This window comes from Vipera berus (assembly GCF_964194415.1).
Source record: "Vipera berus genome assembly, chromosome: 2".
Lineage (NCBI taxonomy): Eukaryota > Metazoa > Chordata > Lepidosauria > Squamata > Viperidae > Vipera > Vipera berus.
Genome location: NC_138203.1, coordinates 47,116,758 through 47,188,846, shown reverse-complemented (window position 1 = coordinate 47,188,846; position 72,089 = coordinate 47,116,758). Strand labels below are relative to the sequence as shown.

Sequence of the window (72,089 nt, the reverse complement as noted above, 5' to 3'; positions counted from 1 at the left end):
GGAATACAGGGACCTGGCTGAGGTTTTCAGTGAGGAAAGAGCAGATGAGCTTCCCCCCCACCGCCCCACAGACTGCACCATAGAATTCAAACCTGGGGCAAAACTCCCAAAACCCAGGATGTATGCCATGAACCCAAGGGAAATGGCAGAAATGGAGAGATTCATAAAGAAAAACTTAGAAAGAAGATTTATTGAGCCTGCCAAACCCAAAGTGGCCGCCCCGGTCCTGTTCAGGGAGAAGAAGGATGGGTCCTTTCGTTTGGTTGTGGACTATAGAAATTTGAACACAATTAGTGAATGTAATCTGTACCCCCTTCCCCTAATGAAGGATATGTTATCCCACCTATCGAAAGGAAAGATTTTTACCAAACTAGACCTGAGGGAAGCATACTACCGTATTAGGATTAAGGAAGGAGACGAATGGAAGACTGCATTCAACTGCCCAATGGGGTGCTATCAATTCAAAGTATTGCCATTCGGACTGCAAGGGGCCCCCGCAGTCTTTATGCAATTAATTAATGACGTGCTGAGAGAGCACCTATATAAGGGGGTCCTGGTTTACCTCGATGACATCCTTATCTTCACAGAAACCAAAGAGGAACATATCAAACTAGTCAGAGCAGTCCTGAAGAAGTTGCGAGCTGCCCACTTATATGCTAAATTATCGAAGTGTGAATTCCATCAGGAAAAAATCGACTACCTGGGATATCGCATATCTCCAGAGGGCATCGAAATGGACCCTGAGAAGGTCAGGGCAGTACTAGAGTGGGCACCCCCCCGCACACGGAAGCAATTGCAAAGTTTCCTGGGGTTTGCAAACTTCTACCGCCAATTCATCCCCGCATTTGGCCAAATAGCCATGCCCCTCACAAATTTGTTGAAAACGAAGGGGGGGTCACCCATGAAACCCAGCCAGCCTCTGAAATGGTCAATGGAATGTCAAGCAGCATTTGAGAGGCTAAAGAGACTTTTTTCTGCTGAACCTGTCCTAAAACACCCAGATCCCGACAAACCTTTTGTAATACAGGCAGATGCGAGTGATGTAGCGGTAGGAGCCGTACTATTACAAGAAAATGATGGGGGCACATTGCAACCATGCGCATACAAATCCAGAAAACTCACAGAAACAGAACAACGCTGGCCAATATGGGAAAAAGAGGCATTCTCGTTGAGGTGGGCATTACTAACATGGCGCCAATTTTTAGAAGGAAATAAAATACCTTTCCAGGTCTGGACAGACCACAAAAATTTGGAAGCACTAAAAACGCCCAGGAAGCTCACTCCTAAGCAAGCCCGCTGGTCCCAACATTTTCACCGATTCAATTTCACTCTCAAACACTTACCGAGGGGAAAGAACTTCCTGGCAGATGCATTATCCCGCATGCCCCAATATAACAGCACAAGAGTTACTGACTTTAAACCACTTGTACCGGAACAACAACTGGCAGCACCAGTCACCACCAGGGCACAAGAAAAAATGAAGCCGAAGGTAGATAGCCAAACTGGAATAGAATTCAGGAAATCTTTGGAAAGTGATGAATGGTTCCAGAAAAATAAACATGTGTGCACAATTAAAGATGGACTGCCGTGGGTGGGGGAGAAGCTATATATACCTGCCACACAGAGAATCAATTTCATGCAACTGTGCCATGATACAAAATCAGCAGGACACTTTGGCTTTGTAAAAACCTTACACTTAACTAAAAGGCAATTTTGGTGGCCATCTATGAAAAAGGACATAGAAAGCTATGTGGGTAGCTGTCAAATTTGCGCGATGGCCAAAAGACTGCAAGGGAAACCGCCAGGTCTGTTACAACCGGTGGCAAACCCCTCAGCCCCATGGAAAGAAATAGCCATGGATTTTATCGTAGAACTGCCAGAAAGTAATGGAAACACCGTAGTCTGGACTGTCACAGATCTCTTCTCTAAGCAAGTACATTTCATACCTTGCCAAAAAATCCCGACTGCAAAAGCATTAGCAAAACTTTTTGTACAGCATATTTACAAATTGCACGGGGTACCACAACGCATCATATCTGACAGAGGGGTGCAATTTACGTCGGCATTTTGGGAAGAATTTTTATCCCTCTTAGGAACCACCCAAGGACTGTCATCTAGTCACCATCCTCAGACAGACGGAGCTTCTGAAAGACTTAATAATATACTTGAACAATATCTGAGATGCTATATTAATTTTCAGCAGTCCGACTGGACGGACCTACTGCCTTTTGCAGAAGTAGCATATAATAATGCAGTCCACTCAAGCACAGGTTACACTCCTTTTCAAGTAGCTACAGGCCAGAGTTTCAACCCAATACCAGAACTAACCCCAAAAGAACCGGTTATCCCTGATCTGAAGGAATGGATTGCTCAATTACAAAATACATGGCCAATCGTTAGGAAAGCATTGGAAGATGCCAGAAAAGCATACAAGACACAGGCAGACAAAAAAAGAACCGATCCCACACCATTTAGGGTAGGAGAGATGGTATATTTATCCACAAAATACCTGAAATCACTCCAACCCTGTAAAAAACTAGAACCAAAATATATTGGACCCTTTCCAATTAAAAGAATCATAAACCCAGTAACAGTTGAATTAGAACTACCCAAAAATCTTAGACAAATACACCCAACCTTCCACTGCAGTCTATTAAAGAGAGAACAACAATCACCACTACGAGAAAAAATCCCACCACCACCACCCCCCATCATGGTGGAAGGAGAACAACATTTTGAAGTGAAAGAAATCTTAGATTCCAGAAAACACCATGGAACGATACAATATTTAGTGGCATGGAAACACCTCCCCTCCTCAGAAAATGAGTGGGTTAACAAACTCCATGTTAAAGCACCTAAGTTGCTTAAGAGGTTTCATACAGAATATCCAAACAAACCAGGCTAACATTTATATGTTTTCTTTCCCCACAGATGGACTCATCTTTTTTCTGAAAGGAGAGCCGAATGTCAGAATCCATTTATATCACATTTCATAATTGTATAGGTAGAACAACGTGCTATTTCTGGGGATTCTGCCATCTCTCCGAGGGGAGGGGGAGAGGATGGTTACTAAAGCGATTTTCAAACAACAGGGGATGTTTTAACTGGGGAAGGGAGGGGGACAGACAGGTCTGGATTGTATCTTCATTTACAACTGAAAAGGAAAGCAATAACCATAAAACCAAGGAGAGTTCCCTTTCCCATGGAAGGACCTGACACCTAGCAACTGACGACAGCCTGACCAAATGGATGAGGGGAGGGGCTGAAATGGGAATGGTTTATATAGGATTGAAATGTAACTTTTGTCAGATTCCGTCTTATATTCCCACAATCGATTCCATCCTAGTAAACATTTTCCTTTTGGACTAAACTTGCATCCAAGAGTTCTTATTTCCTAAGATGCGGATTGAGGTGGGTCCTGACAGCGAGTTTGACACCCCTGCTTTAGTGGTATTTTTTTACAAGTTGTCTGCCACCTTAAGTATCTTCAAAGCACAAAGATAAAAACAAAGCATTCTCATTGTTTCCTAAAGCTAGAATACAGCCAGTTGTTTTGTTTTTAAAGTTTTATTCTTTAGGGAGTATAAACATTTAAGCTGTTTTAAATTTTGCTTTATAAGAATGTTGCCAGTTTGGAATGTTCTAATAAAATGCTTTTATTTCCTGCATACTATAGAAATTCATATGTCAAAAGATTTTATGTTGTTTTCAGTTTGATTGAATGGACTTTTCTTCTTAACTGAATTCTGGCATGCAGAAAAATTATGATCTTCAATTTAAATATCGGTGCTAAAATATGGGACTATTCTTAGATTTTGTTGGAAAAAATCTTCTGCAGCAAATATTTTTTTTTTTAAAAAAAAGTTATTTTGCTCAGATCACAAGTTACCTATATTGATTTCAAATTTTCAGAAAGGGTATATCTTGTAAAGAGTACCTAAAATTAGAAAAACTGTAGATCTGCCTTGACCTGTTTTCTCCAGAACTATGAAAAGACTTACCACGCTTTTCATCTTTGAGTTACCCGTCAGGGTTGGTTTATGGACAGCTATCAAATGTGATAGAAGGTAGCACCAGAGAATGAGACAAGGCTGACTAAAATTAACATTCTGGAACAACATCTTTGATTTATGGTAGATATCTGCATCCTGCCCAGGCCAAAATTTGCATATAATCTGAATTACTGATAAGGGGAAGGGGAAAGAATAAGGGGACAGGGCAAGCAGAGGAGGAGGTGGTGGATGAAGGGGAAAAAAGAAAAAAAAGGTCAGCTGAGAATGAATGCTACAATAGGTCAGTTGCAATGGGAAGCCTGGGGTGAAGTGAGTGTGGCAATGTCGCTTCAGTCAACTGTCCCACTCCAGATTCAGTTACAGCACAGATAATAATAAATAATAATAATAATAATAATAATAATAATAATAATAATAATAATAATAATGATGATGATGATGATGATGATGATGATGATGATGTTGGAAGGTACCTTGGAGGTCATATAGTCCAACCCACTGCTCAGGCAGGAAACCTTATACCATTTCAGACAAATGGCTGTCATCTATTTCTGATAATTCCTGTTTTGGAATTATCAGAAATATGGTTTTGCAGTGATACATTAATTTGGCTGTCCCTCACACTGATGAATCTATTTTGATTCGGTTTCAAAAACTTTGACATTTTTGACGCACCAGTTTGTTTTATCCACAATCATTTTAGGCATATTTTTAATTAAAAGTCTTCATACAAAACTTGTGCATATTTTCTTCCTCATTTCCCCAAAATATGTATATATTTGCAATATTTCTTGTAAACATGCATTGTACAAGCAATTTTTACTTTCCTCTAATAGGTTATTCATTTATGCATTCTCCCTATTGCACACATTTTAATCTATAATTTGTTTAAAATGTACATTGTCCTGTGCATTTTTAATAACAAAACTCCATCATAAAATCTGGAGTTGTAAACTGAATAAATAAATGATTCATTCTGATTAATGTATTAATTCAGAAAGTATAAGTTTAATATGCTTATATTTAAAATGCAAACCACACATTTTTTTCTTTCCATTCCTAATGTAATTAATTAATTTTTAGGTGGATCTCCTAACTTTTCCATAGGAGCTCAATCTTCTTTCTCTTCCCATTTCCTTTAAAACTATAACCCTATGAAGTAAATTGAGTGAGATTTTATGATTAGCCAAATGTTATCCTGTCATTTTTCATGGTTCCAGCATGCTAACCATTATTCCACTCTGTTTTATACAACTGCAAATAAGCAACCAAAAACATGTATTACACCAACCTCTAAACTATGTATTTAATAAAATTCACACATATCTTACTGATATAAATGGCTATTTAATAGCAATAGTGCACAATGTGGTTCAGATAAGTTATTAATGTATTTAGCCTGCAGTCCTATACCTAGTTTATTGCAAATAAAATATGCTGCTTTGAGTGAGACATATTTTAGTGAATATCTCTAGGAATGTGCTATTGCATTCAAGGAAACTGGGGAAGGAATACTGTATACATTTAGCTGACAAAAATAAAGATAAATGTTCTAGTATATTGTGTTTCTTTTTGCCCAATACTGGTCCACTTATACCATATTGTTGTCTTTTAGTTACCTTGTTCAGGAAAAAGTCTGAAATATAATAAAGGAACTAATTGTATGGATCCTAGAGTCCTCAGCCACATTGTGAAGGCATCCCAACATGAAATTAAATAATTCATAAAAAGTTGAAAAAGATTAAGTAATATATAACAAAATGTTCTTGCACAATTATCCTCATTGAAGTTTTTAGCTACATTCCTTTAACAGAAGCAACATCCATTGCACTTTAGGCATAAGCATTATTTCAATTTCATTCATTTTTGTCCCTTAGATTGTTGTTCTGTTTAATATTTTTTTACAAAAAACATTCTCAGCCATGTGCCAGAAACAACCTTATATAAAAGGCTTCTTCACAGCAGCCTTACATCAATGCTAGACATGATTCCTGTTAGATTGAAGCTCTGTAAGCAAGGCGACTGTGTAAGAAATCGGCTTTTTTATGCCTGATTTAATTGTAATCCTGCCCAAAGGATTTAATGACACAAGTTCATTTTTATTACTATGCATCATTCTTTGACTTTGAGAATATTTTTAAAGGGTGGGGTATTAAATAAAATAAACCTTTATTAATCATAAAGCCAAATTATTATGATATCATGTTATTAGTTATACTTACTTGGCATAGACAAATCTTAGTAGCTAGCAGTTGAAGAACCTAAGCATCTGAGATTCACAATCAATAAATATCATAGCGATACTGAAATTGTATTTATTTACTTAATTGAAAATTTTTATATGCTGACTTGTATTGCTAACTAATTTCCCCATAATTCACCATAATTTGGGGGCCTGATGGCTGACAGTCCAGGTTTGAGACTTGAGTGCTTTGAAATGGGATGAGCTTCTGTTCCTTATCTGCTCCTGCTCACTTAGCAATTCGAAAGCATGCAAATATGAGCAGATTAATAAATACCACTTTGGTGGGAAGGTAACACATATGTGCACCTTTGGCATTTAGCCATACTGGGCAAATGACCACAGAAAATATTTTTGGACAAAAATATGATGGAGATGAGCACTGTGCCCTAGAGTCCAACTGTCCAAATGATGGGAAAATCTTTACCTTACTTTTTTTTAACTTTTCACCAGATTTCAAAATTTAAAAATAAAATCAGTAAAATGAAATAATAGCTAAAATTGAAAAGTACATAAAACTTAAAATATTTAGGTAAATAAATAGTTCTTAGCCTGATAACTAAAAGATCACAATACTATTGCCAAGAAGGCTTCTATTCCCATGGTTGACATCTGTCTCCATGTTGAAGAGGCAGTTCAAGCAGATTGGTATGGGAATTGTGCATTTCTTCTAGGGAGATAAATCCCAAGCTTTTTATGACTCTCTGGATAAGAACCAGCACTTTGAATTGGCTCCAAAATGAACAGCCTGCCACTGCAATTCTTCTCGAAGTGGCAAGTTATAATTCAGAGTTGAACAATTCTGGCAGACATATTTTTTTCAGATGTTCAAAGGAAGCCTCTCATATTGTCAAGTTATGTTTTTTTTCCTATTAGATTTCCAAACAAATGTAACAAAAGCAATTCTTGTGCATATACAGAAATATACAGATTATCCAAATAAGCGTAAAGGCATTCACTTTGACTACTCGATTCACTATTTTATTTTATTTTTTCGCTTAATGTTGACTTTGAATCTGACTGACTTGCCACAAATTCCTCTGTTGATTTTTTTCATAAATAGATAGCAAATATATGCATATAGTTTTTTTATATAACTGAAAAGGGAAGAAAGTAAATCACAGCTTTTTCGTAGAAAACTGAAGGTTTTGTAGAGGTCACCTCTTAAAATAGACTAGATTTCTTTTTATTATCCAGACACTGAAAGTGAATAATTAATATCAAGAATAATTGTTAGTGCTGCTTATCAATTATTTAACATAAGCAGAGTAATACAGCCTGTTAAGAAACTAGAAATTATGTTCATTATATGCTATTAATTAACTATCTACTGTATTTATTGTTTTTTGCCAAAGAGAAGTCAGGGTAATGAGCTACAAATCTCATGACATTTCAGAAAATGATAGTGTAATAAGGAACATTTCTACCTATTCATTAATGTTCCTTATTCATTTGTTTATTTAGTCCACTTAGCACCAAATTTATCTTCACATTCCCTGAATAAGCAACTGCCACTATCTACTCAGTTGTAGAGTGCAGTGGGATACTAGTTGTTATAAATTGGTATATACTGTATGCTGAGTTATGCCAGCCTTTGAATTCCAGCTCAAGGGAGTTGAATAGCAGAAAAAATGGTGTTGGCATTTAAAAGAAAAGTACACACACACACACACACACACACACACATAGGGAATAAAAAAATAGCACATGCTTAGAGTTTCTATTGAATCATCACCACCTGCACACAACCAAAGGTGCATAAAATATCTTTAAAATGCCCCAAAAGAACTCCTGTGGGCAAAGTATCCAACCTGGCTAAAGTAAAGGCCTTATGAAATTTCAAAATTGGAATAGATGAAATATGGGAGGCTGGAGGTGAAGTGGCTGAAGGACCATGCAGGACGACTGGTTAACTAACTGGAATTTATTAAGAGCAAAGGCAAAGAACAGTACAACTTGTTCGGCTTTTATAGCCAGCTGCTGTCAGTGTAGACCAATCAGGTTCTTCTCTTTTGGCGCCGTGTCTTGTTGGTCCAATCACCGCCGTCGCGTCTTGACAGCTCTTCTCTCCGCGTGGTAAGTCGGCTTCTGTGTTTTGACAGCCGCGAGCTGTCAAACGGCTGCGCCTACGCTCTGGCGGGGAACTTTGACAGCTGTCAAAGTTCCCGCGTGTTCTCCTGTCAGCGGTGTTACCTCACAGTATTAAACGGTTATAACTGGTTAATAACATCATACATACGTGTTTATATACATTACACCCCTTACCCCTCCCCCGGATTGTTTCCACCCCCTTGTTGTTGGTTGTTGGAGCCGGCCCATTCGTAGTCCTGTAAGTACGCTGGTGCTCTTCTGTTCCGGTTAGAACGTCTTGGGGCCAGTGCGTTTTCATGTTCCGGGGGCGGTATGTTTTCTTGTTCCCCTTCCTCCCGTTGTGGTGCAGGTAGTATGTCCAGGGGGGTGGGGGTTGGCTGTTTGGTGGGGAAGGGCTGGGTGGTGTTGTGGTTGCCTTGGTCTGAGCTGGTCTATGTGCCGTCGTAAGTTGCCTTCTGTTGTTGTATGTATTAAATAGGAAATGGGTCCTGTTTGTTGTAACACTGTCCCTTGGACCCATTTGTTTTTGGACGTGTACGATCGTGCCCAGACCATTTGCCCAGATTTAAATGTGCGGGGCAGGGGGGGGGTGATCCGGTTCAGTTGTATAAGTGTCAGGATGCAGTCTGTCGAGCCGCGTTATCAGCCTCCTTCCCCATCTTAGCTCCGCTGGTGTTTTTCCGGTCGCTGTGCAGGGTGTTGTATGTTGTGCCATCAGGAACTGGCTGAGTCGCCGCTGCCAGTTCCCTTTTACAAACTTTTTTAATGCTTCTTTAGTTGAGCGCACCATGATTTCAGCCATCCCGTTCGTCGATGGGTGGAATGGTGCCGAAGTGACCAGCCTAATACAGTTCTTCGTAGCGAACATCTGAAATTTACGAGAAGTGAATTGTGGTCTATTGTCTGAAACTATGGTGTCTGGGAGGCCATGGGTGGCGAAGACCTTCCTAAGGGCTTGTATAGTGGCTCCTGAAGTGGTTTTCCTGAGGGGGATTACTTCTAGCCATTTTGAGTAGCTGTCAACTATTATTAGGAAACTCTGCCCTTGGATTGGTCCTGCAAAATCTAGGTGTATGCGTGACCATGGGTTTTTTGTTGTTTCCCATCTATGTACTGGGGCCTGGGGTGGTTCGCTTCTTGTTGCTTGGCAGGGGTAGCATCCTCCTACATGTCTTTCTATATCCTTATCTATGCCTGGCCACCATACATAACTCCTGGCTAGAGCTTTCATTTTAACTATGCCTGGATGTCCTTCGTGGAGGGTGTCTAGGGTTTGTGCTATGTTTTTATCTGGTATCACTACTCTGTTCCCCCACAGAAGGCATCCCAAGTGTGATGACATTTCGTTTTGTCTGTTATAGAATGGCTGGAATTGTGGGTGTGGATTTTTGGCTGGCCATCCTGTGGTTGTCCACCTGAGAATCCTGCTCAGGACTTTGTCCTTGGCTGAATTTTTTGCTATGATTTTGGAGGAAAGGGGGCAGTCTGGAAGTTGGGATATTGCCAGTATGAGCCCTGCAGGAGCTGGGTCTGTGTCGTTGGTTTGAATGGGCAGTCTGCTGAGGCAGTCTGCGTGTCCTAATTCTTTCCCTGGTTTGTGTATTAATTTGTATGAATATGCTGACAAGAAGGTGGACCAGCGCAATATTCTTGGCGATAGAATTTGGGGGGGTTGTTTTGTCCCAGGTGAATATTCCTAGCAGGGGCTTGTGATCCGTGAATATGGTAAAGGGTCTCCCATAGAGATAGTCGTGGAACTTTTTTACCCCTGCGACTATTGCTAGTGCTTCTCTGTCAATCTGCGCGTAGTTTCTTTCAGCTTTTGAAAGTGTGCGGGAATAGAAGGCTATGGGTCTTTGGGTGCCATCCTTGTACAGGTGGCTTAGTACCGCCCCGATCCCATAGGGTGATGCATCGCAAGCGATGCATACTGGTGTGTCTTCTCTAAAGAGTGTGACAGTTGAGCTGTTACAAATAATATTTTTCAATGACTGAAAGCTGTTTTCATGCGTTCTGGTCCAAGACCAGGCGGTGCCCTTGTCCAGGAGCCTGTGGAGGGGTTCTGCTATAGTGGCTTTGTGGGGGAGGAAGGCATGATAGAAGTTTAGCAATCCCAAAAAGGCTTGGAGTTCTTGTTTATTTTTTGGACTGGGGGCTGTTTGAATAGCTTTTAGTTTTTCTGTAGTGGGGTGGATGCCCTGGGCATCTATTTTATAGCCTAGGAATTCTGTGGCAGTGACTCCGATGGAGCACTTTTCTCATTTTAATTTGAGACCGGCTTCTCTGAGCCGGTTCAGCACAGCTGACAGTCTGTCAGCTAAGTTTGCTTCGTTTTCTCCGGCGATGAGGACATCGTCGAAATAGGGGCAGACCCCGGGTATTCCTTTTAAGGTTTTCTCCATGATACCTTGGAAAATACCCGGGGCTGCCAAAATTTATTTTATTTTATTTTAATTCCATTTATATCCCGCCCTTCTCCAAAGACTCAGGGCGGCTTACAAGCTTAGCAGTAGCCTTCATTCTATGTATATGCCTGCTTATTAGGGCTTTCACACACACACCCAAGCGGCATTATTACAAAGTCAGCTTAATTGCCCCCAACAATCTGGGTCCTCATTTTACCTACCTCGGAAGGATGGAAGGCTGAGTCAACCTTGAGCCTGGTGGGACTCGAACCTGCACTAATTGCAGGCAGCTGGTGTTACTTAAGGAGGCATTAGTCCACTGCTCCACCAAGGCTCATGGTGTATCACAATGTTTTTTGCCTTTATGGTTATAACTGGTTAATAACATTATACATACGTGTTTATATACATTACAGGAGGGAACCCTTTTGAGAGCAAATGATAAATATTGGGGTGTGGCACCTTAAATAACTTTGGAGATCTATAGTCCACATCTGTTGCTTAAGGGCAGTTCTAGAATGATCTAAGTTAGCTAGCAGAAACCTTTCATAAAGAAGCCTAGCAAGTGAATTTTATCAAGAGTTTTTTAAAACTATGATGATTTAAAACAATCTCTAAATCGGAAGTGGACCAAAGCTATAGGAAGTAGAATTAACTTTAGCCAGAAGGTAAGAAGTATCCATTGAAACTATGCCTGTCTCTACATGTAGAATGACATTTTTAATATTTTTGAACCATCAATATTGTTCTTATTTTGGATGGTTTCAAAAGTATTAAGCTTTGCGAAGTAGCAAATATGGGAGCCATAAAGAAGCTGAGGGACTACAGTACCTTAGCTTGGAAGACTTTGCAAGCAGCAGGAATATAATGGGCTCATTTTACAGTAAATGGTAAAATCTTATAATAGCGGTAGAGGTATGCTCCGTAACACTTCCCCAATAAGAAAAATGAGCATGCCAGAATAAGGAAGCATGAAAGTGCACTCTGAGGTATTTATAGTTGTGCACCTGTTCAATTGGAGTCCCATTTATTTGCCATTAGTGAATTGTATAATAATGTTGGGCAAAAATTAAGACTTTGGTTTTCTGATAATCTGTTGATAGTTTTTATTCTATGCAAAATGAAGCTAATGCCCTAAGTATTTTTCTCATTTCCACCTGTGAAGTAAAAATAAAAACAACATTGTTGTTGTATACAGTAGTGCTGGAACTGCATGATTGGTCAGAGTGGATGGATCATGGACTGAAACAGCAAGCACTTGAATTATTGGATTTAGATATAAATTTAAAAGCAATGGAGCTAATAAAAACTTTGTCTTACACCTTTAGATGTTGGGACTGTTTTAGATAATTGGTCACAAGGGGTAGATCTAATTTTCAGAGAGATGTTTGAATAGAGTGAATAGACTGAATAGGTATGAACAGCCTTTTGTCAACAGTATTTACTTTGAGATTAAATTGAGAGTTGATACAAAATCAACAAAGGCTGCACAAAGGGAAGCATGACAGGGTGCAGAGTATTTTTTCTGGAGTACCAAACAATAATCTAACATTGATAATTTCTCTCTAAATCCAGCCTGTTCTTCAATGATTATATTTTCATTTTGCATCCAAACTACTAGTATTAGATATAAATATCTAGCATAACATTTACCAACCGTGTTTAATAAACTAATAGGAATATAACTTGTAAGGTCAAGTATGTTTTTCTTTGGTATATCAGCACATCAGCAGATGGAAACTGTCCTATGTTAGTAATGTGTTTAAATAAGGTAGCCAAAACTGGTACCTACCAATCCTTTATTTTCTCTTATTAATTCTGAGGGGATGAAATAACCTCCAGATGTTTTCACTGGCTTTAATTAGGCAATATGATGTTTAACCTCAACTATGGACATTCTGGGAATTCATTACAAGAGGGAATCACATCTGAAATTACAGCGTTTCTTTTGAAGATGTTATAGAAATGATCCTTCCTTTTATCTGTAGATATTAATGCTTGTGCATATATACACAGACACAGGCACACACACTCACACACCTCCATACACTAATATCTCAGATAAAAGAAAGGATCATTTCTATAACATCTTTGTATACACACACAAAAACCACTCAGAGAATTTTCCTCGTAAAAGGAGGATATTGCAGTTAAGAGAGGGTTTTTTTTTAGCCTTAATGCAGTCATTATCATATGCAGTCCATACCAAGATTTGGACATGGACATGGAGATTCACAATAATTGACTGCTACAGTGACACTGCTTGTTTATATGAATCAGCTGAACAAATCTGGGCATGCATTTGAAATGGGCTGTGAGGTCAAAAGTCCAGACATCACTTTTTGGCCTTTTGACTAAGATCAAGTGTAATATCAATATGTATTACAGCTTACAAATTGCTGAAAATTGAATAAAATCAAATCTTTATTAGGGCTGTGAGACTAGCAATCAGACAAAATATAAAGCAAGTAAAAACTGGGATTACGTAAGACTAAAAAGAAAGAAAAATAATATAAATGTTATAGATGAAGAAGAGATGGATACTACATAGGGAAACATAGAAATAGGCAATTTGGAAGAGTGATTAGCTAGGAGAAGGCCAAATAAAAGTCATGTTCTTTTCCAGGAAAAGAAATATACAAGATAGGACAAACAAGAGTTGTCCATGATTTCCTGTAAAGAGAACAGTCAAAGAACATGCAAGGACTGAAGTTCCCCACAAGGACATGTTTTATATATTATGTAATATTTATGTTATGCCCCAACAAGAACAAGAAAGCAATTTGACCAAAGTGCAGACAGAGAAATAGAGAAACCAACAAGGAAAAAAAATAGAATAAGCATTATAAGGTAGCTAAGCTATTGCTTCCCTCCCTTCTGAAAATATCCTGCCATTACCCTGTAACTTCTAAAAAATATGTGGTAGAACTTGACAGTTAACTGAAACATAGGATGTGGTTGCTGTTCATTTGAAACTCCTATGGAGGAGTTCCTTTATAAGGCCTTCGGTGTCAGGACCCACCCCAAACCACATCTTAGGAAGACAAAACTCTTGGAGCCAATTCTAGTCCAATAAGAAATCTTTACTATGACATGCTTGGCTGTGTGAATACAAGACAGGATCTAATATTGTTCTACAAATTGAAACCTTATAAAGAGTTCCCTGTTCAACCCCCCTTCCCTAACCCCATTTGGTCAGCCCCCCATCATTTACCTCGTGTCATCCCTTTCGTGGGAAAAGGAACTTTGGATTTTATGGTTATTGCTCTTCCTTCAAAAGGAGACACAAGCCAGATGCCTCCTATCCTAACCCCCCCCTTTTGTTCCCCCAGTTCAAAAGGCTTCTCTGAATCTTTGAAATGCCTAAGGCAGGCTGAATCCACATTTGTTCCTTCCTCCTCCATGGAATAATGTTTTAAACATACATTTATGAATATGATATAAATGGATTCTGACATTCGGTTGGGTTTAAATTAAGAAGGGTTAAGCCTGCTATATTATGGTATTCTACACTGTAAATAACTAATTTTTAAACTCCTACATAGAATATCACAGATAGAATTCCACCAGATGGAGAACTAAACTCTACTTCCTTACTGTGGATAGTTCTACCAATATCATACAAAACAATTCGAAAGGAATATATGGCAAAACTGCAGGGCAATATGTAGGGCCTGGGAGAAAAGCTGAATTCTGACACAGATTGAAAACCATCTAAAACTCATCCTGGGTCAGTATTTAGCTTTTCCTTTTTCCTTTAGCTACTTTGCTTTGAATATTCTCTACTATGTCTTTTTACAGCATGTGGAATGGTTGAGCAATAGTCTTGGCAGTCAAAGAATTTTTCCCCATATTTTTAATGATATGATTATAAGGAGGGCACTCTTTGTTCATTAAAAACATGAAAAAAATGCTTTAACTCCCAAGATAATTGTGTAAGCATAACATATGCTGGAAAAAGATAAATATATCCAAAGAAAAATAGCCAAAGGAACAAAATAAAAGCTAAATGCACAGGTACAGGAAATGATCACAAGCTTTTTAAATGTTCCCATGGAAGTCTTACAGAAAACCAGACATCAACAAGATTAGTGGCAGTGGAAGAGTATTCTATGATTATGGTCAGCAAAGTGTTTGTCATAAGAGCTGAGTGCTTTAGTTCATTGACAAGTTTAGCCTTTGCACCTAACTATAAAGGTTTGACTCTTTTTAAAATATTATTACTAATACTACTACTACAAATAATTTACAGGAGCACATACTGAAAACTCTAAGATGTCTCTGAAATTTCTTACATTTCTCACATTTCTAGTGGTTTTATTGCATGTTTATTTAATACTTTAATAAAAACATTGTTAAAATATGATGTTTTACCACATATTTTATATCTCAATGTATATAGGTTGTACTTTGACAGTAAAGGTTCATTCATTCATTTGATTAGATGAATGATATTTAAATGTTTTGACACATAATGGTTAAAACCATTAATTAAAAATAATTATGTGTGTGTGTGTGTGTGTGTGTGTGTGTGTGTGTGTGTGTGCGCGCGCGCACACACACATTCTGCATTCTAATCACTGTACCACCACGGCTCTTGGCACATAACTTTTTTACTTTTTACTTTCTCTGATCCTAATCAGATACAGGTCCAGTAAATGCTTGGTTAGAAGACTACATGAAATTCTTCCTTTGTCCAACCTCTTGTCTTCACATCTACCACTATTAATCTGTTTGGCCTTGCAGAAGGCTGTTAAAAACTGGCTTTTCCCAAAAACTTTAGAGCTAGGATGTTAGGGACACCAATATATGTGTGTTTATTCTTATGAGATCGTTATATAATGGTTTGTTTTTTCATTGATGTACTGGATTATTCATGCAATAGAGCAATACCTTTTTGGCATAAAATCTTTGAGGAGATAAGTACTATTAGTAATCAAAGAATTGAATGGTCCCCAGTGTTAGGCTTATTGCATTTATTTACAGAACCAAACCATAAGGTTAAAAATAAAGAAATTATTTATCTAATTTTACAATCCCAAATAATAAAAGAACAATATTGGAAAACTCTAGATAACAATTGAGGTGGGGATTAACAAGGCTTGTTCAACTGCTTCTATTTTCACAGGCATGAATTTTATTAAATTTGGATGTATTTTATGGATATCTCAATAGCAGTAAATCAATTTGGTATACTAGTAGTTAGGATACCAGGGTAAAAACCCGGAGACTGTGAGTTCTAGTCTCGCCTTAGGCATAAAAGCCCAATGGGTGATTTTGGATCAGTCACACACTCTCAACCAACTGAGAGTCACACACTCTCAGCCAATCAATTGGCAACAAACCAATTGATCAATTCCTGTCACAAGTAATGGATCAACATAAGAACAACAATAACAACAATAACAAAAATAATATATATGTGTGTGTGTGTGTGTGTCTGTGTCTCTGTGTGTGTGTGTGTGTGTGTGTGTCTGTGTCTCTGTGTCTCTCTGTATGTGTGTCTGTGTGTGTGTGTGTGTAGCAATATGAAGTTCTCGAACTCCGGGAAGAATATAAAACAGCTGCCAGTCTTGTTATCCCACATGGGGGGAATCTGCCTTGCCACCTCTGCCCCACCCCCCAAGTGTGCGCACAGCAGATGGCCAGCGCCGGCATCCTGGGTGAAGTCAGCATGTGTGACAAGAAAGCCAGCAGGGACACTGGACTCTGCACACACGCAGGGGCCGGGGTGGGGCTGGCCCGCTGCACCTCGGCCCGGCCCAGGCCTACCAGGCACTGATCTACAACCTGGTTGCATCCATCAAAGCCAGAACGCGCTCAGTGTTAAATCTACAGGGCAGAGGTGGCAAGGCAGCTCCTTGCTGATTCCAATGGATCTTAGGCTGAGTGCATTCTGGCTTTGATGGATGCAACCAGGTTGTAGATCAGCACCAACCCCCACCCCCACCAGCACTTCCAGCCTTGCAGCCATGAGGCTTTCCTTTCACTGACACAGACTCCCCCTATGCGGGATAACAAGAGATGAGAAGGCAAAGGAAGGGAGGAAGGGAGGGTGGGAAGGAGGAAGGAAAGAACAGAGGATGGAAAGGAGAGAGGGTGGGAGGGACCATGTCCCGGCACTCGCCCCAGTCCCATCCTCCTCTGCTGGAGAACCTCAGATCTGCCCCAGTCCTACCCAGGAACCCCTGAAGCAAGTGATGTCAAGCTGGCCACACCCACCCAGTAGGCCACACCCATCCTAACCACACCCACCCAGTAGGTTACACCCATCCTAGCCACACCCACCCAGTAGGCCACACCCATCTTAGCCACACACTCCCGCCCCCACAATGACAACCACAATGCTGATGTGGCCCTCAATGAAATTGAGTTTGACACCCCTGGCCTAATCAATAATAATAATAATAAAAAATTAAAACAGGAGGAGGCAACAGTGATTGTATACTATTAAAATTAGTTAAAAGTGGAGGGGACGCCTTTCAGGTGACTTACCAGCCCCATGGCTTCATGCTCTTCTGGGGTCCCCACATGAGGCCGTAGAGCCATGTTTTAACTCATTTTTGGATGGCCAGAAGAAGAATATTTCATAGGGTGGGGGCCAGAGCAGAGAACGGTTTCCTCCTATACTCTGCCAGTTGGAATTGTTTAACTGATGGGATCTGCAACAGAGCTTCCTGCCATCAGTGGGATGGAGTGATGCAATGGGACAAAGTTGGTTTTGTAAGTAGCCTGGCCCCATGCCATATAGGGCTTTGTAGGTGACAACCAACATCTTGAATTGGATCCAGAAGCAAACTGTCATCCAACACAGCTCATGGAATAGAGGTGTTACATGAACCTTTCTTTGGGTGCTGAAGCTGCTGAATACTTTGCAAGGGTAGCCCATATACAGTACATTGCAATTTTCCAAATGCAAGATAACCAAGACATGAGTGACTGAGGGAACAGCTTTCCTATCCAGGAAAGGGGATAATTGGAGCACAACCTGAAGCCCTCCGAGCCATGGCTGCAATCTGATCCTTGAGAAACAAGCTTATCAGTTTTGGCTCAGAGAGATCTGCAGGTTTGCTAAAACTGACAGATCTGCTCACAGACAGAAGAGATATCGATTCAAAAAGAGAAGGCTCATCTTTGCCATAAGATAGTCATATCAGAAGGAACAGTCTTGGCTTGGCAATGGCACAGGTAAAAGGGATCTGGGTATTGTTGCAGATCACAAGTTGAATGTTAGCAAACAATGTGAAGCAGCTTCTAAAAGGCAAATGCTGTTCTGGAATATATTAACAGAATGATTCTGTGAAAGGACAGAGTTATAGGAGCAGGAAAATGGTTTATAGAACCTTAACAGGTGGTCAAATATTACCGTACTCTTCAGTTATCTTGGGTGCAATAGTGAGAAGGGCAAACTAAGAGGGGCACTATTTACATTTATTTCAGCCAAATTGAAGGAGCCATGTTTTAAACTTAGGTTCGTATAATTGGTATGCAATAGCAGCACTAATTAATTTTAGTTCCCACTGCTTTTGTTGATAAATGTTTGCATTCTTGGCTCCTGCATATGAATACTATTAAAAGATACATGACATGGATTTTAAAATGACAAATAAATCTAACAAATAACTTTCAGCAAGTGGTAGTGATTGTTAAGAGGTTATTTTAATGCTGGGATAGGACCAGTGATGTAGCCTTTTACTTTAAATTCCATCCCTAACACCCAGAGCATACATATTCAGTAAATTTGCAGCACTTTGGCTTGATTTTCAGTGAAGAACTGTTCTGGAAAATTTACACACTAGTCAGAAGCCGCTCTAAATACTAGAGACAATATTACAATGTCTCATTGCTTCCTACATTTCTTGGACAACCTCAGGATTGATTACTGCCCAGATCATGATCACTTCTTACTAGCTTTAAATTTTCAACTGTTGGCTTGGGATTTATATGTGAAGAACCTGTTCCAGACAAATTTAGATGTAGATATTGGATCTTCTTGTATAAGGTGATCAAGAAAAAAAACATTGTCCCCTTCTGGATTATTTTAATTCACATTGCAATGGACAAGGACACATATCCCACAGCTATAAGATCATTGGTCAAGCAGGTGCAAACATAGTCAGGGAAATGATTGAAGCCTGGGAAATAGGCCCCTTGTCAGTTAACAGGAGTGCTGATTTACCACCAGCTTATAAAGTACTTAGGAGCCGACGGCTTGGCAGCACAAGGAAACAGCCAATTGCCAAGAATACCTAATCAACCAAAAGAAAGGCATTCATAAATATGACTCACAGAGTAGCTCTAAACACATAGTCCAGTAGAGAGAAGTTTGATGGGCTCCAGCATGAGTTCAAAAACTCAGAAGAGTAAATCTCTGGTGGTAGTGACTGATCTAGATTTGATCTTGCGACATTATCCTGGGAGAATTATATTTGCCTTTATTCGTATTTGAATTCCATCCAGCTTTTGCAGTTGACTGTGAACCAAACATGTCCAGCTAATGTGTTTTCTTATGAGAAAGTCATGCACAAATGTCAACAATCTTTAAATATATATACCTTACTTTCACAATTCAAAACTAGTTTGGCCATGAAAGTGTTAAAGCAAAGAAAGACCAGGCTGCTACCTATTATCCAAATAATAGGGATCCCAAATGCTAACTGTACTTCCTACCAGCAGCTCATGCAAAAAATTTTTTAAAAGGAAATGAATATATGATAGCAACAGAAAGAATATATTATCAGCAATTATTTTTGGCAACCAAATTCAATGACTGCCTTTTTCTAGTGAGTGGGTTGTCCAAACACTGAGCTGCCTTGGTTACACTGCGATATCCCAGGAGCAACACGGGATGTACATTTCCACGAACCCTGTGAACAATAGAAGACTCTAATCTCTTACCAGCCATTGCACTGTAGCCCCCACTTAAATCCATCTTAGAGGCATTTAACCTAAAGTCAGCTTAAAACCTGGTGAGATGCTTAGAGTGAAATCCATTCCTCCTGGATTGAGCAAAGGAGCACAGAGGAATGGGTCCTAATTCTTTTTAATATATTTTTGCTAGAATTCCAAATGGATGGGGCCTGGCAATCATTATTTCTATTTTTAAGAAGAGCAACAGAGACCACCCTGCCAATTATAGTGCAATCAATCTACTAAGCACAGTCAATAAAATCTATGCCAGGCAACTGTACAGGAAGCAGCTAAATTGATTGGACTCAAAAAACATCTTGGCAAGCTGGATGTAGAGCCTGTCATAGTACAATTGATTAGTGTCACATGTTAAATAATCTAGTAGAAAAATAGAACCCAGAGCTAAAGTCAGCTCTTTATATGGATTTTGTTGGTTTAAGAAAATCTTCGATCATATCCCAGAGATGATGGGATAAATTTAAAGCTATTGCAATCAATTATTACTTCCTTGCTTTCATATCACAACTTTATGAAGAATAAGATGTAACTCAGAAGCTCATATATCAAGGGTTGAACCCACTGTAACAGGAATTTCAAAAGAATGTACCTATCCTATTCAGATTTTATATCAACTTGATGGTGGCTTAACTAAAATAGAAATTTATCCACCTAATGTTGTGCATGGTCACAGAGAATTATTGTTAACATTAATGACACAGAATATTATCAACAGGACTAGGGAGAAGGTTGCAATCCCTAATGATTTATTGCAAAAAGGAAGAGTTGTTAATGAATTTTGATAAAACCAAGAGTATGCTTTTCTCTAAAATGACTGACCTGGATTGTTAGTGACAGTATGTATCACATGTGATGTGCTTTATTTCTGTGGTGGTGAGTTTTCATTTTGTGGGCTAGAAAAAATGTCTATTCCACTTACATTTCTGAGACTAAAAGGGAAGTATAGCTATCATGCCATTTCTTAAAAAGCAGGAGAGTCAATTATGATTGCAATTATATTCTTCATTGCTATCCCTCTAGTACAAATTTTATAGAGTGCAGAACTTGGAGGAGGCTATGTATTAGCCATCTATGAATATCAACATGCATTCTGTTTTATTGGTTCTTTTATAAAGATGATCATAGCAGCATAATATTGCCTCTAACTAGGGATGTTCCTGGACAGCCTGATGAATTTTATGCTATCTCTGGGACAATCAAAACCCAGATACCATATTCCAAATTGCGAAGTTTTGTGACTGTACCTATAAGCCCAGGTGCCAATTTATGATTGCACATCTGCTAGATATCAAATTTTCCTGCTCATTGAGTTTTGATTGTAATTTTTATTACAAATGTTGGTTTGCATGGCATTCTGTTGTTTCCTTATAAGACATTGTCTAGCTATCATAAAGATGCTATTCCTTCTCCCTAAACATTGGCCAGATACAAAAGATCTTCCTTGGTTTGGGCATTTTGTCTGATGAAAGGGCCTATTCTATTGGAGGAAGTTTTCCTAAATTTAATTTATCACAAGTGTTGACCAGATCACTTGCAATAGTATTAATAAAGGAAAGTAAACCATAAGAGCAGCTATTTTTTATTTAGAGAAAAAAAGTATAAACCTAATAAGGCAATATAAAATAGTATTGCAAATGTTTGCCATATATTTCTATTTACTATTGGATGTATCGACTGCGTCCTTCATATTGTTTCATTCTTAGTACAGAATAAAGGAAGATCATCTGGTAACCTACTTCCCATCACTCTTCTGCCACTGCCTTGTACATAAAAGAATTACAGCTCAAATAAAGAAAGACCCTTCCCTTTGTGACTATCTATACCAGCTTTTCTCAACCTTAAGAATTTTTTGTGGGCTTCAACTTCCAGATGAATTTAATTAAATTTAAATTCTGGGAGTTGAAGTTTACAAATCTTAACGTCGCCAAGTTTGAGAAACACTGATCTATACCTATTACCCATTGAAGTGTTTCCAGTGACTCTAGAAAGTTCTCTCTCTCTTGCTATATAGTTATAAGTAAAATAATTTATTGATATCAAACTCCATGCTTGTTTTAATTTCTTACCTGTTGTTCACGTTCTGTTTTTCTGCTTTTTCTGTCTTTTTTCCTGTTTTTCCTGTTTTTGATGTTCATTGATGTTTTCTAAATAAACATCCAGCTATGTTTTTGCTAGCAGAACTGAGTGGAATATGCACTTGACCTGACCTCAATATAGGCATTGACTGAGAATTTGTTGGGTGAAAACTAATTTCATCATTTTTAGTTTTGGTAGAAACTAAACCCACAAGGGATGCGGTGGCTCAGTGGGTTAGGATGCTGAGCTTGTCGATCAGAAGGTCGGCAGTTTGGCGGGTCGAATCCCAGGTGCTGTGTAACAAAGTGAGCACCTGTTATTCATCCCAGCTTCTGCCAACCTAGCAGTTTGAAAGCATGTAAAAATGCAAGTAGAAAAATAGGGACCACTACGGTGGGAAGGTAACAGCATTCCGTGCACCTTTGGTGTCTAGTCATGCTGGCCACATGACCACAGAGAGGTCCTTGGACAAGCGCTGGCTCTTCGGCTTTGAAACGGAGATGAGCACCAGCCCCTAGAGTCGGAAATGACTAGCACACATGTGCGGGGGAACCTTTACCTTTACCTTTAAAACCACAATAATTGTTGACACACACTTCCATTAGAAGTTTCATTTGGAGATTTCTGCTCAGTATAAAAGACATTCTTGTCCTCATGTGAACAGATAGAATGTCTGAATCACCACCAAATTGGCTGATTGTATGTTTATAAAGGACAAGATTGAATGCTTGTGATAGAATGCACTTTGAATGATGTTACTAAATAGGAGCTATTGCCAATATTAAATTGTTTTTTAAAAAAATTAGACAAATTGATGAATGTAAGTCATTGTAAGGATTATAATTTGATGATATATTTTTCTGCTTTTGACAATGTCAAATCAGGTGGTAAAACAAAAATCTCCCTCCCTTCTGAAGCACAACAGGACAAGCTTAAAGTCAACTGGAAAGAGGGTAAAACAATCTTCTAAATAAGACTACAACTTGATCGCATTGACTCTTTCCTGGCATTTTGGTGTAATTGCATTCTTTAGATATTCTGTTCTCTATTAAAAGCTTGGGTGGCATGCTGTCATATAATATTTATCCAGGGATTTGTATCTCAGTTGTTTCTTCCTATGAAGTCTTTTAACATTTATGAAATATCACCTTTCAAATATGTTGCAAGGGATCTAGAAATGGAAAAGAAATGTCCTTGCTTTGACAAGGTTACAGAAGCGGTACCTGTTGAGACACATTCTTTCTGCAAAATTATTATGTAAATTGCAGTTTTGCCCACTCGTGCCTGCACAGGGGTCGGCAATTTCTTCTGAGGAAACTTAAACCTAAATTCAAGTATTTATACAATGGAATAAATCCCAGTCTTCTGAAAATGACCTTTAAAAGCAGAAACTCTTTCGTACAAATTATGTACAAGTATTGATATGAGATGGAATCTTGATACCAATGTTGAGTTCAAGTTTTAAAAATAGGTATTAACAACTCTAGCCCACTAGCTCAGTAAAATCCATTGTTACTAAGTATGCCATATAGTTAGAAAAAGAAAAAAGAAAAGAGGCCCTACATTTTCTCTGGAGTTACAAGGATGAGGAATTTATGGTGCTCCAGATGTTGCTAATATGTTGCTCCCAGCATTCATTGTTAGACATATTGGTTGTCTGAAGGGGGGGTGATTAAGAAGTATGAAATATAAATAAATACACTTGTCATTCTCCGGCAAGTAGTTCTGTATCACTGAGATAGATCTTTGCTACTTTTCATTATGAGACTCAATTTGTAGTCATTGGACAAAATCTTCTTTCTTTTTACCAATTATCTTATTTTTAAGCTTTTTAAGTTTGTTATTTTTTAATCACTAGTAACACTGATAGCATGTATGCATTCACTCAGCATTTCTAAAACATACATCTGTAAATTCTGAAACCTCATAATGCCTACTGGCATTTTAATTAAAATATAATTTAATAACCTGGTGGCTTATCTATATTCATATAATGTTGATTTATAATTATCACATCAAGACACTGTATATTTCAATCAGTAGCCAATAAGAATGTTCCACAGATTTTAAAAAAATGCTTAATGTGATTATATCTATTAGGTCCTGTCCAGGAATTACATCACCCAGATTGTACAAATTTTACAATTTAAGGTCCAATGGACCTGACAATGGACCTTAACCCCTGACAAACCCAAAATCTCACCAGAAAAACAAAACAAAACATGATGACAAATGGGTTTCTCATTGTGTAAAATAGTAGGAAATACATTTTACATGTCTGTGCAAAGATTATCTGACTAGCTTCATAGCCAGAAACATCAGACTCCAGTTCTTATTCTGACCTTTTTCTTATTCAGGATTTTGAGGCAGAACAAAGTGGGGCCCTGCCATTAGGGGCACCAATGAGTTAAAACTACCTCAAGCATATTCCAGTCCAAATAGCTGAGCTGGATGGGGTAATAATTTAGTAGTTACTCAAAGAATGTCCATAGATGTTTCCTCATGAAATTGGAGAAGGCCAAGTACGGTGGCACAAAGCTCCATCCTGAGTGTTTTGTACTCTTCTACATTTTCTTTTGGACTTGAATAAGGAAGTGGAAGGAATGTTTATCAGATTTGCAGATGATTCCAACTCTGCTGTAACAATACAGCAAAAGGAAGAAACAAAATACAGAGCAATGTTGATTGTTAGAGAGAAAAGGTGAAAATAATAGGGTGAATTTAGCAGAGACAGATTTCTAAATTCAACACCTAAGAAACTGGAGTTAAATGCAATATACTTGACAATTTTGCTATGAAGAAATATTTGGAACAGTAACTGATTACAAACTGAATATGAGTCTATGAGTCAGCAGTGAGAGATGCTGCAATAAAAGAAGGAAGGAAGGAAGGAAGGAAGGAAGAAGTAATTCTAGGCTGCATTAACAGAAATATAGTTTCCAAATCACAGGAAGCAATAATTCCACTTTATTCTTTGTTGGTCTGTGTATTGTTGTCCAGGTTTGAATAATCCTGCTTAAAAAGGTTTCTGAAGCTGTACCAATTTCAGAAAATATCCAGAAGGATCAGGAAACTAGACACTCAGTAAGATAGTACTTCTCTAACACTTAAAATTATATCTCAAAGGTCAACACATGTTCTCTATTATGGGGTATAGAATAATGAATATATTTAGGAAAGCTGTTTCTAAATGAATGTTAGAAAAATATTTGTAAGAGAAGAATGACTTAATAGTGAACCAAATAACCAACAAAGTGGCAAACTTTTCTTCATTGGATGTGGTCAAGTACAGCCTTATGGTACTTGACAGCCTTATGGAATGGATCTTTTAATTTATATTCCATTACAAAGCCAGATTTGGACTTAGTACATCACTGGCACCCTCTAACTCTGTGATTTATCCTCAATTGAAGCACCGCCCAAATATATAAATGAATTTGTTGGATAATCCAAAATTCCAACCAAATTGAAGATGTGATGGTTTATTGAGAAAATTATAAATGTTATATACATTTCATGTTACCTATCCACATGTTAATTTTACACTTTGGCTGACCTTTTCTGTCAGACATGGAAGTTTTGATCAGATGAACATTGCTGAATGATTAGAAGCCATCCCCTTCTGGGGAACTAGTTTTAACTGGTGATTGCCTGATGTTGTTCCCATATGAAAATGGTATATTTTTCCTTGAGCTATGTGAATTTGCAGATGGATTGATCAAAACTACTTGTGTGCTAGAAAACAACAAAAGCAAGTATCTGCTTTCTCTTTTAATCAGAAGCAGAATATATACATTTCAAATCTATAAATAAATTTGGGAATGGGGAAATGAAGAAACAAAATACTGCAGCTGAAAGTAGTTCAATGAAAAAAAGTAGTTATGAAAATGAAGCAAAAACTAAAGACTGAGTGCTCCTGACATATACAGCAACATGTCTGTTCTTTTCAGGAAATCTATGCATTTTATATCCACCATTGTTAAATTTGTAAATTTTTAAACGTATCTAGATATTTCAAAAATATGGTAAGCTCCCCAGGATCTCCTTGAAAGAAAAGTCAGAACTAAACTTTATGGGGGAAAAAAGTACTTGGGTAGCATTTAAACTGATATAACCTAAATCCTAACCTAAAATTTGGGGCAGGAGAGAGAACAATATGGTCCTATGGTTCTTTATTATAGATTAATTTACACATTTGATAATATAAGTGTCAGGCACATATAATTTTTAAATTTATTTTTTACTCAGTATAAGTAAAAGGATCCTTATCTGGAAAAGGGCCATCCTGTGCAATTTGGAAATATTTAAATGTTTTCTATTCATGTCAGAATTCCTCATAACACAGCCAGTTGTGTTTTTTTTTAGAAAGAAAGAAAGAAAGAAAGAAAGAAAGAAAGAAAGAAAGAAAGAAAGAAAGAAAGAAAGAAAGAAAGAATTTATGAATGGAGGTTCCTATATCTTTAAATCATGCTCAGTGAAATGGGATTTTGAAATGAAGCAGATAATAGGATAAAGTTTAAGCATTAGTATAATGTAATATAAAATCTGACTTCTAGATAGAGATATTCATTGAAGGTGATTATCAGGTAAATGCTAAATGCAGTTCTAAACACAATAGGCCTGTGGAATAGAAGTATATAAGATTATGATTTGTACTATGTAAATCTAGCAGACCCACTTCAAAATATCCTTTTTATATTACTAGAATAAATTTAACCTAGCTTTCTAATCCCAGAAGGTGCAGGGTAAATTCATGCACTGTATAACCTTCAAGATACTTTATAGATCAGACTTCATTATGGACATATTTCTGAGAGTCTTCATCATAATGGCAACATTTTCATTATCCTAAGATAAGACAAAGAACTGCTTCAAGCCCTTCACAACACTCCACTAAAGAGCCATTTAGTCATAATAACAATAATTGCAGAAGAAAGGTCACTCTTCATAATGTTCCTCTAGGAAGAAACAAAAGAAAGTGGCTGAAATCTATATTTTTTCCTTTCTTTTTGCCTTCAGTCATAATCCATGTCTTAAATGATTTAGTCAGAAGGCCAATATAAAATGGGTTTCATTGATTTAGAATATTTTTTTGTTTTGCTGAACTATACGCAATAATATAATTTCCTAAGATTCCTTGGCCATTTTAAATTCAGACTGATGCAAATTGCATAATGCAAAAAGAAACTGAACATAAAGTAAAACAATAAAATAAAACTATTAAAGCTCACTGCAGCTAAATGCTGAATTACTCTACGTGGCAAAGCAAACAGAAATAGGATTACAGTTATTAAAAATGGCTGAGTCCAGGGAGAACCTTTTAACAAGGGGCATTCATTTAAGGCTGCATTCCTGTAATGGGTAATTGCTAATCTCCCATAGCCTGGCCATAATGCATCCTCCTGAACTCCAGGAATGCAGTCTGTGGTTCATGAAATAACTGATTGCACCTATGAAGAATCAAACTGGCAAAATTGAGAGAATTTGTTGGCAAAGAATTGTGAAATTATTCATAAAGTGTGTAAGTACTTCTAGTTGATGTCCTAACAGTTCACCCACATGATATGAGAGAAGTGATGGCTACTTGCCTCATTTGTAGCTATGACATAAGGCTGAATTTGACTTGATACTTGTTCTTGATGAGATTTGCTTTTCATCTTCTGATACTGGCATTCCAGGTACTACTTCTGTTGATTCATCTCCCAGAACATTTTTAGTAAATAAAAAGCCATCCAGGATCAGCAAACACTGATAGGCTACTTGGGAATAATTTCACCAGGAACCTGGGCATGAATATTGTTTCTTTTCAGGCCTTCTTACTCAACACATTAAGCTTGAGAAATATAAAGAGTGGATTAGATGTAAGGCTATAGAGGTCCACTCACCTGTACTGTCAACCAATTTATTGGATTATGTGTAGGCTGCGTACACATATTAAATTATAACTCTCTCACTGTAAAACAACCCATTCGTTTTTTCTTTAATTACAAGTAAATATTCATTTTTCATCTAGATATAGCCTTTCACCCAAACTCCCTTTCCCACTCATATGGCTGGTCAAATGAAGCACACATTTTTATACAATTTTCTCAATTGATGCCAATATAGCTTTTCTTCCTTTTCTAAAGTTCCCTCATTCATGGAGCAACATTGGAAGGCAATATGAAATCTATGTTCCCTGTAGAATGAAGCCCTAATCCAAGTTTTTTTTAAAAAAAAACCCACACAATGAAAGTGCATTTGTCTAATGTACATATAAGTAGCAGAACCATTTTAGTTCTATATTACTTGTTCCTCCCAATGGACCATAGAATGAAAAAGGAATAGAAAGCTTGCTTTAGAACCGTACTACTTAGAGTACTGAATTATAAGTCCTTTTAACTTGCCTAATTTCTAGATTACTCCTGGGTCTTGAAAAATTACTCCTTTCTCTTTAAATTGCTTCTCCTATATAATATAAACTGTTTCAGAAAATGAGTTTATGTTAATAAACAGATCTTCATACAACTGTTGTACTGAAAATTGGGGATGGGAGAATACTAAAATGGCTAGATGAGGTACAAAGGCCTACATTGCCAAATCCAGTTTTCTTAGTGGACTGTAAGCAGGCCCTAATATGGAGTCACTAAGCATTTTTGCCATGCATTTCATTTTATGTCATAGAAAGACATTAATTTTGAAATACAGCTAGAGGTTATATTCTACTGTTTTGTCAAATCACACGTGTGGCTGTGTACAGTAACAAGCTCACAGAGAATGTAATGGATTGTACCCTCCAGGTAGGATCATTTACTAAAATGGGCTTTGTTTATTGTTTAATAAGCATAAGTGAAGCCTGATATACTTGATTGAGGCTGTACATTCCCTGAAAGCACAAAACTGAATCTGTTCTTTAAAATATGCCTTATCATGATGTAAACACATATTGTAAGTGTTTCAGCTCACTGAGCTCGGGAGAATGCTCTATTAGAACTGAATGCAGATTTGGCATTTTGTGTTATAATGAATGCAAGCGCATCTTCCTGTATTTATTTATTTGAGGATAGATGCTGTTTTTAAAGTAGCAATTCTTGCTTTCTGTTCATCAGCTTGTTATGGCTTGTTCAGGCTTATTTTACTTTTTCTTTGCATGCCACTTTGTATATATCATTTTCTTCTTCCCTGTAGTATTTTTTCCTGATGTATTTCAGCAAAGGAATATGACCAGAATAAATACAGATTGTGGAGCTGATTCAAAATCAGATGATATCCTTTCCCAGTGTTGTAGATGTCTGAACTTCCAGAATATGATACGGTATCTGGGAAATTCTATCAGGATGTCCACCTGTAGAAGGTACCCAAATCAGGAAAACTAGGTTAAAGTAATGTAATTCATTGCTAACCACTTCCTTTTTATCCTAGAGAACCTTTCTGTTCATCAGCTTGTTATGGCTTGTTCAGGCTTATTTTACTTTTTCTTTGCATGCCACTTTGTATATATCATTTTCTTCTTCCCTGTAGTATTTTTTCCTGATGTATTTCAGCAAAGGAATATGACCAGAATAAATACAGATTGTGGAGCTGATTCAAAATCAGATGATATCCTTTCCCAGTGTTGTAGATGTCTGAACTTCCAGAATATGATACGGTATCTGGGAAATTCTATCAGGATGTCCACCTGTAGAAGGTACCCAAATCAGGAAAACTAGGTTAAAGTAATGTAATTCATTGCTAACCACTTCCTTTTTATCCTAGAGAACCTTACAGATGAAAGCTCTGAATACAGTAACAAAATATGGAGCTGCTAAATATCTCATTTCCTATTCATGAAGAAAATAAACATTCTGACAGTGACTGATTCCCCCAAAAAATGATGGATGTCTATAAAAATAGTATCAATTAATATTTTATTCTATTATGCTACTCACCCCTCACCATTATTTACCATTAACCATTATTTACATTGTGGTCATTTCAGCTTTTGAAATGTTGAGTTGCCAGTAACAAGTGCAGTTAAAAGGTAGCTCACATCATTTGAGCAACAAAATCAGATTCCTAAATTAAAATAAATATATTTCAGTTTATTATATACGGAATGTAACGAATAATAATACTATAATGTATATCCTCTTAGCTTACTGTGGAGATAAAATAAAATAATAGGGATAAACCAACTTCTAGGAAGTCATACAGAATAACCTTAAGACCATTCCAGGGGAAAAAATATAATTAGGAAAAAAACAAGTATTAAACTTCAGAGCTGAAATTTGCCATTCTGCTGAAAAATCTTTCCATGTGTTCTGAATTTATTCATTGTTATCTCTTCAGTTCATCTTTCTACCAAAACCTGTCTGTATACTTGGGATTCAATCACTTTGAATTCCAGGTTTGTCCTACAGTAGCTATGCCAATGTGCTTAACAGTAGTTTTCAAGATATATCCTGGTTGTTCATTTGCAACAACAAAAAATAAACTATAACAATAAAAGTTCCAATTGAGAACTACATTTTTTTTAAAAAATAACTACTTCGCTAGGACAAAAACAGTAGTATCATATAAACTACTTTTATATAGTTTAGAGCATCTGAGAGTTGTTGAAAATCCAGATTTGTATGCATTTCATATACACTCAGAGACATGGAACATAATCATTCAACAGCTGGCAAGCTATCGTGCATATTACAGGACTGCATCATAAAAGAACTTGTCAACAACTATTCATAGTTCACTGAAATTAGAACTTTATAAACAATGCAGCATATTTTTCTGGGCCAGGAGATGGCACTCATTCTATTAAATATCTACATATTTCTACAGATGTAGAAATATCTATATATTTCTACAAATATGTAGATAAACATCTACATATTTCTGCAATATATATATATCATTTGAAATTATATAGTTTTTCTAAAATGTATCTTTTTGATACAGAACACAAACATATATAAAAATAATAAAAAGAATGAAGGCACCAAAGGAAAAGGAAAAGGAACTCTAAGGAAATAATGAGTTCAATATGTAAAATGTAAGAGATTTCTTTTTAATGAAACAAAGAATTATTTGTGTCTCCTATTTAAACAAGAAAGCATGCTTCTACTAAATGTAATAAACAGAAGCTTCTCTCAGTATCTTGGTTTGTAGATTATATGTAAACATTTTTATAAAAAAATTGGAATATGCACAAAACGAGTATCATGAAAAAGTTTTAAATATGCTCTATGCATAGAGTTGGAAGGAGAGGAGAGGGGAGGGGAGGAGAGAGGAGAGGAATCAAATGAAAATAAAACAACTTAGCCTGCATTAGATAATCTCCAGGTTCTTATCTAAACCTTATGTACTATGATTTCTATCATATACTGAATGAAAGTGGATGGATATTTTAGGGCCATGAAGGCTGATCACAATCCATTACAGATAATTTACAATGTAGATTATACCATGTTTTGTACAATTGGTTTCTTTCTACAGTGGAAGGAAGGAAGGAAGGAAGGAAGGAAGGAAGGGAGGAAGGAAGGAAGGAAGGAAGGAAGGAAGGAAGGAAGGAAGGAAGGGAGGGAGGGAGGGAGGGAGGGAGGGAGGGAGGGAGGGAGGAAGAGAAAGAAAGAAAGAAAGAAAGAAAGAAAGAAAGAAAGAAAGAAAGAAAGAAGGAGAAAGATTAGGCTTTTCCTTTGTCCTCTTTGTTCCCTTTCAAAATGACATTAGGACTGTTTCATTTAATGCAGAGAACAAGTAACCTCTTCCCAATGATTCTCTATCTGTCTCTATTGTCCAATCTGTGCTTTTATCAGCTCCGATTGCCTTGCCATCTTGATAGCTTTGTGGCGGATTAAGTCATCTATTAACTGCATTTTCTCAGATAATTCCTTATCTGAAATCCCAAACATAAAGCTGTCTCTAAGATAATACCCTCTCTGCTCTGCAAACTCAGTATTACTGGTTCATACAGACCTGTAACAAATGACCGTACTGTCTTTTTTGTTTCTTTGTTCTTTGATAAAAACAGATCTGTTTATACACTATATTTTTTGTTAGGGATGACATGGGCATCAGATTTGGCCATAACTATTTCATAATCATTCCTTTCAGCTTTAAAGATGTATTAGCTTCTTTGCCCATCAGATATAGGAGAAAGCTTACAGTACTTGTATTATTTCTTTTTCCTTGAAGAGCTTCATAGCTCATCAGCAATCATGTCAATGGATCATCCAATCATGTCAATGGAGCATAAAAGCAAAAGGCCTCTATTGATGACAAGTAAACTGGCTCAAGTGGGTTAGGACGCTGAGCTTGTCGATCAGAAGGTCGGCAGTTTGGCGGGTCGAATCCCAAGTGCCGCGTAACAGAGTGACTGCCTGTTACTCGTCCCAGCTTCTGCCAACCTAGCAGTTCGAAAGCATGTAAAAATGCAAGTAGAAAAATAGGGACCACTACGGTGGGAAGGTAACAGCGTTCCGTGCGCCTTTGGTGTCTAGTCATGCCGGCCACATGACCACGGAGACATCCTCGGACAAGCGCTGTCTCTTCGGCTTTGAAACGGAGATGAGCACCGGCCCCTAGAGTCAGAAACGACTAGCACATGCGCATGTGCGGGGGAACCTTTACCTTTACCTTTAAACTGAAGCAAGGAGGCTAAATACAAATTAGGAACACCATCATTTGCACATAGGGAGGAAACAAGACTTAACCATATTCACTGATTCCAACTTATCTTGGTTATTGCTTAGTCAATGTACATTTGTTTATGTTTAATTGTGAGATTTTGGAATTTACCTAAAACAAATGCCATATTTCCCTATTTGAAATTCAGCAATTCTATCATTGGGAATTGTTACTCAAATTTTCATTTAGCATGAAGAACTTATCAGAAAAGTCAACTGAAGCCTCACAAAAATAATAAAGTAATGAAAATCAATAATGAAAAGTAATACAATTACAGGTCTCCTCCCCCCTTAAACTTGGTGATTACTAGGCTGTTCCCTGATTCCATACATTATTTAGATTTAAGAAAATTGCCATCAATATAATGCCTCTATTATGATTTGACCTCCAAGTAAAATCAATTTTCAATCCTGCCCTAGTAAACTCAAGCCTTTTGGAAACAAACATAAAACCATCACAACAGAAACAATAACAATAACAAAAATTCAGAATTCTTACAGTATACAAACAGTGCAAAAAAGCCCTCAGAACAACCATCTTCACATTATTTAAGCCTGGAGCAAGAATGACATTAAACATGACTGGAATCAACGTAGTGAACCTTTTCTTTATTAGAACAGGCTATGCTGAAGAACCTGAATCCCTTTTGGGTAAAATGCCTTCCTATCACAAACAGTTTGCATTTTTGCTCTTTTTTTTAATCTCTTGCCAAAAACTCACAATTGCAACCAGAGGCTTGCATAATTTTAGTAAATCAATAACTGAATATTTCTTATAAGAAATCAGAATGGAAAAGTATACAACAATATTTGTGTCTCTCTATTTGTATTAAAAGTGAAACTCAAATCTCCTTTTAAATCAGTCCTCTTCAATTCAATGCCCTCCAGATGTCCTAACATCTGGAGGTGACCATGTTGGGAAAGGCTGATCTAAATAAAGAAAAGAGCTGATATCCAAACAATGTTTGTGATAAAAAGAAAAAAAAAAGTGAAAGCATTCTGCAAATGAAGAAATCTAATTATTTTACTGCTATCAACAGAAAATAAAAGATTTGCACTGATTGCACTGCTGTGATGATAAATAGACTCTGCTTCTTTGTTAATAATATTGTTTCTGTCTGCAGCACTAAAGGCTTGATAGATGATGTGGTTTATATTATTTGATATGTTGCAGATGGTTGCCCATAATCCCCAAACACCATAATTGATCTGACAGAATTTGCTATGGAAAATCCGGTTTGCATAGATATTCTATTCATTCTCGTAGAATATACTACATCACAGTAGAAAATACTATTTTCAGTAGATGTAGGAATGTGTAAAGCATTTCAATGTTATAATAATATGTTAAATCAGTATTGCATATGCCTTTTAAATCTATAGTCTTAGGAACCAACTGGCTGCAAAGCAGTGCTTCCAAATTACAATGTGTAGAGATGCTTCCAGCACATGTAAGAGAATTTAACAGGTAACTAACTTAAATCAAGTTTCACTAGGAAAATAACTAAACAATTGTATTCAACAATGATTGCTTAAGCATGAAATGATGGATCCAGTACTGGGAATCCTTTATTAACATTTTTATTCGATTATTAAATAAAGGTTGGCTCAGTCTTACCTCTTGTTATTTATTTTCAGATTGTGTTATGTAATAATAAAACAATTTTAGAAAGAAAAAGAGAGAAAGAACATAAATTGAAAAGATAAATGTCAACACTATATGGTATTTCAGACAGTCTTTTCTGAATGTCCCTTTCCAGTCCTTCTGCTATGATGTGTAGCTTTATTATTTATTTATTAGTTAAATATATGCACTGTTTTAGTCCAAGTGAATTTTGTGTTTTATAAAATATATAAAATACAAGAGTATTAAAATAATGACATAGTACATAAATCATTGTCATTAAATAAAGCCTACACTGAATCAATCCTGAAAAAATGTCAAGCATCATAAAAAAAAAGAAAGATCATTACATATTTCTGCAAAGCCATGAGGATCTTGTCTCTCCTTGTCTCTGAAGATCACCGGTTTAATGGAAGGAAATAACCAAACAAAAGGTCTGTCCTTAGGGAGCCTCCCAGCCATTTCCTGGTAGGTGGAAGCCTTTACTAGGCAGCCTCTGAATGTCCAGGTTGGGTGGGTTGATTTGATTAGCAAATGGTGGTCTCTTAGATTCCTATCCCCATTTAGTATAGGTTGTCCTCAACTTACAACAGTTCATTTAGTGATCATTCAAAGTTACAACGGCACTGAAAATAGTGACTAATGACCATTTTTCACACTTATGACCGTTGCAGCATCCCCATGGTCACATGATCAGAATTCGGATACTTGGCAACTGGTTCATATTTATGAAGGTTGCGGTGTCCTGAGGTCATGTGATCGCCTTCTGCAACCTTCTCACAAGCAAAGTTTACGGGGAATCCAGATTCACTTAACAACCATGTTACTAACTTAATAAAGGCAACGATTCACTTAACACTTGTGGCAAGAAAAGTCATAAAATGGGGCAAATTCACTTAACAAATGTTTCACTTAGCAACAGAAAATTTGGGCTCAATTGTGGTCGAGGACTACCTGTAAAGGTTTTAAACACTAGAATTTCACTTGAAAATACTGGTAGATCTCAGAGATGGTACAATATGACAGCACTGAGACTGACAGGGAAGCTGACTGGTTATGGCACAGGTTCTAGCACCAATATTTGTGATTTATTTTTTTCCCAACATCATTATGAAAGCTTTTACATAATATGTCTTGATTTGCTGGTGTTTTGGATTTTTGTCTGAATGTATCAATTTAACATACTCAAGTTTCTAATGGTTTTTAAATAACTTGTTAACAACTTGGTTAGTTTTTACTGTAAATTTGGAATGGGTAATAACACTGATAACATAGGAAAGATTTCTTAATATCCATTATTTATTTCAGCTAACTGTAATTGTCATATCCCAATGAGAGATAGCTAAACTAGGACTTTTTATTTTGAAACACTTAGTTTTGTAAATCTTTCCTTTGTCTAATACATTATTTTTGGAGATTGTATATTTCCTTTATAATTGGGGTTCCACATTGTTACAGCAGACGCAAAATAAGAGACATTTTGTTGTCTGCTGAGTTCAAGATTTGTCCTATCTGAAGATTTTACATTTCTATTCTCTATTTCCTCTCTCACCTGTGAACTTGAATGTGCTGATATGGATGTCCCCAGAAGGTTAGAAAAACAAAAATTGTGGTTAGAGCTTAATTTCATTTTTGAACAGCTTGAATGGTCTCAGTGACCCTCAGGGTCATTGCAGCTTTTTCACAAATGTTGACAGATGTTCAGATCTGGTAAAATTGCATGCATGGACTTAAAGCAGAAAATGAACATTTTACTTCAAGATCTTTCAGTATTACAATAAAATTATTAAAGTGTTATTTAGAATTTTGTAGCATTATGAATACATTTATTGCTCCATATTTATGGGGGCATTACAAATAAAATAGTTCCTAAATTATTGTTGTGTTCTTCTCTGTGTATGGTAAACCATGTTTTTCTTTCATTTCATTTATTTACTGAATTAATTTATCATGAGTCGGTAAGAAGAAAAAACAGAAAAAGAAAGGTGATTTAAGAGAGACAGAGAGACAGAGAGACAGAGAGAAAATAGATTATTCAACATAAAATGAATCCCAATATTACTAATCCCATGAGTTACGATGGCCTTCAAATATTATGAATCCCACTATGGATAGTGGAATGGCTGCTATTAGCCAGCAACTCTACTGCAAGTCACAGGTAGATTAGGAGCTCCTATTGCATAATAATATAATATAACATTTTATGCAATTTTATGATATATTATGATCATGAAATATCACTTGTTGCTTGTATGTACACTGAGAGTTTATGCACCGGAGACAACTTCCTTGTGTGTCCAATCTCACTTGGCCAATAAAGAATTCTATTCTGTTCTGTTCTGTTCTGTTCTGTTCTGTTCTGTTCTAAAGGGAACCTTCCCTTATGTAAAGTTAAAAGTCATCCACAGATACAAATTTTAAACAAGCTACTCTTTCCAAGGTCATTGTAACTCATTTAACAATTTAAAAATAGTCCTCATTTAATGATCAGCTGCTTAACAACTGTTTGAAGTTACAACAGCCTTTGAAGGTAGTTTGAACTACTTTTATGCAGATACATGCTGGATACAGGACAAGGCTTAGGGCTATTTAAGTAGACAGTGTCCAGTTGTCTGGTTTTTTCAGTCTAATTTCTACCTAAGTACTGAATTATCTAATTTGACCAAATACATTTTTTTTCAAATCTTTTTTGGAAAACAAACAAGTCCTTATTTATTTCACCTGCTCAATTGTTTTTAGAGAGGAAATTTTGGGACAGTGAATTTCTCTTGAGATTAATTTAATTTAATTGTGGTTGATTTAATGGCAGGAATGCTTGAAAATCTGGATAGGAGTGACATAAAGATTGTCAGAAGGACTCATCTTCATGCTATTTTGAATTTTATCTTGCAGACTATGCTGTAATATATAAATAAATGTCAGCCAACTCTGCCCACTTACTTACCATCTCAACTTGTAACTGAATTTAGCTTAATAAGATGCCTACAGGAAAAAAGCTGTAGTCAAAAAGTACATAGAAATGTACTTGGATAGGACATGCCCTCTTGTTCCTTTACATAAATTAATAAAATCCTTTATTGTTTACATGATGACTGTGTAATTTCACCTGAATAAATAAAGCCCTGACAGCTAATGTATCTGAAGTACTTTTGAATTTGATCATGCCACTGTTCTAGTTGGTAGGATGATGCCTCTGTGAAAAGTAAGTTTCCCTTTTCATGTAGAGCAACTAGTATTATTGGTTGCTTATCAACAGAAACACTCCAGGTAAGGACAGAGCATTTGTCACAATCAAATCACGTTCTAAAGGAGTGTTTCTGCACATTTGTACATTAGTGTCAATAATAAATCTTTGGCTCCTTCAAAGAACCTCATTAATTAATGTCAGTGAAACTTTCTGAACCATCAAGAGTTTGGGAAATGCAGTACATACCTTCTGTGTTATACAATTAACTGGTCAGAAGTACATTTTATTGTCATTTTGAAAATAATAAATGTTAGCTGATTCTAATTGTGATTTTATTATTAATTATCTGTAATGAATGCTCTTATGTTATAACTTTATTCACCAGAATATAAGGTTTTAAAAGTATACACTGAGGTTCCTAATGAGATGTTATTGTTAATATTATGGGGACCAGATGTTTCAAGCATATGCTAATCTTAAATATATTGCTGATCCCTCTTCAGGAAATCCAGTAAAGAACATCAGGAGCACTAGATTTTGTTTATAGAATACAATAGATGGCAAAGTGTATTATATTGTTTTTATACTATTCTAAGAATTATTCTCCTCGGGAGAATAATTCTTAGAAGAGTGTTGCCACTTTCCTCGGGAGGAAAGCCATGACAAATCTAGACAGCACACTAAAAAGCAGAGACATCACCCTGCCAACAAAAGTGCGTATAGTCAAGGCTATGGTCTTCCCAGTTGCAATGTATGGCAGTGAAAGTTGGACCATAAGAAAGGCTGAGCACCAAAGAATTGAGGCCTTTGAACTATGGTGCTGGAGAAGACTCCTGCGAGTCCCTTGGACGGCAAGGCGATCAAACCGGTCAGTCATAGAGGAGATCAACCCTGACTGCTCTTTAGAAGGCCAGATCCTGAAGCTAAAACTCAAATACTTTGGCCACCTAATGAGAAGGAAGGACTCACTGGAGAAGAGCCTAATGCTGGGAAAGATTGAGGGCAAGAGAAGAAGGGGACGACAGAGAATGAGGTGGCTGGATGGAGTCACTGAAGCAGTAGGCATGAGCTTAAATGGACTCCAGAAGATGGTAGAAGACAGGAAGGCCTGGAGGAACATTGTCCATAGGGTCGCGATGGGTCAGACACGACTTCGCAGCTAACAACAACAAGAATTATTCAGAGCCAGAAGTAAAATGTACTAAGTACAGTACTTCTGCATGCTACTGTAGGATAGAGTAACTACATTGAAAACATTACAGATAATCTTTGTTAACAACCATTCATTCAGCAACCGTTCAAAGTTATGGCAACACTGAACAAGTGGTACTTATACGTGGCTTCCAAAGTTACAGCTGTTATAGCACACCTGTTGTCACATGATTAAAATTCAAGTCCTTGACAGCCCATCCACACTTGTAAATACAGTGAGGCTATAAAAGTATTATGCAGTGCATAGTTGGTTAATTTTGTGTTATAGTGAGTTAGATTTACATAGTTAATTTTCCTCTAGGGATTATCATATTGTGCTGTCATCATGTGGTCATTATGGGAATTACAATATGTTCTGTTCATGTTAATCTGTTCAGTCAATCCCTCCCATTTTGTGATGTATTTCCTCCTTCTTGTTAATCTTGTCTATTGTGTCATTTCCTGGACACCATTACATGTGGTCTGCTCTCATGGTAGTACCATTACTAAATTTGACCTTGAAATACCGTCCATTTCATCATCTCCCACATCCTGTTGTCTGCTGTAAACCTCCTGCATGCAATAAAGATCTTTGTGGATGAGAAAAGGTATTTTGTGAGTTCAGCTATCTGATAAAGACTGTCAGCAGTGATTAGGCACAGGGGTCAGGCACAGGGGTCTCAGCAAGGGGATATATCATTATACAACAGTTGGAGTCAGAATAAGGCTCCATTACCTAGAATAGAATAGAATAGAATAGAATAGAATAGAATAGAATAGAATAGAATAGAATAGAATAGAATAGAATAGAATAGAATAGAATAGAATAGAATAGAATAGAATAGAATAGAATAGAATAGAATAGAATAGAATAGAATAGAATAGAATAGAATAGATTTACATGAATGTATTCTCAAGTGAGCTTTTTTAGATTTAACTACAGAGCTGAAAAATTATATAAGCTGTTCCACTGGTTAATTGTTCTCACTGTTAGGAACTTTCTCCTTAATTCCAGGTTGCTTCTCTTTTTGATCAGCTTCCAACTATTGTTTCTTGTCCTGTTCCCTGGTGCTTTGGAGAATAATTTGACCCCCTCTTCTTTGTGGCAGCCTCTCAAATACTGGAATACTGCTATCATGTCACCCCTATTTCTTCTTTTCCTTAGATTAGCCAAACCCAAATCCTGCAAAGGTTCTTTATATGTTTTAGTCTCCAGGCCTTTGATCATCTTAGTTGCTCTTCTCTGAACTTTTTCTAAGATCTCAACATCTTTTTTTGTAGTATGGTGACAAAAATTGATTACAGTATTCCAGGTGCGGTCTTAGTATTATAAGTACATACAAACTTTTAATGGATCTTATCAGTAGTTTTGATCAGTGACGTCATCAAAGTAAACAAAGCCACGTGCTGATTACGTCACCAGGCCATGCCCATAAATGGAAGTGACGTTCGCACCCCTCCTCCCCGGAAGTGACGTGCATAATCCACACCCCACCCCTCATGGTACAGGACTCACAAGGCCATAACCCTAGCCGGATATGACGTGTCTGCCCAACCCCATCAAAATAAGCATGGGTAACCCTAGCAGATAAGGTGTGATATAAGGTGATAGCCCTATTTCCAGATGGTGCTTGCCAAACCTAATCCCATCAACAAACATGTGGCGGTCAAGCTTCTGTGTACTTGATTACATTAGCCCTAGACTAATTCCATGGACGTGCAAATCCAAAAGAAACACAGAGACCTGTGTTTTTGGGAAACAAAACCCTGCTTTTGGGGGGGTGATAATTAAAAAAAAGCTTTTTATTTCTAATCATTCTAGCCTAATGATGCTTTTAATTTTTGTGGAGTTTTAAAAATCAATACCTCAAAAGCTGGGGGTGGGGGGGAAAAAGGATCACCTAAAAGGCTTCCAGGGTTTGCATTTAAACCAGCCAATTTTAAAAACATTTTCCCTGAATGTAGGGGGAAAAAACCACAGACCTTTTAAAGCCCACAGCTGGTTTTTTAGCTTTGTAAAAATCTAAAGACTTATATTTTGGCATTTGCAACTCCCTCGAATTCATATGTACGCGTAACCGTTCATAGCAGAGATTTAATAAAATTTATTCTAACCTTACAGCAAAAGCGAAGCGTTTCTGACTGGCCAGAACAGATTGATGTATTAGGTATGTGTATTGTGGGCATGTCTGGACATGACCTGTAAGCTCGTGCTATAGAGCATGCGCGTGGCCACAGACAACTCGGAAACTTTAAAGCGTAGATCTATTTTAACAGCGTCATGGGAACTTGTGAAGGAAATAATAAAAAGGGTGTAGAACCTGCTGCATCTTGGTTGGCGACACAATCTCTTTGGAAAGATTTCCATAAGATGAGCTGTGATGTTCGTGATGAAACCCCGGACTACTCCTGGTCTACCTTGTCTGAATGTCGCTTGCCCTGTTGTAACGTGCGGGAGATGGCGTGTCGTGAAGATGAGGCCATACCGCGTAAGTAAAAACCTGTTATGTGTTCAAATGTGTAAAGCGCAATAACCCCACCGTTAACAATGTGATTGCTAATGGCTAAATACATTTTCCAGGTTCTGTTCCGGGGTATAGCTATAATGCCGGCGCCTCCTTAATAACAAACGTCTCAAGTGATGAAGAGGATGCAGAGGTCGATCTAGGTAAATGAATTGTCTTTTTACTATGCATGCTGCCATTAATGTTATATAATAAAAGGAGAGTTAAAGAGGGTTTTACTAATGGATTATTTTTGCGTTTTTAAACAGGTGGGTACCCCGGATATTACCTAGCCCCGTCTCTGTCTGATTGTCCATGCTGTCTACAGATTGATCTCAAAAGAGATACTCCAAATGACTGCTATATAGAATGTGATTGTGGCGCATCGAATTGTATATGTACAATGCCTACAGAGAATGAAGATACTGATGATACAGATGACCCCGGTAATGATAGTAATGATGAAGGATATTATTCTGTAAATGAACGTGATGATAATTGCGTCTAAATTACAAATAAAAGGTTTGTGCTAAAGCGCAGTGTGTTTATTGTAAGGTTTGAACGGTGCAGAATGAAGTGTGAAAATGTACTAAAGGAACTGTATTATACGCCGGAAGGTCCAGGTAGCTATGGTGGAGTAAAACCCCTATTTGAGGCTGGGAGGAAACGCTTTAAAAACTTAACCTTGAGGCAAGTCAAGACATGGCTTTCCGGTCAAGAAGCTTATACCCTGCACAAGCCTGCAAGAATAAAATTCTCCAGGAACGCTACAATAGTTTCCTGCATAGATTGCCAATGGCAGGCTGACCTTGTGGATTTATCAGGATTTGCCTCTGAAAACAGCGGCACAAAATTTATTTTAACGGTAATCGATGTACTTTCCAAATATGCTTGGGCAGTCTGTTTAACCGATAAGTCTGGACGAGGGGTTGCCGGTGCTTTCCAAAGTATATTCCAATCAGGAAGGGCGCCCAGAAAGCTGCAGTCAGATGCCGGGAAAGAGTTTTTAAACAAGCCTGTAAAGAAGCTTTTTGAACGCTATGGCATACATCACTTTGTCACACATAGTGAAACTAAAGCAGCGGTTATAGAGAGGTTTAATAGAACTCTGAAAAACAAGCTGTGGAGATTTTTCACAGCTAAAAATACGCACAGGTATGTGGATGTATTACCAGCACTCATGTGGAGTTACAATAGCGCTTACCATCGCAGTATCCGGACAGCCCCCAACATGGTGAAACAATCTAATGAAAAAGATGTGTGGATGCGTCTATATGGGAATATTTTAAAATCGGACAGAAAGGCAGAAAACTTTAATGTGGGGGATCACGTTAGGATATCCAGGCTAAAGGGGAAGTTTGAAAAGGGATATCAGCAAACCTTTACAGATGAAATATTTATCGTCAAAGAAAGGGTTAGGCGGAGAGAAAGGGATGTATATAGATTAATGGATTATGCAGAAGAGCCGGTACATGGGTCTTTTTACCCAGAAGAGCTGCAAAAAATTCCTAGTGATCAAGAACGCGTCTACAGAATTGAAAAAATATTACAGAAAAGAGGGAGGGGTAAACAAAGAGAATTCCTGGTTAAATGGCAGGGTTGGCCAGAAAAGTTCAACAGTTGGATTAAGGAGTCTGAAGTGCAACATCTTTGATATGGAGGAGTTTTACATCACCCTACCCAGCAATGCATCAGCAGCAATTTTCCCCCAAAACAAAAATTCTAATTTTACCATACAATTAGCAAGAGCGCTGGATCTTCCAGGAGCGTGGGAAGTAGCGCTAGCAGAGATACAGTATCCGCATAGTTGGTACACATTAACTTCGCCTGGATATTTTGAAATTGCTAACGAGAGAAAGAGATGGCATTTTTCTTTGAGAAGCGGGTACTATAACAGCATCCGTCATCTGTTAGAAAATATGAACAAGCTTATATCAAACGTCAAGGACGGACCTAAGACAACCCTACATTATGATTCAGTGGGACGAAAAATTAATCTTAAAGGAGACGAACCGCACACCATTCTAGTTAGCGGAGATCTCGGACATTTGTTAGGGATGTTCCCTGGATTCAGTACATTATATGTTTACACAGACATTGTAGAGCTCCAGATAGTGGGCGACTTCTATGTGCCGTTACTGCGCTGTGTGCCTGTGCGAGGGCAAGACAATGATGTCGTCACAATTACCTATGACCGCCCGCATTATGTACCGGTCAGCAAACATCACATTGATACCATTACCATAGAAATCAAAACCGATCAGGACAAAAATGTGCATTTTTATCATGGGAAGGTGATTGTCAAGCTTCATTTTAGGCCTCGGAAAAGTGAAGGATGGTTGTAATCAAGGAGCACGGAAACCCTCAAGACTACGTGGCTTACTACAGGGCACAAGCTGGCGGCGGCCTTCCAGGCTTTCGAGGAGCCCCCATTATGTACGGGACAGGTTTAGGGGGCCTGTTCCGTGGGCTTTTTCGAAAAGCAATGCCGTTTTTGAGGCGAGGATTAGAAATCATTAAGCCGCATGTGAAATCTGCTGCCAAAAACATTGCCAGAGATGTCGCAGGTCATCTTGTATCCCGTGTTGTTGAGAGGGGGCAGGATGGATCAGGAATGATCATAACCAAGAAGAATTACGCATCGGGCCCGCCTATTCCGTTTAAAAAGAGAAGACTTGTGAAAAAGACCCGCCATACCAAGAGGAGACGTGCACAGAAGAGGAAGCCCTGTGACAACGAAGACATATTCTAATACGATATGGCATTTATTCATTCTGATTCAGAGGAATGTGTTAAATCAGAACTGGATCTTTTTCAACTGGCACCTACACAGACCAGTATTGAAAACAGTACTTATGTTGAGATCCAACCTTTATCAGTGCTGACACCCAATGCACCCCTGGAATTTTTTATCACAGGGCATGGTGAACATTACACGGATTTAAACAACACCCTGCTGTATGTGAGTTGCAAGATTGTAAAGGCTGACGGTTCGGATATTGACGACGGGGCTAGGGTGGCCCTGACCAACTACCCCATAGCATCACTGTTTAATCAGCTGGATGTTACCTTGGGAGATCGGCTCATTACACAGAGCCATCATTGCTATTCTTACCGGGCCATGATTGAACTGATTCTGAACTTCGGTGGTGATGCGCTGGGCACCCAATTTACAGCTGGCGGTTTTTACAAAGATGACTCGGACCTCATGGAGAGTACTCTACTGACAGCCGCTGGGAACTCCGGTTTCAAAGCGAGGGCAAGACAGACGGCCGGTAGCCGTAAATGGGACCTGCTAGGGCCTCTGCATAGCGATCTGTTTTTTCAAGACAGACTGCTAATTAACGGTGTTGATGTGAAAGTCAAACTCACAAGAAGCAGAAATGAATTTTGCGTGATGAAGGATGGCAACGAGAATTACAAAGTGCAACTCTTGGCGGCATCTCTCTTTGTAAAACGTGTAAAAGTAGCCCCAGGAGTGCGCCTCGGTCATGCAGAAGCTTTGCTCTCCTCCAATGCCAAATACCCCATTGATCGAGTGGGGATGAAGGTTTACAGCATTCCTGCAGGTAGCCTTGTGTGTAATCAGGAAAATCTATTTCTGGGTCAGCTACCTAAACAATTAGTGATTGGGTTTGTGGACAATGCATCTTTTAGTGGGGATTATGAAAGAAATCCGTTCAATTTTCTACACTGCAATGTCAATTTTTGCGCCTTGCATTGTGATGGCGAGCAGATCCCTGCAAAGCCTCTTCAGCCTGATTATGAGCATGGTCTTTTTGTGAGAGAGTACATGCAGATGGTGCAGGCCACAGGCAAAGGCATGAAAGACAGGCCGCTGTTAATCAGTAGGGAAGAGTTTAACCGAGGGTATACTTTGTATTGTTTTGACTTGAGTCCTGATCAGGGGTGCTCTGAGCACTATTCTTTGATCAGGAACGGTAACCTCAGAGCCGAAATTAGATTTGCGCAACCCCTCCCCAACACCGTCAACATGATTCTCTATGCAATCTTCGAAAACCTTATTGAAATAAGTCACACAAGGAATGTGCTCTTTGATTATATGTGAGTATGGACACACTGCAACTCCGCCACTTGTTCTCTGGAAATAAAGCCTTTCTAGGGGTCTACCCTTGCGACCTGCTACCCCAGAGACAGATCTCCAAAAGACCTTTTGGATTAATTGTAAATACCCACCCTCACACTCTGCCTGGTGAACACTGGCTGGCTCTCTACTTCCCATCTCCCGGATATGGCGAATTTTTTGATTCTTATGGAAGACCGCCGGATAGCCCTGACTTTCCTGGCTCCATAGCGACGTTTTTAGAGCAGCAAGCTGAGAAGTACACATTTCACCAACGCCAACTGCAGCACCCCAGCGCTGTGACCTGCGGGCAGCACTATGCATTTTTTCTACTGAACCGGACTAAAGGAGTAGACTATGAAAATATTTTAAAGATGTACTCCAATGTTGATATTAAAAATGATCAAATGGTAAAGCTGTTTGTAAAAACTATAAAGGTGGGAAGGGGGCTTGGAACCTGTAACCGTCACCAGTGCATGCAGACATGCCTGCCTTACTGTAAAATAAAGAAAAAGACTTAAACGTTTTTACTTGTTTCACTGTGTTTTTATTCATTTTACAAATTGAGCCAGTCACCAAACCTGAACCTACTTCTAGGGTTTAATGTCCAAGGGCTAGAAGGGGCACTGGAAAACAGAGGCTTCTGAGCCCCAAAAGGGGCTGTCATAACAGAGTCGGGGCTAGTAGCAGTTTCATCCTTAACAACCAGAGAATCTTTCAACTTTTCTACTTGCTCTTTAACAGCTGTAGACCCCAACACAGAGGTCGGGACATTCACCTCAGCCATAGCATTCATAAAGTCATCCCAGCCTTTAGGTTTCCGCTTCTCAGTAGGGGCTCGGTGCTGCGAAGCTCCTTTCACCAAGTCTAAAATATTAGTCCCAGGAATAGGGACCCCTTTGTATAAAAAGGTACCGCGATCATCCCAGGTTGAGACGTCCTGATGCTGTTTCATTTTGTTCAGCAAAAGTTCCGCATTTTTCCTGTAACGGGTGCTCACACCGCTTAGGATTTCGTCCATCGCTGTGTCCTGCGGAGATGGCTGTGGTGGCTGCTCTGGTAATGTTGGAAGTGGCCGAGGTTCTTCAGGTGGGTAAATGAGATTCAGTCTGTCCTTTTCAGACTCATTTTGCCTGGTTAGTCTTAGATACCTCTGCAATGCAGAACTGTAGAGCTTAATCTTGTCATCCTCAGACAAATCAGCTCTCTGAAGAATGGAACGCATCTCAGCATCCAACCGGTTAGTGGCTGTAGCCCCCATAGTAGGGGGCCTGCCCTGTAGTTGCTCCATCTGATGACGCGATACCAGATACATTTTCTCAGCATGATCCATGGTTTATCCAGCTAACAGGCTAGTCAACAGCGGAATAGCTGCCCCTAGTAAGGGACCAATAAAACCACCTGACTGAAGTATGGCCTGCTTCTTCTTTTTGAGTGAGACCTTTCTATCGCTCAACTTTTTAATGACACCTTTCTTTCTCTTCAGAGACCGGAATTGTGAAGGTTTCAGAGGAAGGTTTCCTTTTAGGGTGTTCAAAGCTATTTCTGCTATAGCCCCCACCAGGTCATTATTAGCATTGCATAAGATGGCTTTTCTCTGTCTTGGTCCGGCCTTTACTAAGATTTTTAAAAGCCCCCAATTTCTACGTACCCTCTCTGACATCTTAAATGAACTAGTGCTAAGGCAGCCGGGCTACTGCTTTTTACACTTCTTTTTCATTGTGTAAACAGCAGGCCAATCAGGTGGAAAGAGACCTGTTCTCAACCTGTAGGATTCTGGAGTGGTGGCTGCCAAATCTACCAAAAGGTACCCGTGTGGTTTGTGAGTGGCGTCTTGGAATACTTCTAAAAAATACTTTGTGTTAGTGGGGTACATCTGCCTGGCCAGTGTGACAATTTGCATCTGATCACGGGGGTTGCTGAATAAAACCAAATATTTGGAATTCAGAGCTATTGTTCTCATTTTGTTGCCTTGAAAAAACAGGTTTTGTAGTATGAGAATAATGCTCAGGTTTCTGTGATGAACGTACTGTGTAAATGCCTTCTCTATTTGATCGCTCTCACTGGCTGATGTCATGAGATCATCTATCACAGCTAGAGTAATTTGATTTGGCGGAAACAAATCATCATCTTCAAAAGAAGACGGAAGCCCCTCAATAAACTTAATATAAGGGAATTTATTAAGCAGTTCTTTGTACAGAGGTTGCCAACAGCTATAAAACCATACAATATTTTGAGGCAATTGAGACAACACAACATCACCATGTTCTAACATTTGTTTGATAAAAAAAGATTTGCCAGAATTGGACGGACCGCTTATAATACACGAGAAAGGGTGTACAAATTGTGCAATATTTTCTGCCATCCTTAATAACCGTAAGGTAGCGTACAGTAATCTTCGCTCTTTAATAACCTTTTATTATACACTACTTTTAGAGTTTTTCGGAGGACCCGCGTTTCAAGGGACCACTGTTTCTTAACCCTAACAATCCCCAACTGTTCTACCCTGATCTCTTTTTTTCTCTCTGCACCAGACAGACAATAATCATCTACCAAATCTTTCAAGCTGTCAAAATTAACCTTTTTGCTGTTACCGCAGTTTAGTGTGATTCCCTTCACCTTTAGCACCGCTTCACCGTTGGACAAAGCATAGGCATACGTTTTGGGGCCGGCCGCAACAAACTCTGTTATCGTAGTGTTTGGAGGAATCTCACTTGTCAGCTGTCCTAAATAATCACCCAAAGGTGGAGTCCACGCCCCCTCTCTACTTACAAAAATGACTGAATCGGTGTCATGATACAGGCATCTATCGCCCAGCCCATCCAGCAGCCTGTATAATTCCAGTCGTGCATACGCTGTTGTAAAGCTGGCAATGAATACGTTAGTACATGAGGCTTTGGTGGGATGGTTCTTGGCAGTTTTCCACGTCACAACGGCTGTCTCACTATCCACAAACTCACAGGAGGAAACATCATAATAGGGCACAAAAAGGTATTTGAATAATTCTTCAGGGTTTGTCACCACAGATGTTGTCAGGTGATTGGTGCTCTGACCAAACTTGCCCCACAGCGAGTTTAAAAAAAGTTTGGCAATCTGCCTTTTTGCAGGATTTACCTCAATGTGTTCACGGCGTAAGCGGACGCCTTCCATCTTTTCATAATCACGAATATATTGCTCTTTATCCTGTTCTGTTTTGCACCAGTCAGGGTAACCGCTGGCCTCCTGTTTCTGTCTGAGATGTGCGTTAATATAATCTGAAAATAGCCCCTTTGATGTACTTTCAAAATGCCAGATCTCATAGATTTCAACAATTCTGTAACCTTTTTCTAAAGCTACATTCAATTCAACAGTACACCATGTTCCAGTCAGAGCTCTTTCCTCATCACTGTGTTTACAGGGGGTAGTTTGCAGTTTTTCTGTGCAGGTTGCACACAAACTAAACATTAATTTGCCCCCTGATTTGTGGGGTAGTACAGGAAAATAGAGATTCCTTGGCGGGTACACTTTGACTTTGGCTAACCCAAAATATTGTTTTATGTCCCCAAAATCTTGGTAGATAATTTGTGGATGGCCAATTGGGTACTCCTTGGTCTTATTCACAAAGGGGTACAAACTGGTGAAATCGTAATATAAGATTTGTTCACCAGGTTTTGGTTTGTAGTAAAGACATGTAGCATTTGTTCTACCACCAAAAAAGGCATCTCGAGGTATCAAAGGTATTGGGAGCTTATTCTCAACCAGAAACTGCTTCAAAGAGGTGTCAGCCTCCACCAAGGCCCTCCATTCGTGTTCCCAGATGCAGCGCACAGCATAACCCTGGCTCCTGAGGTCCTCTTCTTTAATCCTAGTACGGCTGTGCAGGGTGCCATATGTTGATCCAAGTAAGTTGTTGAAGTCACTTTCAGAGTAGCAGACAGGGCACCCATGAAAAAAACAACCATAAAATTCAAAAGCTGTGGGGGTGTCATTTATGACAGCAAAACCATCCAAAAAATATTTGCCTACTTGTTTTTCACCCCCCTTCAGGGCATGCTGGATATTGACGTTCTCAGTGTGCTCTATGTACATCAACCATTGTATCGCAGGTGCTGAATACCTTTTCTGGGTCTTGTGATAATTATCCATAGGAGCCAAAGCAATGGAGTTGTTTTTCAAATACATGAACCGGTACTGTGCCATATAGACAGACGCCAGTGTGATATATTGGAATGGGTCAATGCAACGAATCACTATCTCCTCAACAATATCCCCACCGCCCCTCTTGACGAACTCACGCTCAGTCATTTCCATTACCTGTTCCCTAAATCGAATACATGCTTCTCTTAGTATATCAACATCCTGCCTGCAATAGTAAGCCAGAGCCTTCTTTAGTTTAAATACAGTACCTCTATTAGCAGCGTGCCATTTCAGGAATTCTTCTCTCTCACCGGGCATCATGGTTTCAGGACTATAATACTTGGCTTCAGGGAGCGGCCCAACGTAGTCCTGATTGGCCATTGTATTAAACAAATGGGGGAAATATCCTTTACAGCCTTGAAACCCCATAGCTTTGGGTAATTTACTTAATTTAAGGGGCAAAAATGAGAGGCTATCAATAAAACGGATATTGTAAGCTGGCAGGGTGATACACAGAAGTTTCCCTCCCAGGCTTATAAGCTGAACCCTAACCTTTTCCCGGATCAACTGCCTCAGTACTAGGTACCCATCATAACCTTTGGCATTGTGAGCGATAAAAGTGCATCCTTTAAACTTATCATTTATAAATGTCTTTACAAACTGATCCAGACATCTAACACCGTAACAATCCCACATCACAACATCTTCGTCATCATCATCCTTCAACATATCCCTGGCGCATGCATAATTAGGTATATGTGTGCCAGTTTCTTGGCAGCATTCAAAATCATAAATAATGTACCTTTGGCCAATTCGTGGCCGGACCAGCTCTTTTAGAAAACATAAATGATATTCCAAACTTTCAACCTTCTCGGAACACTGCCCACACTTGGGTTCCTTGCATTTCATGTGGGGAGTAAAGACGTAAACCCCACACTTTTCACAATATTCTTTACTCTTACAGTCAACTTTTCCCTCCGTAGCTAGCTGTGCGTGAGTTTCAAAACATACCTTAGAATGACAAACCACTTTGCACCTATAGCAGCGCATCTTTTCCTTCTCTACCTGCTTGCATTCCTGCTTGAGACATGATCTGCAGATATATTGACAGCCATGACTAAATTTATGGTGATAGTGAGTGTGGCAAAATTTACAGAAATAGCGTTCGCCCAGGAAACCCTTTATATTTTTGATGGCATAGTAATGATTGTCGTGTAACAATATAAACACTATTTTTTCTTGCTGTGGGAGGCCTGTAACAAAAAATCTCCATCCGTCCTGCAGATAAAACAATATCTTTATAGTAACCCCTAGAGCTTTTTCAAAGAGGTGTATCTGTGAAAAGTTAACCATGTTTTCTGTGGAAATACCCAGTCTGATGTGAAGTTCCCTGGCCCTGGTAATAATTTCTTCATTACTAAGACCCCCGCCAATGAGCCAGAGCAAGCAGCTAGCAAAACACAGAAATGCGCCTTCCACATTGAAATCTACTAGGTGACGTCTTTTTTTCTCCAGTACTTTGGTGAGCAGTACAGTGCTTAACTTCCTAAGCCCTCCCCCCTCATTGTTCCTCACAATGGTAACCACTAATTGTAAATCTCCCCCCCACAATATCTCTGCTTTACTTTGAAGCAGATTTTCAATACTGGTCAGAAATTCATCAGCATTTAAACCATCCATATTCCTCCTCAGAGAAAAGAGAGGATGATTTAACCCATCTGCATCCAACCGGAGTTGAACAAAATCATTTGCACCTATGTCTCTAGCAACATTATTCAATATATGCTGTATAGCATTATGAATAGCATCTATAGCATGTACAAAAGACTGTATTTGGTCAACATTAATGAATCTATATCGCCGGTAGTATTCCACAGCCATGAAATTTCGGATAGGATGCTCCCACTCTTGCACCAAATCCAGATAAACATTGTTCGAATTCTGAGAGTTTGCAGAGTTAGTGCTTTGTAGCTGGGGCATAGAATGATTTATCTCCTCTTCTTGTTGAGATTCAGGCGTAGGTTCACTACTATCACTGTCTGCTGGGGGTGCGGGGAGTTCGCCTCCATGCATTTTTGCTTTTTTGCAGGGCGGCCCTGGTTAATCAAACAAACAAAATGTTATCACCTACATTCCTAATAATGTAATACAAACACACCCCTTTTTTAGATTATAAAATAATACTAATGGTTTTGTAGTTGGATAAAATGCTAGATGTTATACCTACTAACTCTTGTGCTGTGTGGCTTGTGCATGGTTGAGGGGTCATGCCATGCCGGGGTCCTTCCTGCTCTGTGGGTATAGTGAGATCCACAAATGGTTGATCATCTTCCCATTCTGAAGGAAAAGAAAAACCCAATGGTCAGAAATGTTGCAGAAATTTTTGTAAGAATCTGAATGTATGTAGGTATGAAAAACAAATACCATTATAAAACCTCAGACATTCGGAATCAGTCAGTTCCATCTAGTAAAAGAAAACAAACATGCCAAGAATATTATAATCACATACTTTTTTTTTATATCTAAGAGGGACAGTGTTTCAAATTTTAGCAATAAAACTACTTACAAGATCAGCACCCCTTACACATTCGGAATCAGTTAATTCCATCTAGTAAAAGAAAACAAACAGGCCATGAATATTATAAATACATTCTTTTTTTATATATATATCTAAGAGGGGCCGTGTTTCAAAATTTTAGCAACAAACTACTTACAAGATCTGCACCCCTTACACATTCAGAATCAGTTAATTCCATCTAGTAAAAGAAAACAAACAGGCCATGAATATTATAAGCACATTTTTATAGCTAAGAGGAACAATGTTTCAAAAATTAGCAATAAAATTACTTACATTTGTAGCATCCATTCTGTAAAGAGGGTCTTCTTAGCAGATCACAGGGGTCCAGAGGTATGAATATGCCAGAAACTGACAAACGTGTCTGGGGTCAGTATGAATCCTACTTTTTGTACACTCTGGCTATATCAAAAATCACATCGCCCACCAATCAGGTAACCCCCCAGCCGAATGATTATCTGTGTCTAGCACCTGATAGGATTAAACATGAGACGAGCAAATGTAAACTTCATAGTGTTAATAGTTTCTTGTAATTAATTCTGCTGAGTTCTTCACTCCTTTTGACCAGTCCACCCTCATATCAAGAAAAAAATATAATACAACTTTCATGTGATTTGTAAAACACCTTTTATTATAAATTTCATAGCGTTAACAGTTTCTTGTAATCTATTTCTGTTACATTCTGACATATGATCCTCTTCAGAGACAATGGCAATTTGGCTTCAATCTTTGACATTAATGACAGTGGTTCACGCATAAGAGCTATACGATATATAAATTTCTTGACCTCCCCAAGGGAATCCCTGGTAAAATATAAGTTATTCACTTTGTCAGAAATACTGATGATGACCCAGAGAACATGAGGCATAGAAAGTCTAAAGCATAAGCTGCTAATAAGCTCTGTTTCACTGGTTCCATCCGTATGGTCTTCATCTGATTGTAGGCACCCCATTAAACAATGGTGTAATATTTTAATGATACACGCTTTCAGAATCTGAGGCATGCTGGCATTTTGAGATTCCGCCGTTTCTAAAACAGGAAATAAGGTAGAATTAGTCTAGCTGTTTCAACTAATCAAAATACTGTTTTCTTAATTTTTATATTTACTTACCATTTGATGTTTTGCAGAATCTGCAACAACAAGGTTTTATAAATTTGTTGTCTTCCACGACGCCGCGTAGGTCAGATCCTTTTCTTATTCTACGTCTACGCTTGGGAGGTTTGGGGGTCAAATTTACATCAAACAAATCACCATCAATATTTGCCATCTTCAAAAGACTGCTGGAATTAATTTGCTAGCTGTTCAGACCTGCCTGTACAACACCCCCACGCATGCTATGACACGTCCTTGAGCCTTGTGCCTGTCCAGAATCACGGGGAATGACATGTCCAGACATGCCCACAATACACATACCTAATACATCAATCTGTTCTGGCCAGTCAGAAACGCTTCGCTTTTGCTGTAAGGTTAGAATAAATTTTATTAAATCTCTGCTATGAACGGTTATGCGTACATATGAATTCGAGGGAGTTGCAAATGCCAAAATATAAGTCTTTAGATTTTTACAAAGCTAAAAAACCAGCTGTGGGCTTTAAAAGGTCTGTGGTTTTTTCCCCCTACATTCAGGGAAAATGTTTTTAAAATTGGCTGGTTTAAATGCAAACCCTGGAAGCCTTTTAGGTGATCCTTTTTCCCCCCCACCCCCAGCTTTTGAGGTATTGATTTTTAAAACTCCACAAAAATTAAAAGCATCATTAGGCTAGAATGATTAGAAATAAAAAGCTTTTTTTTAATTATCACCCCCCCAAAAGCAGGGTTTTGTTTCCCAAAAACACAGGTCTCTGTGTTTCTTTTGGATTTGCACGTCCATGGAATTAGTCTAGGGCTAATGTAATCAAGTACACAGAAGCTTGACCGCCACATGTTTGTTGATGGGATTAGGTTTGGCAAGCACCATCTGGAAATAGGGCTATCACCTTATATCACACCTTATCTGCTAGGGTTACCCATGCTTATTTTGATGGGGTTGGGCAGACACGTCATATCCGGCTAGGGTTATGGCCTTGTGAGTCCTGTACCATGAGGGGTGGGGTGTGGATTATGCACGTCACTTCCGGGGAGGAGGGGTGCGAACGTCACTTCCATTTATGGGCATGGCCTGGTGACGTAATCAGCACGTGGCTTTGTTTACTTTGATGACGTCACTGATCAAAACTACTGATAAGATCCATTAAAAGTTTGTATGTACTTATACTACTGGTCTTACTAGGGTTTTATAAAGCAGTACTAATACTTTTTAAAATAGACTCTTTACAGGAACTTTCTACATGCAAAGTTTCTGCAAAGATGCAAAAGAAAAATATATTTTGATTAGTTCTGATGCATCTTGATATAAAATTGTACTTTGTCTGAAATGACTCAAATGATAAACTCCCATTTCTTTAAACGAAGCAACTATTTTTGAGACAAAGTGAGACAAAATTTTCAGAACTACTTTTAAGTGATGAAAACTTGTTCCAAAATTTCAGGGACAGAATTCACAGGATGGTCATAAAAAAAAACTTTTGAGTATCCCATAGATAGAAAATGGCAGACCAAGAAAAGGAAATTTAAAATACATATTGTGCCCTTTAGTAAAGTTCTCTTAAAAATGGGGGGGTGCTCTATGGCCATAATTTAAAGAGGAGGTAGAAATAGCTTTTACAAGTCTCTCTGCTTTTTGTAGTTGGCTTTGTAGCTTTGCAAGCATTCAAAAACCATAATTAACTAGAAGATCATAAAATGTCATGTGCAATGACTTTTATACTATAAATGGTGCATGGGAAATAAAATTCTTTTCTTGATATAGGTAATTTTTGAAAAGGCCCACATTTTACCATGCAGTTTGGATCTTGCCCTGATAGAGGTCATTCTTTGTCAAACCCATAATTAACTATTTGGAATTTTTTTCTGATTTAAGTGATCTGTTGTTCTTGGCCAACACCTTTAGGATTCATTCAGTAGATGGTTGACATCAATGCCAATTCTGCAGTTCATCCAAATCACTACAAAATGTATTAGGTCCTCCTAGAAGATAAAGCAGTGCCTCGTCTCCTGACAACTTATTAAAGAATGCTACTAGCCAAGGCAAAAAGGAACAACAACAACAACAACAACAACAACAATAAAAACATTTTAAATGTATAGTGTCTATGTGTTTTACATTTTGATAGTAGCAATTATTAAAACAGATTGAGATAGTTTTCTAAACTTATGAAAAATAACACTGCAATTTTACATTCTCTGATAAATTTCACCGAATCTAGGTTGATAAATTGTGAAGGAATCTTGTTTGTATTATTTTTGTGCTGCCTAGTCCTGTGCTATCATTTGCTTTTGCTGTACTGGACCTTCATTTTCCGTGTCACAAACAACCTAGAAAAGCTAATTATCAGAGAACCTAATTATTGGTAGTTTAGGAAATAAACATGAGGTTTAACAGTGTTGCATTTTAAACAACCATATTAATCAAAGGACCTAATCAAGTTATTGAATATTGCATTAGCGTATTTCAAAATTGATATCACATCTTTAAAATGCCCCCATAAGCTAAGCTCTCATGTTTCACTGTCATTATTATACTCTGGTTTATTCTACTGCTCTAATTTTTAATCTGCTTGAAAGCTACTCATCAAAGTTCATCTATCTGACAGGCATACCTTAATAGTATGAGGACCCAAATTCAAATGAAAAATATTCATGCTCATAAAAACCTACTTTAAAATCTAATGTTGAATAGATGCCATAGATCTATTGCTCTCAGTATGACATCATTGTCCAGTCTTGTGAGTTCAGTAGTTCAGCCTTGCAGTATATTATGTAGAAATAATGGAAGTTAAAAGCTCCAGCTAGATAGGGATAACAAAATGGACATTATACAACCTTCATATTTCTAAAGATTTCTTTTTTTAATTCTTTTTTTATTAGTTTTCCAATATTACAATAGTATCTTTAAAAAGCAACGTGGTGTCCGGGTTACAATAGTTCTATTTCAGACAAATACATATTATTACAAGTCTCCAAATTATTTTAACCAATACTTCCTCTCTCTTTTTTCCTTTAATACATACTATCTCTTATCTAAATTAACATATTTCTCATTGTTATCCATCAGTCATTAAATAGTTTTCTTATATTTATCAATATTTTAGTATATTTTATTTTTTAACATTCCATCTTTAAAACATCAAACACCTTATATATTTTTCTAGCTTTAATTTTACATTGATATTGAAATTAAACGTTTAAGATTTCTCATTTTCATATTGCTAAATAACCTCCTTTCCCTTTAAACATTTTTCTCCAATACCTAGTAATGTAATCCAGTTCTTATTTATCTCATTTCCATATCCATATCAGTCATACAATATTTAGAATAATAGTCATTAAAATACCAATTGCAAGGAGGAGAAAGAAGAGGAGGACAATATAATATTCTTGTTTCTCATTTATAGTTTCCACATATTAAAAATTTACCAAAATTTCTTCCATCTCAACATTTAATACATCCTCTCATGTATCTACATCCAGGTATATTAGTTACATTCTATCATTTTTAGCATATATACATCTTAACCCATATCATTTAAAGAACTCAATATTTCAATATTAGTATTCATATATTTGTATTTTTTTAATTATTATTATTATTTTGTTATTTTTTTTAGTTAGTGAGTATTTTCGTCTACTCATCAAAACAATCTCTCTTAATCCCAATACAATCCTGTCTATTTTGGTATTATCTATTTCAGGCCTCTTAAGAATGTTCATATTTCTTCAATCTTATTCTTGCCTTCTTCCTTTGTCATGTCTGGTGGACATGACAAAGGAACCACAGAGCCTTGGTGGAGCAGTGGGCTAATGCCTCCTTAAGTAACACCAGCTGCCTGCAATTAGTGCAGGTTCGCATCCCACCAGGCTCAAGGTTGACTCAGCCTTCCATCCTTCTGAGGTAGGTAAAATGAGGACCCAGATTGTTGGGGGCAATTAAGCTGACTTTGTAATAATGCCGCTGGGATGTGTGTGAAAGCCCTAATAAGCAGGCATATACATAGAATGAAGGCTACTGCTAAGCTTGTAAGCCGCCCCGAGTCTTCGGAGAAGGGCGGGATATAAATGGAATTAAAATAAATTTTAAAAAAGTCATTTTTTGTTTCTTTGCCTCAGGGTCATCAAAACATTCTTGTATTGCTATATCATATTGAAGTGGCCTTCCAGTCTCCACTCATGAAGGATTGAAGCATCTGTCAACAGCACCAAATCCTCTCATTATTTTCACCTCTTGATATAATTGTCCTGGTCTAAATATTTTTTCCATCTGTTCTCCATTATAATCTTGAGAAGCCTGTATTTGTTGAATATTTAATTCTTCTGCCAATGTATTTGATTGTTCAATTTCTTCTGTTAAGTTCTGTCCCAATAATATATTAGTTGTAATCATAGTTTGAGTTTGAATTTGTTTCATCGAGATACTTTCTAATTCTTTTCCAAAAGCTTTTATTTCATTGCCAGCTGTAGAAAGGAACTGATAAGTTTGGTAAGATATTTCCCACATAGCATGGATTTGTTTTTGAAACTCTTCTATAGTGAAGTTTCACACCTGGTGTTCAAGGTTACTCTTATCTTGTTTTTCTTAAATATTTTCTTGATTTTTTTTAAAGAGAAAGTCAGATTGCAATTTCAAGTTTAGCCACTGGGTGTCCCATAAGTACTTCGAAAATTCTTTTCTTTTAGTCCATTTCATTCTTCAACTTTTTTTAAGCACCCCTGGGCTTCTTTGCCACTTATTTGAAGGGAGGGTTGAATTTCCCCCTCCCTCTCCACAGGGGGAAAAGTACTTAGCAGCTTATTTATGTGAAAAGAAGAAGATTAAGGTATAAGAGAGGAATCTTACCCCGTCTCTTCCATGCAGCTTTAATTTTGCCTGATGGTAAGTTTGACTTCAGCTGTCTGCAGCCTAGTAACTGGCCATATTCCTATGGCCAGTCTTTCATCCGCCGGTACAAAGGGAATGCAGGCACTAACGGGGGGGTTGCAGCTCCCCCACATTTCTGCAAAAGCCCCTTTTGTCTGATTGCCCCTCCAGGGCGGCTCTTCGGTCCTTTTAGGACCCCCCAGCAATGCAAATCTGGACATGGAAGACGGGAGCCATCCTCCAGACGTCCATGACGGCTGACTTGGCAAACCGGAAGTCATATTTCTAAAGATTTCTTACCATAAAACAATAAATTAAGCGATTTATGAATCAGTTAAGATTCTATTCAGATTTACATTGTGATTCAAAGAACAAATTGGATTTGTGATATAGTTTAAAGAGTCCAGTTAATTCAGTTTATGTTTATGATTCAAATTTTTGAATCAATTCAGATCAAAGATCTAATTCTGTGTGCTTCATTGCATGCACTAATGTTAATAAAGCAGAATTACCTTGTCAAATAAATTGGGCAATTCAATCAAATATTCAGTATGAAGGAATGATTTGATTAAAATACTAGTAAACTGAAACTTTGTTCATGGATTTAGCCCATGAACCATTGTTTATGTACTAATAGAAACAACGAGGAGGAAAGAAGGAAGGAAGGAAGGAAGGAAGGAAGGAAGGAAGGAAGGAAGGAAGGAAGGAAGGAAGGAAGGAAGGAAGGAAGGAAGGATCACAAATAGAATATCAGTATGAGATCATTGCCAGCATTCTAATTTTCTGTGAGGGCAATGAAAGAATCAAATGAGAAATATGCAGTACTTATTTGCATTGTCACACTTTGCAGATAATGACAGTAAAGAAAATGGGAAAGGTGCTGTCAGATTTAGTGAGAAAGAAAAACGTGAGAATCTTTTAAAAGTTTGGATCAGTCCAGGGGAATGAGAATAGGAGTTAATATTATATCTAAGCCTATTGAAGGGTTGCTAAGAAGGGTTCAATTCCCCATATGGATGTTGGTAAGCAGGTCCTTTATTCTAAAGTTGCATTAAAATATCACTAAACAGCTATCCTGTGTGATTTTTATAAAGGAGTCTTTGAATGTACAACTGCATGCATGAAGATACTTTTTGCAAACCCAAATTGTCAGGGTTCCAGGTTTTAACTTTTGTGCAGATACAAAGGTTTCTTGCTCAGGAAAGCATGATGTATTCATAAAGGTTGCTTCTTTGCTGATATCACATACAACTTCATAGTAAAGAGGGACAAGTTACCATATATTTATAACACTTGAACAGAGCATCAAGCCCACATAGCTTTGCAAACTACACAGAGGATGGCATTTTATTTTTAAAAAGGATTCTAACTCAAAAGACATTTGAAATACTCCAAGCTGCAAGATAAAACATAGGTTTTGAATAAGAGAAACTCATTCAGAAACTGAGCTATTTCTATTTCACTGACTTATGACACTGATGGTTAATTTGGTACATTAGTAATACATAAAAGTAGCAAGAAATTTCCAATTCTCTGACAAATCCACATTTCTTTATTAAGATCTGAAGAGAGTTACATTTTAATAATTATATAATGCAGTACTGCTTCATGAGATTAGGAATCTTGGATTTACTTGAATAGTCATTTTCATAACTGTCCATAGAAGTATAATTGCATTCATATTCACACATTTTTATAGATCTTGAAGCAAATATCAAATAAATAGGATCTGAAAACTATGCAGTGATCATGCTTTTCCCATGGAAGATCATTATACTCACAAATATTCAGAAATATCAACCTTAAGCTTTAACCTATTTGCAGTTGTGTATGTAATGCGGCTTCAAGTCAAAGTTTCAATGTTGTACTTAATACAGATTTGAAAGTCTGATTTAAATCTATATTCAAATCCATGCCTCAAAATAAATGTGTCTAAATTATAAAAAAAAAATAAGTAATTTGTTAAGTAAAGAAATAATCTTTTGAATAGAAGACAATATGTTTTCAGTGGCAACTTTATAACTATAGGCTTCCTTCCAAAAAGGTAAGTAGTAAAACCTTATTAGTGAGTGTGTTTTTAATGGATTCAGTGTATTAGTGAATATTTGGGTTCTGCCTCTTTGAAGTTTAAGGTTTAGTGTTTAACTGCTATTTGATAGGACTTGTGACTTTTTTTTCCTATTCTAGAAATTGATTTATACATTCTTAGGTAAAAAGTGATATACTGATGTTTCTATAACTAAACTATAACTAAAACATAGAATACAGATGTTCAGTTAATTTGTCAGTTATAAATATATACCCACATGAAAACACACCAGTATTGTCACAACTGAACCAATAACCAGCTGGATGGTGCCATCAAATGCTAACTAGGAGAATAAAATGAAACTAAAAAAATACTGAGGAATGCAACACATTCTTTTCAGTCTTGATGCTACAAATTCGTATGGAATTCCTTTTTTTGCAAACAAAGGAAATCTTATTAATTCCATAAACTAATGTACTGACTAAGCCTTCCATCTTTCCTAGCTCAGTAAAATGAGGACCCAGATTGTTGGGGACAATATGTTGACTCTGTAAACCACTTAAAGAGGGCTGTAAAGCACTGTGAAGTGGTATATAAGTCTAAGTGCTATTGTTATTATGTCAGTGGCAGTTCTGACTATTTGCAAGAAAATTAATTCCTAGTACAACAACTGTTGTGATTCAGGGTCAGCCTGTGGGTTTGGCAGTTGGGTTGGACGATTCAGAGGAGGAGGAGGGGGGTGTTGGAGAGCTTGCTGAGGGTGTTGGAGAGCTTGCTGATGAGAGCCCTCAGCCAGGCCCCTCCCATCTGGTTACAACACAGACCCAGTTGTGTGAGCCTGACAGCGTGGATGAAGATGACCCACAGCTGGCCCTGTTCAAGGACGCCCGACGCAGGAGGCAGTCAATCAGGAGTAAACAGAGGAAGGCAATGGGGCACCTCGGAAGGAGGCAGAGAGAAGCCACACCCTGAACTGTTTAAAAGGGGAATGCGTGGGAGGGCTGGTTTGCTGAAGGCAACCGTTTGAATAGCTACTGTTTCATGGTTCGTGTCTTGTTTTGCTCTGTTTTATGTTAATAAATTTGGCAGGCTTAGTTCCAGCCTCTTGCCGTTTGTAAAGGGGTTGTCCCTGCCTTTTCTGCAGGGCCGGTAGTAGGCTGGTAGAGAACAACAACTAGGAAGAAGTAAGAAGCTGGTTCTGTCATAAAAGCAAATACAAAACAATAATGTCTGGGTTTTAGTTTCCTTTGATGATGCCTCTCAGTGTGGAATGAGCTGTTATGGTTCTGGTAGATGAGATGAGGCATGGAATTCTTCTTCAAAGAACATTTTTATTTGGCTACAAAATAATGGGACATACAAAGGTGAACCCAATATAAATTCTCTCCCCCTTGGTTACAAAGTTGCAAGTTACAATTCCCACTCCAATTTGCTGTCATAAAAAAACATTCACCAATTGTTAGAAAATGTGGGCACTCCTCCCAGCTCTCCAGCCCACCAAAATGTTATCAGCAATGACCTTGGTTCCCATACATTTGAATTGTTTTGGCTAACTGAGAACTACACCCCCTCCTTCTTCTAAGCTAAATATGTGGCAATGAAGACAAAATGAAAATGGCTTCAGTTCGGTTTGTCACAGCATTAACACTGAGACAGTGCACTAACACTGAGGCATGGTTCTGACAGACAGAGACAAATAAAGCAGAAATCCGAAGCTTGCAAATTCCTCAAAGAATATGTTTATTGATATTGGCACTTCAAAAATGAAACAAAGTCTGAAAAGATACATACAAATTCCCCAATACAAACTTAACAAATCCCACCCCTAATGCTATGCAAGCAACTACATTTCCCCACACAGCTTGTTGATGGCTTTTCATGAAACACCCAGCTCAGAGTCTCAGGAGTAGCCAATGACCTTGGTTCCCATGAGAGAAAGTCTGAGAGAAAAAGTCTGTTTTGTCTAGCGCAACACCTGGCAACCCCACTCCCTCCATGCTATGTGTCAACTAAAAATGAGAAGGAAAAAATGGCAGCAGCCATGTTCATTCTAAAGTTGACACACTGTAGATTGGTTGGATGGAGACAAGACAGAATGATATATAGCAGAATTGTTAAAGGCAATTATCAGGGAGTACATTAGAAAGAGAATATCATTAACTGTAAACTACATTAGAAAAAAGACAAACCACTCTGGGTTAAAAGGGGGAAAGGAAAAAGATTACCGTTCTACATTCCACAAGCCATAAAATAGATCTTTTGCTTTCACTGCAGCATTTATCCATTCAAAAAACTGAGTACATTCAGACGTATTCTGACCATAAAGTGTTACATGCTTTTTCACCTTTTTTTGTTGATTTAGTCGATCACAGATAATAAAATATTTACGGCATTATATACTTTCTATTAAGATATAACGTTGCTATTTTCAAAAAATACACTTTAAGTTATCCTTTTTAGTATTTGGAAAAGTGTATTCCTTGTTGCTTGCTCTTTATGTAACACTTACACATATGATCTCCATTTTACTTTGAAGACTGATGTGTGTGTATACACACATACATCACAAAACTAATAAATGTGAAATGCTTTCGCTACACTCAAGATATCAAGGCAAGGCGGATACATTTGAAAAATTGCTCTAATACATCAGAAAATATAAAAATCAATATGCTATAACAGCTAAAAAGCGTCTTCTATTTTGAAATGGCACAAGGTTGCAAAAAGCTATTATACTTCTAGATGTGCATGGTGAGGAATATATGAAGCCCGCCTCTGGGCCTTTGAAAGGATACTTAAGAAACAAAGGGAAATTGGAATTTGTTCATTCTGTTGAGATCAGGAAGCTCTTCTTGTAACAAGATGGGCTACAATAGTGCATGCACCTATTCCAAGTTAAAAATAAATAAATAAAAAGAGCCCTTTTTATTCTTCTTCTCATCTTATTCCCTGTTTCTACCAATCTCAGGCAAGCAAACAAGCACACTTTCCTAATACAGTACTTTTCATTCCACCTGTGTACAATGTACCTGTTTTCTGAACTTCAAGGAATTGTCAGTGAACAGTGACCAAACTCTCAGATTATTGTGTGGATAAGATGTGCCCAGCCCCAGTATCCCAGTTTTGGCTGATCATCTATATAAACAGGAAAAGCGACAGCAACAACCAAAGCTGACTTGTGCAAAATGCCTGCATGTGGGAGCTGCACCTGCAGAGGACTGGATGAGAGTACCGAAGTGAATAATCATTTCCTTGATGGGAAAAATTTCTGCTGGAAACTGAAGGGAGAAAGAAAAAAAGATGATGGGGTGAATAAAGTCAATGATGGCCTCATCTGTTTGAATGTAGTGATCATTTATCATTTTCACTTAGAGGCAAAATGAGTTGATAAAATTAGAGCGTCTTCTTACAAAGGCTTTGCTTCAGACAGGAGATAATTTACCAACAGAAGAATTCAATTGGATGCAGCTGTTCCCCAAAACTAAACTGCAGAATCCATATACGGACATAAAGCAAAAAGACCCATAACAGAATAATGCATTGATCAGTGCATCTTCCACATCTTCTACAGTTACTGCTTTTTGTGCTTTGTACATGGAATGGTTTCTCTAGTTCAGTAGGTGATAAATGGATGACATCATTGGTTTGGGAAGTTACATGGGTTTAATATGAATTACACTTCTCCCCTTGAAATGCAACAAACATGATATTCAGTAAGTGTTTTCTCCTCGTAAAACTGCTTCTACCTTTTCCAGTTATGGTAGTAATGAACTACAGCAATTTGTGAATATAGATTCAATTCTTAGTTCCATGGGATTGCAGAAGTAGCAGAAAAACAAGTCTGGTTAATTACACGTACTTTAAAATATACTCTTAAAATTAACTTGTTTCTCCTACTTCTGCAATCCCATGGAACGTAGAATTGAATCCATATTCACAAATTGCCATAGCTCCTTAATTGTAATTAGCCACAGAAATATTTAGGGAGTAGTTTTGTAAACAACAATGTACTTATTTCTCAGCTATCTTGGAAGGGAATAGTTTTGCTGCACAGTAACAAGGAGGTCATTAGGAAAAGGCCAAGAATATCTTCACTCTAAAAATTAAATAGGGTTCTAAACTAGAATTAATCTAGTTGTTGAGGTTTCTGTAACTTAATCCTTACCTTTTCAATATATCTTTTTTAAAACAAAATGCTCAGGGAATGCTTGCTTTTTAAATGAATTTGTTACCAAGAGCCTAAAACCAGAAGTTTCAGGAGAACGTTTGTCTAAACAAGAGCTCCAGCATAAGAAAATTCACTTTGCTCCAACAGAATAGCAGTTATGTTCCTCCTGGAACTCTAACATAAAAAAGTGACTGTATGATTTCTTTATTAACTCACAGTTCTCACTTTGAGGATTTACATTCCCCCCCTCCAACCGTGGCATCTCTTATATATGTGGACTTCAGCTCTCAGAATTCTGAATATTGACCACAGCACTAAGTTAGTCCTCAGCTTATGGCCATAACTGAGCCCAAAATTTCTGTTGCTGAAGGAGACAGTTGTTTAGTGAGTTTTGCCCCATTTTATGACTTTTCTTGCCACAATGGCTAAGTAAATCACTACAGTTGTTAAGTTAGTAACTTTCCCATTGACTTTGATTGCCAGATGGTCACATGACCTCAGGCCACTGCAACTGTCAGTTGCCAAGTGTCTGAATTTGATCACCTGATCAGGGGATGCTGCCAGGGACATAAGTGTGAAAAACAGTCATAAGTCATATTTTTCCATGCTGGTGTAACTTTGGATGGCCACTAAACAAAGCTTACAGGCCTACCTGTAGATAGATAACCTTTATTGTCATTTTTTTCTTGTGGGCACTGTGGCACACATTAAAAATGAAATTTAGTTGCTTCCTCTCAAAGTATTCACACATATAACACATTTAAAACATACTATATACAACATATGTATAGATGTGCACCCGTACATAAGTAACATATAAATATTATTCACTGTCCCTCTTGAATACATAAGGGAAAGAGGAAGGTTTAATGTTCACAAGGCTAATACTGTATGGAACAAAGCTGTGACTGAATCTGGATGTTCTGCTTCGGATACCACGAAGCCTCCTCCCAGAAGGTAATAAGAAAAACAGGTCACGAAGAGGAAAATATTATCATGTAATGTCCCAGACAATCTTACGGACCCTGCTCAAGCAATGCTTATGTGCTATGTCCTGGATGGAAGGGAGGGAACTGCCAATAATCTTTTCAGCCATCCTCACCACTCTCTGCACTGCTTTCCTGTCTGAAGCAGTGATGCTTCCAAACCAGACTGTGATGCTGTACAACAGGATGCTCTCGATTGTCCCTCTGTAGAAAGTGGTAAGGATAGGGGAAGGAAGATGTGCTTTTCTCATGTGATGCAGAAAATGCAGGCGCTGCTGTGCCCGCTTCACCAGTGTCTCACTGTTGAGCAACCAAGCCAGCCTACTTGTTAACTGCACACCCAGGAATTTGATGCTGGTATCCATCTCTACAGGTGAATAATTAATGCACAGAGAAGTGTGGCTCTACCTGCCTTTTCTGAAATTGACAATGATCTCTTTGGTTTTTCCAGTATTTAAAACTAGGCTGTTTTCCTTATACCAGTTCACCAACCCCTCAACCTCCTTGCGGTAAGCTTCCACCTTGTCATCATGAAAAAGGCCCTCTACTGTTGTATCATCTGTGAACTTCACAATATGGTTGGTGGCAAACCTAGCATTACAGTCATGGGTCAACAGGATGAACATCAGCGGACTTAGGACACAGCCCTGAGGAGAACCTGTGCTCAAGGAAATGGTGTTAGATGGTATTGTAATATAAATGGTATTGTAATCTGTTTAATTATTCAGTGAAGAAAAATGCTTTTGTCCCTACAGATCATGTTATAGTTAGCCACAGCAGTTCAAGGCAGTATTAACAATGGTTACAAAGATGGAATGACCCAGCTTTTGGAATTCTCCATCTGATGTCCAAAAAACTAGTTTGGAGTATACTCTGAAAGTAATTTACTTTGCTCTCTGACATGTTTATTTCTTATACTGTGGAAATGAGAGAAGTAAAGAAGAAGAGCCCTTATGATTCTGATTTAAGTTGAAGTGTTTTCCCCCTACAACCAATGTATTTTCTTATTGTTATTCTTCTTAATTTTCCCCACTTTTAGAATCCCATCGGATTTGTTTATATCATCATAAGCATTTTGCTATCCTCAGCTCAAAGTATTCTCTTTAGTAATGAACTTCACAGTCAGTTTGAGGTCAGGCTTAGACAGAAGCTAAGGAAAGCGTGCAAATGGGATTAGTCCATTCAGATATTTTAAGAGAAACAACTAAGCACTGCAATCTTGAACTAGTCTTCCTAAATCTTGTGCAGCTTATGGTGAATATGGGAATGCATCATGAGAAGTTTTATAAAGAATTTATCAGTGCTTTCAGCCAAGCAATGGTTTATTCTCAGAATAGGATTTAGAAGAACATTATTTCTGTTATGAAATGACTATAGAAAATGAAAATAAAGCTACATAATATATTCATCTCCTACAAGGCATTTCAGTAAAAAGCTGCAGTCTTAAATTATTATCATTAATGTGCTACTTTAAAAGGATTAAGGCTTCCCCACCTCCTGTATCACTGGAAAATCTAAAATAAACACAACATTTCTGCTTTTAAAAAACTGCTTTCTGTCATGGCCAGAAATTCAGAAGTATCCATTTGAGAAGGCTGTAAAGGTTAGGTATAAATGGGAAAGTATATCTGATTGTACCTTTTATTGTTCCAATGATTTATAAAGGAGATTGTGTCATATGTTTTTTCTTCCTGTTTTTCTTCCTTCCTATGGCTTGTTATGTTAAAAGCTTTGAATAATGCAACCTGGATGAGTAAAAGTAATTCTGGAAGAAAGATTGGAATGCATTGAGAACAACAACAACAACTGGCAAATGATCATTGATTCCAAGTAGGGTAATATTGTCAAGCAAATTTGTTATGTGACTGTGGACCTTTTCAGACCACAGTTGTGGTTTCAGAGAGGCTAGAGATGAATGATCCAAACTGATAGCTTGTTAATTTTCATAAAGCTCTTCTTAAAACACTTGTTTCAAAAGCAAGTAACCTAGAGAAGAGAAACAGAGCATCTGGACAGTGGAGATTTAATACCATAACTGATTTTGACCTAGATAAGGATGATATAATTGCTTTGCCACCTTTTCCCTATTTCTGCAGCAGGAAGTTTCAGTGTGTATAAGTCTTTTGAGTATGACTTCCATTTTTAAATAAGTCCAATTTTAAAAAAGAGAAATGGCCCTTGCAACTTATGATAGGCACTTTAGTCAGCATCCCTTCTAAAGATTAGATAGTGGAAGATCATACTCTTACAGGAAATAACCTCAAGTAAATTATACCACAATCTTGAAAGTTGTGCAATGCTTCAGTTTCAAAGACAAAAGTGCCTTGGAGATTGTACAACGGGGGGACGGGGACATTCTTACAGCCCTTGTTGGCAACTCCTTAAAGCAGCCATGCCTTTTCCTGCAATTGTAGATCTACATTTTGCATCTGTTGCATAATCTCAAGAGAAAAGACCGTTGGGTAACTATGGAAAGCCACATGGATGTATTTAGAAAAATTAGGTGATGATTTAAGCCAGTGTCAACAAAAGAACATTGGAAGGAAATTTAAATGGCTCTACCTTAACTCCCTAAGGTATAGAAGGGAAGGAAAATTTTTCCAGGATTTCAAGATTTTGTTTCTACAATAAAATGTAGTTCCAGTACATGTAGTTCCTTCTGATCTGGCCTACCACAAAGGGCTGACAGTGAAGGAACCTTTGATTGGTGCTGCTACATGAGATTGTCTTCACACTCAAAAACATATTTTGAATCAAAATTGAAGCACTCAGTAACCTTAAAAGGCAAGGGATATTATTTCTATGACAAAAAAATGGGTCCATACTTTTGTGGAAATACAGACTGAACTGCCAACTTCCATGTTATTTTTGCCTATTCATGTCAGAAATGTTAACACACTCTGGCAGGCAACAACAACAATTTTTACCAACTAAGAGCCCAGAGCTAATATCAAAAAAGTACATTCCTGTTTCTAATACCCTTGTACCATATGGATATGGCATGTCATATTTGCAATTATTAGTATTATTAGACTACATGAAACATTTTGCTGAATGTATATAAGAGCATATTTTTGAAGCATCACGTTTTGCAGATTGACTCCTCCTGTTTACCAATAGATCTGAGAATAATAGAGGAATGCTGTAGATACCAGAGGAATGCTGTAGATATAATTTACTTGGACTTCAGTAAGGCATTTGATAAAGTAGATCACAACCTACTACTTGATAAGATAGAATAATGTGGGTTAGATAGCATCGCCACCAGATGGCTTCGTAGCTGGCTAATAGGCTGTACTCAGCATGTGGTCCTCAATGGAACTGCATCTACATGGAAGGAAGTGTGTAGTGGGGTGCCCCAGGGCTCTGTTCTGGGCCCAGTGCTCTTCAATATCTTCATTAATGATTTGGATGAGGGGATAGATGGGGAACTCATTAAATTTGCAGACGACACCAAGCTGGCAGGAATTGGGGGACTGGAGGCTAAAACATATAGGGAACAGTTTCTGGAATTGGGTATGTGTAGTTTAATGAAGAGAAGGGTGAGGGGTGACATGAAAACAGTGTTCCAATATCTCAGGGGCTGCCACAAAGAAGAGGGAGTCAAGCTATTCTCCAAACCACCTGAAAGCAGGACAAGAAGCAATGGATGGAAACTAGTCAAGGAGAGAAGCAACCTAGAACCAAGGAGAAACTTCCTGACAGTTAGAACAATTAACCAGTGGCCTCCAGAAGTGGTGAATGCTCCAACACTGGAAGTTTTTAAGAAGAGACTGGACAGCCATTTGCCTGAAATGGTATAGGGTTTCCTGCCTGAGCAGGGGGTTGGACTAGATGACCTCCAAGGTCCCTTCCTCCTTCTTCTTCTTCTTCTTCTTCTTCTTCTTCTTCTTCTTCTTCTTCTTCTTCTTCTTCTTCTTCTTCTTCTTCTTCTTCTTCTTCTTCTTCTTCTTCTTCTTCTTCTTCTTCTTCTTCTTCTTCTTATTATTATTATTATTATTATTATTATTATTATTATTATTATTATTATTATTATTATTATTATTATTATTATTATTGATAGTAATAGATCTGTCAGACTATGTTATGCCCCATCCAGGGACTGAGCAAGCATAATAAAAAAAGTCATGATAGAGATTGAGATCAGCAATTTGAAGCCCTGAACTTTTTTAAAAAGTGTGCATTTTGAGTCTGTCTTTCAAGTTTTATGCATATATTCAGATTACAAGAGAAAGTAGGAATTTAGTTCACTTCAATTAAATTCATCATTTTTGTTTTCATTGTTGCATAAGAATATTACTATTACCTACAGTATTTTCAGAAGAAAAGGTCATGAACATTCATTTTGCTTCACATGGTCCATGTAAACCTATATTCTCCATAATTTTCCTACCAATTAAATATATTGTCTATTCTACAGGACTATGATTAAAAATCTAGGATGATTATATTCTAGAATGCTCAGATGCTTTGCATAACATCATCTTTAACTCTTAATTTGCAGGACAATCTAAGGCAATTTTATTATGGAATAAACACATTTCAAATCTATTAGATCTCTTATTAATAATCAATTGATTTTTAAAAAACCCTAATGGCTAGCTATTTACATATTTCAACCTTTCCTTCTCCTGAACCAGATAAAATTAAATTAACACATGTCACATTCATCTACTGCTCATTGATTCTCAATGTGAAATGCTGAGAATACGATGGAAAGAACTTTCTCAAGAGATTTTGCCCATATTCTTTTTGTCTGTCAAAACTACTTTTGCATCAGATATTCCCCTGTCTTTCTCATAATTAACTAGGAAAAGATGTTACTTATTGTTTATGAAAGCCTGTCACTCCAAAACAAGGACATCATATGCTTTTTTGGAGGAAAGATAGAGGGAGATAAGTAAGTTGGAAGAGGAGGAAAGTAAAGAGGATAATGTAAATATTATAAATGAGGAGAGGAAAACCTATGAGGAACTAGATGTAGCTGGATGATAATTTCCAATGACTCCAGCCAGTATGCTCACTTGTTCAGCAAAATTTAGTGAGACCAGGTATCACATAAAGATATGGTAATAACATAAGACAATGTCACTGAGTGTAATAGAAAGTTAGACTTAGTGTATCCAAATACTGATATTGGCAATAATTGATAAATTGTTCCTTTACATCAAAATTCTAATCCTAAAAATTGACAAGAGTGACTAAAGCTGAGATTTCAGTCATTATTTTTTTTAAATGTGTTAATGACTATAACTTAGTTGTAAGTGCATGACATGTACACAGAAAATTTTGGTCAATTTTGGATAGACTGGAAGATATTTCTGTCTTAATGTTAGAAAACTAAATCAGTATACAGACAGCTAGTCAAGCTATGTAAAAGGCCAGTTTATATACTTGCTGTAGGGTAACATCTTTATTCTTTCAAAATCTCTTTGTTTCGTCTGCAGTCTGACTACTTGGGTACCTCAGTTACAATAGTAAAGAATATATGCAGTTCAGGGTTGAATTGGCATGTGGACTGATGGCATTACATCTGCAGGAAAACAAACAAGCTCATCAAGGACTCAACTGTATGTCAATTAATTTATCAATAAGGTGGCTCAGAAAGAAGGTGCACTTATGGAGGACGGGATGATGGAACATGGTATAATGTTATTATGCAAATGCCACAACTTATATTATTCATCAGGCATTAGGACACTGACATCTGTGTGATGGTATCTTGGAGGTTCAATTGGATTTGTGTCATCACAGTCTGCTGCAGATGTCATTGGCTGAAGGAAATCCCCTCAAAGTTTCAAAATACAGAAATGTTCCTCACTTTACTAGAATTATAGTTTTCCTTCATATACATAAAGCCTATTTGGACAAAATTGCCTGCTTATATAGTCATAATTTCATACAAAGTTGTTGTTATTTTTCAACTATAAAATCTTGGAATAAAAAGATAATGTCTAAATACATCCTTTGGTGGAAATAATCATTGAAATATTTTCTTGCTTTCTTGATATTTATTTAAACAAAATACTCTGTAATTGTTGGAAAAATGTATAGACCATTGTTACAAGTAGTGAACGGTAGGAAGATTTTTGTTTTGAAAGATTCTTTTATGTTGAAGATTAAATATATGCAACTCTAAAAATGCAACTAATTCATATTTCTTGACTAATTTATTTAGACTAACACAATCATTTTCATTTATATTAAAACCTATAATTCATATTCATATTCATATTCATTTCATTTCTTTCTTTACATATTTATGCATTGTGTGGTAGGCCACTTTTAATAGATTGTTATTATATTAAAAAGAATGCAATGTTAAATTCAAATCACAGAACGGTCGCATAAAATTGTAGTTTATGAACCAAAACACTATAAAAGTTTAGCAACGGTGCAATGGAGCACCTCACCTCCTTTATAGCTGGATTTTATTTTAAATAGGGACTACTGTGCTATAGCTTCCAAATTTCTTGCATTTTTAAATAGAAAGTTTCTATAATTATCTGATGTTAGCAAAATATATTACACCATAAGAAGAATCTATATTTACAAGTGAAAGTTTGAGAAGGTAGTTAAAAAGTTAGAATTGTGTTCCATACTTTGAAATCGCAGCATATGCATTTATTCTGTTATGCACATTTATCAGAGAACAACTGTCTGAAGCTTTCTGAAGACTCCATTTCAGACCTGCAAGACCTGTTCACTGGAGTATGGACCATTGGCCACCATCTGTCTAATACAGAGTTATCTACCTTTCAATCCTTTTGAAAGCAATAAGATTCAAAGAACGTCAAACATTGTCTCGAATTATCATCATTATGTGAATCAGGGTTGCAGAACAATAGTGAACATGTCTCAGGTGGTGAATGTCATGCCTAACTGCTAGTTGAGGAAAAAATATTACAATATGTAGAGTAAAACAAGAAACTATTAATCATACCTGTGAATAATTGGGTTTTAACTGGGTTTTAACTGGGGTTTTACATGTTGCAGGGACTTAGTTTAATCTTTTTTAAATTGGTCTTAATTTTTGTATTAATGTTTTAAAAATTATACCCTGTAAACCGCCCTGAGTCCTTCGGGAAAGGGCGGTATATAAATTCAATTAATTAATTAATTAATTAATTAATTAATTAATTAATTAATAGTCATGTCACTTTAAAAAGGGTTTGTTTCTTAATTAGGAGGGGGGAAAAACACTGTTTTACAGCATTTGAGCAAAGTATGAATCATCCCCACCACCACTATTAAAGTCTTCCGTTCTTGATTTATA

At 37.6% G+C, this 72,089-nt stretch overlaps 2 protein-coding genes across 2 annotated transcripts; both read left to right on the top strand.

The window, feature by feature from the left end:
* The first annotated feature begins 40,534 nt into the window (after positions 1–40,534).
* Positions 40,535–41,427, top strand: LOC308660857 (uncharacterized protein). Its single transcript, XM_081315481.1, has 4 exons — positions 40,535–40,565; positions 40,675–40,886; positions 40,979–41,065; positions 41,171–41,427. The coding sequence occupies exons 2-4, from the start codon at positions 40,679–40,681 to the stop codon at positions 41,407–41,409; spliced, it is 534 nt and encodes a 177-aa protein (XP_081171607.1). The 5' UTR covers positions 40,535–40,565; positions 40,675–40,678; the 3' UTR covers positions 41,410–41,427.
* A 2,232-nt stretch (positions 41,428–43,659) lies between these two features.
* On the top strand, positions 43,660–44,970 carry LOC308662721 (uncharacterized protein F54H12.2-like; the record flags this gene model as incomplete). The annotated part of the gene is made up of 1 exon (XM_081318863.1): positions 43,660–44,970. The coding sequence occupies one exon, from the start codon at positions 43,660–43,662 to the stop codon at positions 44,968–44,970; it is 1,311 nt and encodes a 436-aa protein (XP_081174989.1).
* Positions 44,971–72,089: the final 27,119 nt, after the last annotated feature.

What these genes read in the sequence shown, in the direction of transcription:
- LOC308660857 (XM_081315481.1), top strand. Translation starts at nt 40,679, where the DNA reads ATGGGAACTTGTGAAGGAAATAATAAAAAGGGTGTAGAACCTGCTGCA. An exon ending in TGAAGATGAGGCCATACCGC is followed by an intron (nt 40,887 to 40,978) that starts GTAAGTAAAAAC and finishes TACATTTTCCAG; the next exon opens with GTTCTGTTCCGGGGTATAGC. An exon ending in GGATGCAGAGGTCGATCTAG is followed by an intron (nt 41,066 to 41,170) that starts GTAAATGAATTG and finishes GTTTTTAAACAG; the next exon opens with GTGGGTACCCCGGATATTAC.